This window comes from Sinohyriopsis cumingii, chromosome 9, assembly GCF_028554795.1.
Source record: "Sinohyriopsis cumingii isolate HCF-2022 chromosome 9, ASM2855479v2, whole genome shotgun sequence".
Taxonomy (NCBI): Eukaryota; Metazoa; Mollusca; class Bivalvia; order Unionida; family Unionidae; genus Sinohyriopsis; species Sinohyriopsis cumingii.
The window spans coordinates 54,139,731-54,211,819 of record NC_142969.1 but is presented as its reverse complement, the minus strand read 5'-3'; the positions used below and the strand labels follow the sequence as shown (position 1 = coordinate 54,211,819).

The 72,089-nt window shown below is 34.7% G+C and overlaps 1 protein-coding gene across 1 annotated transcript; it reads left to right on the top strand.

Annotated features, from left to right (window-relative positions):
• The first annotated feature begins 13,430 nt into the window (after positions 1 to 13,430).
• On the top strand, positions 13,431 to 71,052 carry LOC149791837 (zinc finger protein 1-like). Its single transcript, XM_089970345.1, has 6 exons — positions 13,431 to 13,699; positions 56,066 to 56,449; positions 57,767 to 57,907; positions 58,999 to 61,376; positions 66,012 to 66,204; positions 68,153 to 71,052. The coding sequence occupies exons 1-6, from the start codon at positions 13,642 to 13,644 to the stop codon at positions 68,377 to 68,379; spliced, it is 3,381 nt and encodes a 1,126-aa protein (XP_089826471.1). The 5' UTR covers positions 13,431 to 13,641; the 3' UTR covers positions 68,380 to 71,052.
• Positions 71,053 to 72,089: the final 1,037 nt, after the last annotated feature.

Genomic DNA, 72,089 nt, shown 5'->3' with positions numbered 1-72,089 from the left:
GTTTAAGTCACACTGTGTTTGCTTTAGGTTTTGTACTTTTGATGGCGGTATATGAAGGATCGGATCAGGGTTGTGGGGAGAGAGCTGTTATCGAAAGAGGACTTCAACAGCCAAAGGCAATAACCTTGTATAACTAGGGAATTTGGAAGTCGACGTCCGTTCTTCTTTTGTTCCCTCTTTCTTCCTTCACCGTTCTGTATTTCCCTCTTTCTATCATCTCCGTTCTGTTGTGATATTTAGCTATTTTGCTGGAGTTAGATGTCCTGCTTTTTGACTTGACTTCCATTGCTGTAGGTCTTGATATTTGCGACTGGTCCTTTAATGCCATAATTTCTTATTTAATGGCTATGGGTAGGCTTAACAAGTACATTGTGCCCCTTTGTTGTATTTGAAAATTGATTAAAGCATTTGATCTGAGAGACTATACAGCTATTAGCACCATTTTTATAAATCTTCGGTAGGACTTGGCTGGGGTTCGAACCCGCATCCGAGGCGGACGCTCTAACCGTAAGGACACCAGTGCGGTCTGAGAGAGAGAGAGAGAGAGAGAGAGTAATGTTTCATGTTTCCTTATCAAGCAAGATGATAAGCAATCATTCTGGACAGAGATGCAGCACCAATCGATACACAGATGGAGAAGAAACGGTGTCTCTGGATGGATATGAAATGAATCCTGAGTAAATAATTGTATAAAGTGGAATCGTTATTGATGGAAAGCTTGCATTCCGGCATATAAACTTCGATCAATATATACACGCCGAATATTTGTTTTGACGAAGACTGTTAGGAACATTAGGGAAAAAAAAGACGAAATTCTGTCTATATACCATTATACAAGCACACGAGGATGGGATCTTAACTTGGTGTGTATTTGCAACGATCACGTTGTATAAAACAGAGAACTGGATCTTATATGGGTGTTTATCAAATTGTATAAGTGTGCCTAATAAAAAAAATATCGATGCTTTAAAGTGGGACTTTCTTACATACCAGTCGGATTCTCTGTACATGTCCACTACTATACAAAGCAGTATTTACATTGGTAGATACGGTACTTATTACAATAAATGCACACTACAAGCTATACGGCCCAATATATCAAGCCCCAATGCTCGTAAGACAACGTTGTTGTTGTCGACAACGACAAAGCTGTTGTATGTTTCTGTTCTGGAGAATGACAATGCGTTGTCTGTGACTGAACTGTGCTGAGACATTGGGACTTAATTGTATAGTCTTGATATTTTTGTGACGCTTTAGTCAAGAGTATGATTTCCATCAAAAGAAATTGCAAGTTACCGCTGTTTTACTACCACGATCGTCATCTCTGCCTTAACTATTATTATTATTATTACTATTATTGGTGTGTAGATCAATCATATTTGTTTACAAATAAGGATTTGAAAGAGAAACAGAGACATACAGAGAAAGGGAGAGGGAGGGAGCATACTTGTGTCAATTTACTTTCTACTTAACCGAGAAAGCTTGCCAGTAGCTTCTCGTGGGTCGGTGGTTCTTCCGGGGTTTTACCCGGGTTCTTCCTCCAATATTAATACTGGCCGCCATGTATCGTGTACTCAAAAATGGCGTTAAACCCTACAACAACAACATATATATATATATATATATATATATATATATATATATATATATATATATATATATATATATATATATATATATATATATATATATATATATATATATAGTTATGTGATTGTTTGTTCCGGGCTGGATTATAATTGAAAAACATGAAAACATGCGCTGTTAGGAAAACAAGTGGATACTGAGATTTGATGACAAATTACTCCGTGATCTAGTTATATTTGATACAATGTCGAATTTGTTACAGGTTTGTCTTTATTCAGTATATAACGCTAGATTAACTGACTTCTGGATGGTGCATTTTGGGGGGTTTGTTGACTAATTATGCATGAAAATCAGCCATAACGTCTCAGCAAAATCTAGGAAATCTATGACTGACATTAATCAAACAGTAGGGTAAAATGTATCTGCATTCAGAGCACCTTGGCTATACATGCTAGAGAAAACAAAACTGACCTCAGTGAATTGACTTTGAGGTTAAGCATGATGTACCCGATCAATGCTCATTTGAGATATAATTTAACTAGCTATATGCATTGTTTCAATTAGTTTCTATATTTTTGCAAGCCCTGGCGATTCCCCCCCCCCCCCGCCCAAGAAATAAAAAAAAAAAAAACAACAACAAAAAACCGCACAAACGCGCGCACATGAAGAGCAACCGATTGACAAATTTTATTAATTTCATATAGAATGAATAAAAGTGGAACTGTAATCTATTGTTCAAGAATCCGGCGTAAAATATTCACAAACGCAACTTCGACGTCAATCCAACGGATAACAATTGGAATGTATGCTAATAGCTGCCTTTCGGACCACCTCGGCTATTTACAAAACAAGGATTGTCGGAGAAATTGTGAATGCGTCGAACTGTTCATTCATTCGCAACTTCTCGGTCATTTTCACTGTCAGAACAATCGTAAAAACAGCCGAGTTGGTTTGAATATACTGTGGTTTCTTATTTGAGAAGAAATGTATGGCAACAAAATGCTTGGTTTGCTGCAAATTGTTGTGCCTACATACATGTGAAGCCGGTCTGAACATCGCTTGGCCATTTAAAAAAAAAAAAAAGGGTCCAAAAAAGAAGCAGTCATGCAAACACACTTTGAAGGAAGTCACTCTTTATTTCCGGACAACGTTTTACGGCGATTTTATCGAAATCGTGGGCGGCGAATTCTATCCGAATCTCGTTCTGGTTCACGGAATGAGACGAGTGATGTTCCGATTAACTTTTGTATCTACCGGCAACGGAAACCTCTCTAGCTTTTCTGCCACCCCCTCCTCCCTTGATACATAACAGGCGTGTTTTAGAGTTTAAAAAAATAATATTTACAAAATATCAGCTCAACACATAATAAATAAATAAATAAATAAATTAAATAAACAAATAAATAAATATTTTTAAATTAACTTTCAATGAGGTAGTACCCTCAAATAACGATTACAACTGAACATTAAATGCAGTAATTTGAAGTCTACAACAGTTGTTCTCGTACTACACGTGCAATTTTCAGTTATCCCTAATCCTGCATATGCAAAATGTCCTTACCCCAAGGTTCTCTCCAAGGGATATATTTAAATTTTAATATTATTATGAACATTTACCGACCACCCCAATCATATCTCGAAGTTTGAATTCTTTATCTTAAACAATATCAAAAAAGTTGTTTGACACTACTCAAGCAATGTTATAACAAAAACATAAACAGACATTAAAAATGCAACCATCAAAATAATCTCTCTCTTTCTCTCTTTCTCATATTCTCTGCTTTGAATTCGCGTTTGAATTATTGAGCTGTTAATTCGCACAACTAACAACCAACAATCAAAAACAACTTCAAGAGAGATTAAACAAAGTCTCTCAGTTTACATTTTGTATACTGTACTTAATTTAAAAAAATTGAACTCCTAATGATAAAACTTTATTTCCTCCATACAAGGTTGTGGTTGGTTGTTGTTGATTTAATGACCTTTCCAGCACAGGATGATACATGGTGGCCAGTATATTTTGGTTAAGGAATACCACGGCCCACGGGAAGCTACAGGCAAGCTCTCTCACATACTCACGTTGACCGAGTCCGAGACTCAAACCCACGTGGTCATTGGTAAGATGTCAATGATCGGTTTATAACCTAAGACTACTCGGCCACCCAGGTCCCCAAGTAAGAAGGTAAAGGAAACGGAGAACAAACACTCTTACGAGCCTAAGATGAGTGGCAGGTGTCCTAAGCGCATAACATCGACCAAAGTACCCGTAGACGCTTAATCTACGTTATTCACTTTTCCGGGGAGCAACTAAACCGTTACAATAACCTTCAGTAGCTTAACGTCAGCTTCTTAAGTTACAAATCTCAAGAGTAAGTCCAACAAAAATGTCCGGTTACAAACAGGGAGCATGTCATGGGGATTTAGGAAAATCATCCGGATATCCGTTCCGGCTTCGGGCTCCTGGAGATGCCAGGCGCATCTCAATCTTAGTCGTGACAATCTCAAGTAGTTTTGTTTTGGGGACGTGGATTTGGGGACATCTCTATCGCCACTGTCGGTATTTTGAAAAGCCTTCAGTAGTAATACATATAATGTAGTCTAGAAGCTATGCATTTATGAGATGATGCTTATAATAATAATAATAATAACAACAACAAAAATAATAATATTATTATTGTTATTATTATTATTATTATTACGACGACGACGATGATGATGGTGGTGATGGCGACACCGGTATTGGTAGTAATGATATCAAGCCAGTCCCCTACCCCTCCTCTCACACACCTAACTGGATCCTGGCTTCCGCTCATCAAGTTTGTTCACTATGCTGTATTCCATCTAAAACCGATCGAACTGTAGAATCAAAATGAAGGTGTTTGATCGAATTTTAGGATGGTGAATGTACACGAATGGATTTAATGACGTAGTTTGTGGGACGGTGAAGGGTGGATGGAGGGACAGTTTAAAGAATAAATCACAACATCGTACTCTTATATTTTTAGATATCCAGGTCAATAAATTAATTATAAATAGCACTAAATTAAATTTAAATTTCTTCTTTATTTTAAATATATGTTTGGAATAATACTAAATCTGTTCTCTAAACTATGCATATAATGATGAATCCAATTCAACCCTGCAACGCACAAGTTTATAGGTAGACGAGAGAGGACCATATCAGTATCTTTATTGGCAAACAATAACATTCGTAAACAGTATCAATGACAACAACTAAACTATTCTGTACTACATATGTTACTAACTTTTGGTCGTAACAAAATAAAGTATTGGTATAAACATTGATTTATGATGATCGTCATTCATTTGTTTTTTTTTTCTATCATAAAACGATATATTACATCACTGCTTAAATGTAATTTTCGATATCATACATTTTTTAAATTCATAAAATGCTATTTCATCTTGGACAAAACAAAATTTAATTTCTTCAATATAAAAGTCTTGATTGGTTTTATATCAGTGAATAATGTCAAAATTGTATATATTATAATTTATGTCATCCCAGTAAATGTAAAATATTAAAAAGTGTTCCGCGTTATTTACGGAACATTTGACGATTTCTTGGCAATTTACTGATTGGACCTCCTCTCCCACAGACAGGAAGAACCCCCAAAACTCCGAGAAGAACCGCAGACTCAAGTGAAGTTACTGGCAATCTTTTTCACTCACATACACAAGTTTTCCGCGCAGAGACTCAAAACCATGTGGACATAGGTGAGATATTAGTCATCTGTAAAGGAGAGCATCCGGCCACCCGTCACCCCATCCCCACAATGAAGGACTATTTTAAAAAATATATATGTACAATCTTGCTGGGCCACCCTCCACACATACAAACACACACACACACACACACACGAAAAAGAATGTACCATAATGTATAATTATGACATGATACATTGAAATTTTTATATAACTCTTTTTTACTTATAAATTACTAAATACTTTAAAGTAGTAGAAATAATATTCAACATAGCAGTGAGATGTTATGTTATTGAAAAATATATTATCAAAATTCGAATTGCTTTAATGAAGGTTATTTGTGATGTTAAGAATTAAAGTATTTTTTATATTAGGAAGAAGAAGAAGAAAAACAATTTTGTTCTTATTATTTTGGGTTTAAAGCAATTTTTCAGAACATGATAGGTTATACATGGCGGCCAATATATCTAGTGGAAGAAAAAATTCGGGGAGAACCAAAAACACGGGAAGCATTTGACAAGCTTTCTCACATACCCACGCTGGCCGAGACCGAGACTAGAACCGACGCGGACAGAGATGAGATGTTCATGAACTTCGAATGCGAGCGCCTTAAACTACCCTCCCCCGCCTTTTTTTTTTTTACGGCACATCACCACACGAAATGCTACTTAAAACCGAGTAAACCACAGCAAAGTCGACCGCTCCGGTGTCCTAGTGGGAACAGCGTCCGCTTCGGATGCGGGAGGCCGCGGGTTCGAAAACCGGCCAAGTCATAACAAAGACATAAAAATGGTACTAACATATGCCTAGCTTGGCGCTCAGCATTAAAAGGTTAGTGTTAGGTTGGCCTGGTGATCATGACTATATGACCTCTATGATGTCTATGGAGGGGGATTACCGCCACAATGATATGCATGTATTTTCTAATCTTCCTTGATGCATTATTGTAAATGGCTACTTGCAAGTGCTACTTTCATAATTATATCCATGTACATTGTATTCTTCATTGATGCAAACTGTACGTGGCATTTTGCAAGTGCTGGTTTCCTCCTGCATTATTGTCAATGGCTGCTTGCAAGTACTTCATTCATAATTCTAGTTATGAATTTTCTATTTTTCATTGATGCAAGCTGAAAATGGATGCCTGCAAGTGCTTAGATCTACTTTCATTCTGCGTCATTGTATCTCGCAATTTGCCAACTACTGAATTGATTCTTTAGTTTGTCGTATGCAAATGCTATGTCAGTTATTACAAGTTTTAATATTCTATTTATAAACTTGCTAGATCACAAGTTACACAGATTGCACCTTCTATAATGTAGTATCAAACACGTTGCAAGTTAGTCCGAGTTTCCTCTGACCCTTGACACCCCATTTCTGATATTTGGACATTTATGTTGGGGTGTAGTGTCAGAGTCCATTCCTATCCAAAAGTTGGAATTCGCCGACACCTTTCATCGAGATATACCTGCATGAAATCGCAACCAACATGTCAATGGCATCAGAAGTCATACAGTCATGTGATAAACAAACAAAAAAAAACAAACAACAACAAAAAAAAAACAAAACAAGTCACAATAAACAATTTAACGTGTTGCTGTAGGAAAACAAATCAAACATATAAATTAAAGTCACGTAATTTTTATCACAAAATTAAAACAAAACAAAACAAACTTCTCATAATATTTATTGTGAAAACAATGACCGAAAATCTGTAAATGTTGCAGTAACTTGAAGAAAACCAAATTCACCACGCAGAGAACACATGTCAATGTGGTAGTCACGTGACACCAACAAAAACATGGCTGACACGTGTTCGGTACTTTTTGAAAATACTTATTGAAAATGGTTTTCTTTACCCTGCTGTGATACCGACAGGTTTCTTGTCGATGTTCTCAGAATAAATATGTTGAGAATTAAGTGTGCATTAATTAATTTTTTTTTACGAACATTAAATGTTTTCTATATACTATGTCCAAATTCTATGTACAACAACTTTGTAAATTTGTTTATTGTCGATATCACGTGACTATATGACCTCTGATGTCATTGACATATTGGTTGCGAGATTTCTTTGGTCATGGGACTCGGGATGCAAATGGCCAGATCCAGGTCAAATTTCAGCAACGATGTACTTTCGTCTCGTCTGTCAGCGGATTAAATACATGACAAATGTTATGATCACAATTTTTGAGAAAATAGATAATATTCCTATCAATTTCTTGCAGGTATATCTCGATGAAAGGTCGTTCAAATATGCTGGGCCGGCTAGTAAGCGGCTACCCCATCTCAACACCAAATGGTGTCGGCGAATTCCAACTTTTCGATTGGGAAAGGACTCTGACCCTACACCCCAACATACATATCCAAATATCAAAAGTGGGGTGAGAAGGGTCAGAGGAAATTCAGAGTAGTTGCAAATTAGCACCATATAAGTTTTTAGCACAAAATAATGCCTCATTATGACAACAGATGGCGCTGAAACACGTCAATGTCTTACAATACGACCACTCCTTTGACCCTAGCAACCACTTTACGGCATGTTTGTGCGTCTTTTTTAAAATACCATTCGAATTATATTACCGCATTACAGTCAAATGAGTTCGCAGTAATAGTAAATGCCACACTGTAGACATCGTAGCGATATGACTAAAATTTTGTTAAAGCTACGTTAATAATATATATATATATATATTAAAGTCCCTTGCTCAGAACCCCTATAACAGGCAACCGGCGATGACTGGTATTCTTTGTTCTTTCACGCTTCTGTAAGTATAGTTACGATGTCGTAGCCTCAACTTGATTTGTTGTGGTTGAGCTTACGAACTGATCCCATATCATATAATGGAGCACCCAAAAAAAAATCATCACTAAAGTCAGAAAAACAAATAGTGTAGAAATGTACTACATAAGTATAATCATGTTGTGAAAGAAGTTAGGCTTATTTTGAATTTATTAAGCACTTACACGATACAATAAATTGGCATGGCTATTACACTAACCTCGCCGTGTCCGCCATGACAGATAACGCGATACTCTCGCTGTGACCCCTTTTCTATATAAGGCTTGCCAGACCATATTTGGATATCTACGCTGTTTTTATCAACCAAGTGGTAAATAATGGCTTCTTGGTGGAATTTCCAAGTTGCTGATAAACCGTATTTACGTTTAATGCGCACAATTTCTGACTCAAGCCGCGTCATATTTTTATTACGATTTGCTTACGTTTCCAAATAAGGCATCAGTGTCCTTAAGGTGGCGCTGTACAGTTTCGCATTTTGCATAGGGTTAGAATATTTTTAGAAAAAGAATTTCCCCGGCTTTCATCACTGGTTAGACTGACTATTTAAAAAAGACCTTGTATATCGTAGGTATAATTCAAAGAACTTAATTCCATTTATTTTGGTGTATGATTGATGGGTGTAATATGGGTTATAGAGTATACAGCTTGGCCTTACTCCAGGTGTGCACCTTTCAAAAAATTGCTATCTCCACTTGGTCATTTTCACTTCCGGAATTTCAGAGGTAAATTGTATAAAATAGAGCCGAAAACTTTTTTTTTTACATTTTATGTACTTGGTAATTCATTCATTGCACTTTCAGAAGCTGGAAAATTAATTTTCCCTATTTTAATAGCTGCTATGGATAGTGTACTTTAGACTAATTCAGGATGATTTATTTAGCACATGGGAGCAGTCATTTTAGTTAGCAGTGTGATTAGATCATGTAGAATTTCCAAAAGTACAATATCCAAAGAAATATCCACATTACATTAATGTGGCATAGAGGTATGCCCACAATCTGTTTTAATTGCAAACAACTTCACCTTACATACGTGACTCTCTCAAAAGTACATACTAAGTGGTGAGCGCCCCCTATATGGCACACAAACAAACGAGGCTGAGAACGAAAGTAATCATTATTTGAACTAATATGGCGGACAATCTAAACGAAAATATTGGATAAGAAAGGTAAACGAGATTTTACAACTATTTCTTCAACGATTTGCGGTACTTCCGGTATTAAATAAGAGGACTATTCAATTTATTTCATTATATGCAAGGAATGTTTTAAAATCATTGATATTAGGTTAAAAGAGCGCCGGGTGTGAATCACACCCGGCTTGCTCCATTGACACATATGGTTATGTTAGTACCCCGTCCACGAGGTAGGAGTAGGTGTACTAATATGAGTACTACCGTAAGTCCTGCGAGCCATCGTGGCTTCACACAATTTAGCCAGGACCATTAAGGGTTACATATAAAACGAATGATATTTGTTCCAATAATTTGTAAGGTATTATTTATTCAGTTATCTTCAGCAGGCATTTGCCTTGAATATAGTCAGCGTGTAGTTACGAGATTATACTATTTATAGGTTCGTCATTTTTTTTGAATTATTTTTTTTTATTTGGGGCTGGGGTTGTCAAGGTTGCACACGTATGATAGACCTTGTTTATTTCGTTTTCGATTGGTCTCGTAGAATATGCACACGCGCTAATTTGAATATTCGGCTTCTGGCAGGTCAGAAAGATATTTCGTCATATCGAACGATATAATGAATTTGAACAGGTAATAATGTGTATATTGGACACCAAGTTCATAATTTTACCGTTCGAGATAAATTCTGTTTCATCGAACTTTCATTGGTTCTACACAGATCCGATGAAGAAGAAAGAAAAAAAACAAAAAAACAGGTTCTGTTAAATAATCAATACTGATGTCAGCAAAACATGGAAACAACCGAGAAAAGGAATGGGATGGGTCATTTTTGGGCACTCGTAACAAATGTCAACTTTGCATCGTTTATGCACGTGATTACACTTATCTCGTGCAGAGTTGCGCAGATATTGTAGGTACACGAACCGCTATTATACCATGTGTTTGTAATTATACTTACTGCTATTTAGTTCTGTGAAAATTGGTATGATACTATAACATGGGCGTATATGCTGTTTCCAGCCTAGGTTCCGTGCTTACAAAACATGACCTCTAACAGTGTTTGAAAACAGTTGTTCCTCAGACCTGTGTAGATCACACCAGTACCTTGTGCAACAACGGCCTTGATTATCTGAGCTGTAGCCATGTGAACGCGGCCTAAGAGTAGTTTATAAGCAAAGTTGCAACAACAAAAAAAAGAAAAGAAAAAAGAAACAAACAAGGAAACAAATACAAGACGTATTTTGCAGACGCATCTGTTATGATCCACTTGTTTATGTAGCAGTCTGTTGAGCACAAATCACCACTGGCACGGAAGTGACTAAGGTTTTTGAAGTACACGCACAATTAAACATCATATACCTTTTGTAACAGTTTTGTTTTCGAATATTCACATTTTTAAAAGCTGGATGCTGTTAAAAAATGTATTAAAACCCATAAAAAAAACATCCCAAGGGAACTCCAAATCGTGGTAATGGCAAAGTGACACAGTAAATAAGCGGTTAAACCCGTAACAGTACCACAACTATACTTTTGTTATTGTAAGTTTTTTATCGGAGTTAACACCACTATATAGAGATCTTGCTCAATTTTATAGGGCGCTAGAAAATAAGGTATAAAATCATTTTGATTTAGATTGCCCTTTGAACGTTGATCTACTTGAAATGTTCAAACTTACCCCCCCCCCCCATTCTTTACTATATAATAATTCTTATTGATATACATGAAAAAATTCAGACATTTTCCCCAAAAATGTTAAGAAAAAGTTGGTTTCATAATCAACTATTTTTGGAATGGTTATTTATGGCCTCTATTACCCTGTGCTAATTTTAACTCTTCGACAACTCTAGCTGACCAGTGCAGACAGGTACACGTGATCTTGTTTACAGAACAGTTCTTTTATTGGGTCAGACGTTACGTATATTCGAAAGGGGAACTCAAGCTTGACTCGGCATCACTTTTATTTTTATTGCGCAAAAGTTAAGAGATGAACCGGCTTTGGTACATGGTGATGTAGCAGCTTCCTTGTGTTAGCCCGGGTGACTAGCTTCATTGCCCAAAAGCGTGTGTGTTTATTTATGTGTGTGTGGAGAGAGAGAGAGAGCGAGAGAAGTTGACATCACTCCTGTCGAGGCATAATGATGCAACTGTATTTTGCGCTCCTTTCTTTGTTTGTAATCTCAGCATTGCGTCTGTCTCGCAAACCCCCCTTACCGTGTAACCATAATGCTTTGAAGTCCTCCCCAGCTACTGCGTCAACAAACGCAATTCTCTTAAACGGAGCCTCGATACCTAACCCCGAGTGGCAAAACGAATCATGTTTTAATCGGGGTCACTGCTGTCAGCTGTAATTTGGTGAAATGGGCTTGGGTATGGCTAGAGTTTTTCTTACTTTCCTTCGATTACAAGTTGTATTTGTTGAAACAACTACGGTAAAATTTTCTTCCAATTTACAAACCGACTCGACTCCCCGCAATCCCAAAGTGGCCTCGGGGCCTACTGCTGCACGAAAGCCTCTGAAAATGCCCCACTAAATACTCTTACACAGTCGTAGACATTTCTTGCGATATGACAGCTTTACCTAAGTTGTTCCATGCAACCAGACGGCTAGAGCAGTTGCCAAAGTTAGTAAATATACGCCTCTTAGGTTGCGCAATTTGTTGCACATGTATGTATCTGAGATATATATATATATATATATATATATATATATATATATATATATATATATATATATATATATATATATATATACATGTTCCAAATAAACCACCTGTAAATGCCAAAATTGGACACACGTGCGATGTAAATGTACACACACACACACACACCTCTCTATATAAATGTGTGTGTGTGTGTGTGTGTGTGTGTGTGTGTGTGAAAGCGCGTTTTGTATTTCTGCGATTCTGGAGCAGAATAGTATATATTGTCAGCGCGGATGCTTATCACTCTGTAATTGGAACATGTCTTACAGAAAGAGAGAGAGAGTACATTTTTTGTTTTCAAATCGGGAGTTATGACGGAAATGCATTTTAGTCTTCCCTAATTTAATTGATTAAGTAACAATTTTTATATAAAAAAATTGTTGGGCAATTTTTGATGGGTATGTCTGTTCGTTTGTTTGTCCGCTAGTTCTATGGTAGTAACGTGCATCTGAAAAAAAACAAGATGTACGTCTTTGTTTCTTTTAAAGAACCCTTGGCACTGTCAACAATTCGGGAAATTCACAGGCTTTCACAAACGGTTAGTATAAATCCGCATACATTTAAATTCAGATTTACTTTTAGGTTGATACCTTTTCCATCTAACAAAGTATTAATTTTAGCTGCAGTCTTGATTTTCAAAAGTCGTTCGTGCGGAATACAGTTTGTAAAGTTGAGTTATTTAACAGGCATTTGAATCTTTAATTGTCTGTGATACCATGCAAGACTAATTTACCTTTGCTGACCATTTTTTTTTAAATTTTTAAAATCGTTGTTAAATATAAAGACAATATATTATAATACCATGCACTGTATCAATTAGCATTGCTTAGGTCGTGGTGTGGTTGTAAAGGTAAAATCAACAGTGGACAGAATGTGTTTGTTTCTTGTCTTTTTTAAAATTATTATTAATTTACACAGGTACATTGAACCACGTTTTACATGCAAAGAAAATTCATGACCATCTTATTTGCTAAAGATAAAGGGCGAGAAATTACCATCACTAAAACAGTATTTAATTTATTGAGGAAACATACCTTTCCTAATGTGTTTAACGTGTATGTTTTAGATTTAAAACATGCCTAAATTCATGTTGACACTTAAAGTCACGAGGTCTTATTAAGATCACACATTTAATTAATTAGCACATTTTAGCGTAGGTAAAGCCAGCCCGTATTTATAAAGTTGTCAATTTCCATTCATCCAAAACGACCTGAACGCAGTGGCATGAAGATCAGTTTAATGAAAGAATATTTAATCAAACACTCACGTGCTAAAGGATAGTTTGTCTGCACCAGGGAATTTAAATGATGATCTCTGCTTGAGACGTGAAGGCGACGTGCGTGTGTCCATATATGCAAGCATCCCCTACTCTAGGTGAACCCTCCCCTCCCGTGTACACACACATGTGTCACTCATCTACCGTAAGTCAATAGCCCCCATCAGTGCATTTGTAAATACGTGATGGGAAGTTCAGAGATAACAACTACACAAGTGCACGGGAGAGTTTGCCTAGATCTATCTTAATCTGATTACATACTCAGGAAATAACGTGTGCAAAAGTAACATAAATTTCCCCGTGTTTGAAAAGTGACAATTTCGGGAAAAACGGAAGCTGACATTGTTTGTAGCAGTACATGCGCAATGATATTAACCAGGTCGGACCACATTTTCTCAATTGAATTGAAATGATGGAAGGCTCCAGGTGCGGACGCCGAAAACAGCGAAATCCAAAAAGAAAAAATGGTCAGTAAACTTTTTATTTACATCTTTCAGTTTCTGGATATGTTTTATATATTTCTGTTAAATTGTCAGTTGTCTAGTTTTGCAGATAGGCATTTTGTACGTGGCTTTCTTAGGTGATGTTGTTACCTTCAGCTACCTGCATCACTCGACACTAGTGATGGCTGTATCGAAGCGATTCTTTGGACACATGTTTTTGATTCCCGTCTGATAGAATTTGACTTTACCATTTTTAAGCCTTTTCATTTGTCTTTTTACCTTTTATTTATGTTTCTTGCCTTAAGGTGAGATGGGATTAGACAGAAATTAAATATGGCCTCATTTGGGTGTGTGAGTCAAGTTTATCATATGATAAGTTGTAGCAATGGCGGACGGATGCTGGGTTATGTGGCGAGGTCATTGGATCCCAGAGAGTAAAACAGCATTTATTATTAATGAAGTCAGGTGAATTTATCATTTAAAACAAAAATGCATAACCGTAACTCTCACTGACTGTGTGTTTGTTGGTATTTAGGCCAAAACAGTAGCGGAGTCGTAAATATCTTGTACAATAAATTGCAATGATTCGGTTGTCACATAAAGAAACGCTCGATACAGAGGCAGCGCGTGAGCGACTCGCCCAAAATTTTGAAGGTCAGAAATTCCTTCAAATCCTTTGAAAGATTTAAATATTTTTCGATTCTGTTTTCGAATTTTATATTATTATTCATAACTTGTTATTTTGTACAGGAGATTTGAAAACGAACGTGTCGTGTGCTTTTGGACAGGTTAGGTCCTTTAATTTAGCTTGCTGGTTTGATGAAAACCATATGTGAGAAACGGGGGTATTGAATTTCATTCTTCTCAAAACTAACTTTGCGAGGACCCGCATAAGGGGGGCATCATAAAGAGAACGATAGACTGCTGGTATGCCTTTAGCTTAATATTTTTGAAAAGGTTAAAAAATTCATTTTGATAATTTGTTTTGTGAGTACTTGATATCTTAGGGATTATCCTCATCTAAAATATTGTTTTATGTTTCTGGAAGTTGATTTATTCATACAGTTGTTTCTGCACAGGTCACTTTTGATGTATTGTTTCTTCATTTAAAAAAAATCTGAAAAACAACCTTTGCTTCAAAAATTAAACATTTTTTATATTTTATTAAAAGGTCTTCATTGTATAAATGATATTTATTTGTAAAGATTCCAACTAACAGTGTGTGTGTGTTTGTGTGTGTGTGTGTGTGTGTGTGTGTGTGTGTCTTTCATCACTGAAAATAGCATATAGCAATTTAACAAAAAGGTGATTTTAAAAAAAAAATTGATATTAAAAAATGCCAAAAGCTTCAAGTTAAAGATAAATTAGTTCATTTAGTTTCCTGGAAAATGTGCAGTAGTAGAGAAATAATTTTAAAATTCAAATTTAAATTTTCAATCAAAAGTGAATTTCTGTCTTAGTGTTTTGTGTTGTGTGATAAAATTCACCTTCTTCCCAAAATAAAAGCAACCAAAAACAACAAAAAATTTAACAGAGGATAAATCTCTAAATCACAATTTGGAAAGACAGTTTTGGAGAAAAATACATTTATAAGGCGGAAAAAAAGTAATAAATTGGAGCAATGTGCACTGTACAGTACTGTTGTCTTGATGAGGAGGATGATAAACATAGTAATGACAGTCAAAATGGAGTGAGGGTGAATGAGTCACATGACAGGGGTATGACTAATTGCTGTTAAGAGCAGAGGAGGAAAGAGAATGGCAGATTTGATTATAGAGCTGAAATATTTGCTGGCCCTACTTAATATCAATAGTAAAATTATGCGCATGGCAACTGAGGCAGTTTCCATATAAGGCAGATGTCAATAATTTGTTAGGAATGGGTACTTGACATGGGATTTTGATGCTGTAGCTATTGTAAGGAATGACTTTGTGTCATTTAAGAACCATATATATATATATATATATATATATATATATATATATATATATATATATATATATATATATATACATTTTTGAATGGGTTTGTCATATAACTAATTGAAATATAGCATTTAGTTTTCCTCCAATAGCAATATTAGCAGGAGGCACTCCACCTATCAGATTTTCTTAGTGGCCCTGTAGATTTTCAGATGGCCGATTGTTTTTGCTTATTTTGCTTTGCTATATATAGGAAAATGAGCCATTGGCTCATCACAGGAGCATACTGGTTTTTGAGTCAGGGGGATCACATTGAAAATGCAAGAAATTAACTTGGTACTCTGCTAAATCAAGGCTATATTCCTTCAGGTAAAAAAAAAAAAAAAGATACATTTTAGCTTTTACTAAGTTGCTGTTTAAAATTATTCTCATTCATATATATTTCTATTGTAATTACAATGAGGTCCAAATAATGTAAGAAATACTTTGCTCTCTCTCTCTCTCTCTCTCTCTCTCTCTCTCTCGTACAAGTTATAAAATCACATTTTAAGGAAAGTATGAGTAACTTTCAGAATGAGCAGATTTTGCCAGAGGCACTTACTTTTATCCATATTTAAGAAAGTACTAGATTTAAAGAAAATTGTTGACTATTTGAAATAGCTCTTAGATGAGGCTTCTTTATTTTTTTTGCAGGATTTTTGTATTTCATCTCACACAATTGTTAAACGTTAAATGAAATCTTTAGAAAAGTTAAGAAGGGGGAAATTTGACAGAGATAATCAATTTGAGAAGATAATTTTGTCCATGAAAAAAATATACAAATTTAGATCATCTGAATATCTACAACATTGATGAAATGTCAGTACGATGTAAAGACATGTTTGATTATCCCATATTTCTGTGGATGTCAAAGAATATTTGAGGACATGGGATGGAGGAATATGTTTTGAAAGAATTTGTTCAGAGTTGGTGTTAAAGAACCTTCTTTTTCAGGAAATTTTGGGCAAAATGCTCATGTTATAATAAAATTCTGTGCATTTTATTAAAGAAGTTTGAGCAGGAGTTAGTTGATTGGTTTGTTTTTAACAGCACTTTTGACACATTATTGGCAGTATCATAACGAGGAAATGGGCACTAGGTGCCTTTTCCAAAGATGCTCCAAGGCAGATAACCTATCCTGATCAGAAGTGGGTATTGGACCTGCTACCCTTTGATTAAGAGTTGGACACTATACCAACTGAACTCCTGCTGTGCCTAAAGTTTGAGTAGAATGTATTGAGCAAGTTAAGTCTGTTTAATTTATTTATGACATATAGTAGATAGTAGACAAAGTTGATATGCATTATGTTATGTAAGGTGTTTTTAAAAACTGCAATGTTATCACAGGATCAATGATATATTGATGGGCTGTCAGCATCCAGTTTGTATTGCTTACCACACCTCATTGTTTTTGTTCTATTTGATAATATATATTTGGTTCTAATAGTATCCACTTTTTTAGTGCATTATGTTGTTGATCATTTTGGATTTCTTTATCTTGCACTTTAAAGGAATTGATTGAGAAATAATTTCAAAGAGCATTTGTCTAAATTTCTTTTCTGAATTTCTGTCTTGTCTTTCAAAGGGGGTCTGTTAAATCGACTGTTTAAAGCAGGGGTTGGCAACCTATTTTACATAGCATGCCACTTTTCCCTGGATTAATTAACAAAGTGAATGAGCGTGTGCCACCAGTAAGAGAGTAACACTGTTAAAATCAAAGATTTTGGCTGCCCTTTGCATGCCACACATAACCTCTTGACGTGTCAGCTTATGGCATGCGTGCCGTAGGTTTCCAACCCCTGGTTTAAAGTGTAGTTATTCGGAACCTTGTCTATAATATATGCCAAGACTTCGATGAACCCTCCCCCAATTAAACAATTAAATATCTGCTACATAAGAACCTCACTGCAGCCTGTCTGTCTGTCTTCATTAAAAAAAAATTGTTTTCTTTGAAGAATGTAACAATTACAATAAACTTTTCATTACCATAAGCAGGTGTGTGTGTGTTTGTCTCTCTCTCTCTCTCTCTCTCTCTTTCTGTCTTTCTCTCTCTCTCTCTCTCTCTCTCTATATATATATATATATATATATATATATATGTATGTATGTTAGCACACATTAGATAGTTAAAGTTTTAAAAGGTTTACATTTCCTAATTGGAAGCCACTTGGTTTTAGCACTTGACAGTATTAGGCTCTCTTGATGCCTTGGACAGGCTCTTGGTTTTGTCTACAGTTTGTTTACATGAGAGTTGACTACAGATGGGATTACTTAAGATGGATCATTCATGTAGATTTTTCATAGGTGTTGTCCAATGCCCCTTGATATTTTGTGTCATATGTACATATGTATGGCATGCCATAAAACATGGGTATTTAATACCATAAACTTGAAGTGATCTTTTGTTCAGCTTTTTTGTTCTTATTGTCATATTCTTGAAAATTTGACTGAAATTAATGTAGGACAGTTTTATTATATTCTAGGAATCAGTTTTGTTCCACAGACTTGAAATGTGACAACAGTTGATGCAAAATTAAAAAAATAATAATTTTCCATTTTTGTCTCTTTAGTTTTTGGTATTTTATATGCGGTGTTCTTTTTTTGATAATTAACAAGTCTTGAAATGAATTGATGAATGAAAGATCATGGAGTAGTGAAATAAGGTAAATGAAATAATGAAAATATTCTTTTATTGAGTCATTTACTCTTTTCTTCATTTCTGAATTGTAATATATAATTTCTAGATTTCATGGGTTCTTGTTTGGATAAAATATGGTAGTAGTGTGTACACTCCAAACTGCCCATAGATCTAAAAAGTTTTTTACAAAGGGCTGTGTGACCCAGATTTTGCATATGGGGTTACTATTTAATACAGCATCCAGGTACAGGAATGAGTTGTTTATGGTTGGCTTGCTGGCAGGCTGCACCATGTGCCAGGCTGTACACCTAGCCATCATCCTACCTGCAAAGCTAGGTGAGTTGATGGTGCCCGCGAGTTTGGCCTGTAGAGCCTGGTATGCCAAGGTATGGAGTTGTGATAAGCAGAGATCCAGTTACATTTCTCAGGCTGATAACTTGAAACAAATGATGGTTATAGGAATAGGTAAAAATATGTACATGCACGAGCTCTCATATTGAAGGGGGTGGGGGTGTTGACTGTGAGCTGTGGTTTTATAGGAATGGTAAGACACTAGTTATACCAGCCATACACAAACCAGTTGACTTGAGCATATGTATGAGGAAAGACTGCACCAAAAGACCAATTTTGGATGGCCCCCTGATGGTCTTAATATACATTAAGGGAGAAGGGATATGGATCATGCATAGGGGACCATTGTAATAATGATACATGCTTGTTCTTTTATTATTGGTGGTAGGAAAAAAAAAAAGTCCATGTAGCATTAACATAGGTCAAAGTGGCCTTTACTGGCTAAAAAGTGGGTGGGGGGCATGGAGAATCAGTAGTGGCATGTCTGTTGCTGTGAGGTGAGAGCTTGTAACCATGGGGATAGGTAGAAAAGTATATGTGTACAGGTGAATGTTTTGTACCTGGAATGTGTAGCATTTGTAATGGTTTTTCACAAATGATTCATACACTGGCTGTACCAGATGCTCCACGTATTGTTTCTGTTGGCATCCTATGTATACATGTACACTATAGACTTACCTGAGAAATGGGATGCTGCTCTTCATGTTTTATTTGGTTCGCAAAGTCCATTTAACCATCTTTCTTACCTGCCGCCATGCAGTTCTGTGAGAACCATGGGTAATTCTTCATCTGGTAGTGGGTATTCAGATTTTCCAGCAGTAGAAATCTTGTGTATGATCATGATAACTTTTGGGAAGAAGAAAGGTACATTCACAGTTCTGATCCTGTACCATGTTATGAATATGAATGGAATGATGTTAAAATTATGTCAAAGAAGATTTCTAGTATCCATTTTGCATATTTCAAAATAAAAAATCTTTGAACATGCCAGTGGAAATAGGTGCCACTTTATAGCCTAATTAATTCAGCAGAATTATCCCTGACACAATTTTAGATGTATTTTTCAATCACCGAAAGAAATGGGATATGTGATCATTTTCTCCTTATAACTAACTATGTTATAACGAAGCACCTTAATGAGATAAGACATCGTAATACATCATATTGATTTTGTTCATGTAAAGCAAAAGTGTTAAAAAGTTCCATTTTTTAACCCAAAGGTAATTAATAAAATTCATATGTTGCTTGTGTCCTGAATCCTTGGAGTTGTTCAGATCTTGAATATTTCAATATACAATTACTGTTCTACACATGACAATTTAACCAACTTGACCATATATATTTGTGGCTTAATTGGTGAAAATAGATACTGCTTTGAGTTGGTGGACTTTATATTTATTTCGTTTTTGCACTTACTGCTTGCACTAGGAGCAATTTGATGTGCACTGTTGTTCATTCATCCCAAGAACCTTGTTAAACATATTGCACAAGAAATATTCAATGTTAATATGGAATTTGGCTTGCATTTTTTTATGCACATGGTTTTTTATTTGTTGGTTTAGAACATTATTGGTTATATGATGATGAAGAAATGGGAGTTAAGTGCCATCTAAAAGACATACCTACATGTCCGATCTAGACTGACCTGGGAAGGTATTGAGACTGCAGCACTTGGATAACAAATTTCATCTCTACCATCGTACTTACTTTGGTCCCCAATGCATGTATGGAAGATTATATTTTCAAGTCATTATGGGTATTTTAATATTTTTACAGATTTTATAAACCTTTTGGTCTTACATTTTTATTTTTACACTAAACCTTGTTAGACAATTAAGCAAAAACTACTTTAGATATATTGATCAATGGAAAAAAGGTGGTTGGGGTAAATAAAACCAAAACACCAAAAATTTAAAAAAATGAAGCAGATGAAGAATGATTCATATCAGTGTAATCTCTATTCAAGTTTTCTGTGACACCATTTTATCCAGTTCTAGCTCAGTCCTTACATAGCTATGCAACAGTTACATTTAATTTAAACACAAAACCTCCCAAAATGGTCATGTGACTCCAGACCAATTTAGAGTCATACTTAAACCATTACACCATAATTACAGATAAAGATGAGTGCTAAGTCATATATGGCACGGTTAATATGTTGTGAAATGACCATCATTGGTACTGGCATTATGTGACTTGGCAAAGAAGAAAACCTAAAACACACTTACCGTTGGTGAATAGATTTTCCAGCAAAAACTTAACGGAATTGGAAAATCTGCTTGATTTTAAGTTTGTTGTAGGAAATTCTGCATAGCTTATTTTATTTTGGGATTGAGACTTGGGGTGATGCATAAGTAATTGTTACCATTTTGATACAAACAGGTGACTAAAATGGGGAAGCAATAAAAAAGATTAATTATAAAAGCCACATCGGTCTTCAACATCCATGATTAAATATTGGTTGTTTGTATTTTTATTCATTAAGATGAAATTTCTACACATTGAGGTAGGTTTTTGAAGAAGGACAGTGTCGGGGATTAGGGGTATTTCTGCTCCTGCACTCGGAACCACTTTAAATAAGATTATCTTAATTTTTCTGTCATTGGTAATTGTACCTTTGAGCTGTCCATGGTTGTATGGTTTATAGTGTCGGCCTTGCTTTAACAATTTTAGTCATATTGCTATGATGTCTGCAATGTGGCATTTACAGTGATGTCTAGCACTGGTGCATCATACCGCAGACATGTAGCATTGTGTCCCATCCAGTCACATTATCCTGACACCAAACCAACCAGTCCTAACATGTACCTTTTATTGCTGAGTGCCAGGCAAGATGGCGGTTGTTGGTACCATTTTTACAAAGCTTTGGTATGACTCAACCTGGGTTTGAAACTGCAACCTCCAGCATCTGAGGTGGATGCTCTAAGCACTTAGGCCACCAGAGCGGTTGTATTTATATGTGATGTCTCGTAGGTTGTGTATTATGATGTGTATCAAAATATGGCACTGGTGTATCATTTCATCTACTGAGTAATTGAGACCAATTTTGATTTAAATCGTGACCCTTTATATTTTTTTCATATTTCTTTTACTTTTAAGGTTCTCTAAAACTTTTACAAAAGAAGATTCATTTTAATGCAGACATAGCATGTGATGTTTTCTCATCAATCACTTTCAGATTAAAAGATAGCAGAAATTTGATTATGTGATTAAAATAATAGTGTGATGAAGGTTATTATTTTTTCATGAGTTGATCTGTGCTGACATGTGAATAATTGTTTCTTACAGTATATATGCATACATTTTCATGGGCACAAGGCATGGTAAATGAAAGGATATTTGCAAGGCTTAAATTTTTGCCACTTTCAGCACAAGACCAATGCTCCCATCTTCTAGATATGTAATTTTATAAAAACTGGAATCCTTCATAAATTTGATTTTCCTATATATGGTAATTATTGCTTTTCGTCAATGCAGTTGAACAATTAAGAATGTCGAGAATCCATTTCTTTGGCAATTTGTTGTTAGTTGACATGAAGAAAACAAAAAGATAGAGTGACAAAAATCAGGCATTTTTAGAAAGAAATACCAGCAGTTGTAAAAAAAAAAAAAAGTATGAAATAATGAATCAGGATTCCAGATAGGACTAAAATATGTTAATTGCTTTAGGGTGTCATGCAGTTAGTGACATGAGGTTGTTGCTTTAAATGTCAGGGTATTTTAAGTGTATAAAATATTCCATAGGGAGACTGTCTCCATTTAAGATTTCAAAGTGTTATCAAATAGGACACCTGTCAAGGTATTTCATACAAATTAGCCCTTGTTTGGATTCTTAAAATGTATGGATGAATATTTTTCAAGAATACTTTATTGTGTATAAATTCATGGATATTCCAAAGTGTTGATAGTCAGGCTTATGGAATAGTGAAAGTGGAAAGTAATTGAAAGATAAAAGAAAATAATAAAGACCATATATGTTGTATATTCAAATTTACATGTGTGGTCCAACTGCAAACAACACAGTGATTTGCCTTTGCATAATGTGTCAGCAGATCAGTGTATGTTGTTTGTCTTACTTGTTAATCCTTTAAAAAAACTGCATAGACCCAGATCTGCCAGTGCATTGTGCAATGATTGATCTGGATCCATGCAGTTTGGTTTAACTTGTAAGTGAGTGTATATAATACTTCATTTCTTTTTGCTTCATTCTTATAAACAGAAATTTTGGTCTGTATTTGATTTTTAATGCTACATTTTCAACTCTTGTTTTTTCTTTAAATTGCAAATTTTCATGTCAGATTGGGAAAAATGCATTATTTGTTTGAAAATGTGGAGGGGAGGCTGCATTCAGACTCTCGCTTAGGAAAATCTTGGTAAATTTTCTTTACTGAAATCTGGTGATGCAAAATATATGTTGATTTGTATTAAATTGAAGTTGTACAAAAAGATTTTTGATATGTTGAGAAAGATTTAGAAAGATTGAGCAGTTAAATAAATCACAATCATTGAACAAAGCCATTAATAGAAAAATAATTTAAAAAATGAAGCCTGTTAGTAGACAGGTGTTTATGACAAATGTATTTAATTATTCACTCATGTATACATGTTAGTGGTTATATTAAGTCACCTGTATATATGATTAAATGCACATTTTCTGTGTTTTTTGCACACTTTCCCAATTTGACAGAAGTCTTTTTCAAAAAAGAACCCAAACAGACGATAACAACAAAGAGCAGGTTTTCAAAATTCCTCCCTCCAAAACTAATCCCACTTATTTCATGTGAGAACATTACTGTAGCTTTTATTTGCATAATTTGTGAACAAATGAGAATTTTGCAGTAATTGTTATTTTTTTTTGGGTGACAAAGGGAACTTAAGGCATTATTGTCACACCTTTGTGACAGTCTTAAGATTATGTACTTGAGTCTTTAAGCTTTCTTGATTTGGCTCGACAGTTTTTAAAATGAAAATTCAGTGATTTATTGAGGATTTATGAGTGCTTTACTTGGGCTAGAAGAAGAAGTTGTAATTACCATCGCTTAACACTATTGTCCTTTCTGACCCACAGGCACTTTTTCTGAAACAGTAATCATTGAAAACCCTTAAAAGTGATTTAATGGGAAAGGTGCTAGTCATTATAACAAGGATGTATTTAAGGCACACACTCTTTTTCACATGAAAGAGTACAGAAGTGCAAATTTCTTTGACAGATGAAAAAGACTGAAGATTGTGGCACACGACCGCCACGCGATTTGTAGCACCCCCAGGTAATTCATTTCATTGGCTCACCGGACTGCCCTATTGTTGTGTATGACAAACATGACAGGATCTCCAGATCAAATCTGTTTGCTCTGATACCAGCAATTGTGTGGCGATTTACATTATACGCTTTTTAAAAATATTTGAATAGAGTATCCTGAGGTCTTTGAAAGTTTATCAAATATCATAAAATCTTGTCTCATATATCCTAAAATCTGTGCAGGTAGGAGCTTTGAGGTATTCGAGTCTGCTAGCTAGTGGATTTAGGTGGTCTAATTGATTACCCTTTAAAATAGAATGTACATTTTGCAATACTGATCCTGAGAATATAATGATACTAATACTAATAATGATTATAGTAAACATACAGTGATGCAACTAATTTTGTTCATATTCTGTATAAATCTTAATTATAGCTGCATTTGATATCAAACATACTTTAAAATTTAACCTTTTTCACCAAGGCTGATTGTAACCAATTAAGTTTCATTTCTCCTTTTAAAGGTACAATATTGTAGTTGTGTATTGTAAAGTGCTGTCGTATATTTAGACTGTGTTTCATATTTGTTTTTTATTACATCTGTTTGAAGACAAGTATTCATTGTTTCTGTTGACATTGCATGCTCAAGTTTTATTTATAAAGTCATAATCAAAAGGTTTGCTGTGTCAACTATCCAGGTGTTCATTCAAACAAAGAGGCAAGAAGAGATTTTTCTAAAAAGTTTCAGCATCTGATCAAACTAGGATTGTGTAGGGTTATAGTCAGATCTGTTTAAACCTGCAACTGGTTAAATTGTGGGATTTTAGTATTATATACCACTGTGTGGAAACAATTGTAGGAGACATAAGAGTTTTATGCCCCATAGTGTGCCAGAGGCAGTATTAATCATTGATCCAATTTCAAGTGAAAATAATCAGTTTGGCACCTATATAATATACCAGATTTGTTTGAGATCAGTGTCCAATTTTATTTTGCACATTTTGTTTTGTATTTAATCATACAAGTTTGGCATAGGGTTCATATTATTTCATTAGTGTGTGTGTAGGGTCATTTAGGTAGCAAAATTGTATGTATGTATATACAGTGTACTTAATTATTTGGCGGACTTGTAAAGTTATACACTCGATGACTCTCCTGATCAGCGATATAATTAATGAGGAAGTTAATACATTCCTGTACAGGTTACCCATAATACATAACTGTAACCAGTTGGTCACAGTTGAAAACACTTTGTACAGAGTGAACTGGCAAGAAATAAGCATAATCCAAGCATGCAGTGTTTTATATAAAATCTAGTGGTGAAATGGACGTGTTACACACAACAGTATTTCTTGCTTGCTTTTGCATGTGATCTAGGTATTCATTCCACTTTAAATTATTTTTCATATTCTTTTGCAGTTCCATGTAGTAATCAGTATCAATAAGGCTGATTATCATGGTCACTCCAACACAAAGTATACAACTTTTGTAATACCAGTGTCAAAATGACTTGTAAAACTCTTAACATGCTCCAAATCGCAAAGGAAGAAAGCAGAATTCGTGTATTTTAAATATGTGTGAATGTTTGAATCCAAATTTAAGCACGACAGAGGATGGTATATTATTCTTTATCATATCTTAAAAATGGTTATCAGTCTACATGTATAGCATTTGGATGCGGGGGTGGTGGGGGGCAGATGTATTATGATGTTTCAAGTCATGTATATAACTTGTTGTTAAAGAAGATGCTGAACATGAGGCATATTATTTCTTTTTTCCATGTTTGTTTCTGACTGGTTAGCATTAATAGTTTAATTGTGATATGGGTAATCGTTACAACAGCTCATGCATATCATCATCAGATAATTGGGGATGCGATGAATTTCATCTTAATTTTTCAAAATCGCGAGCTGGTCAGGCCTGATTTATTTAAGATTCTATGGACATAAAAGTTGGACTTGTAAACAGAAATCTGTGTTTGAAAACTCAGTTGATTTTTTGTTAGCACAAGAGTATTGCAATTGTGTGTCATGTAATGTACTTTGATTTTGGGGCTAGTATAATGTACCATGATTCTTGGGGTAATACGGTGCTTCTTATAATGTGCCCTGATTTTTGTGGGGTTAATACCAATTTCAGGAATTTAATTTTGAATGTATGTGGTAAAATGGCAGAATTCTATTATGTTGTCATATATACTATAATTCATACATGTCCAAACACCTGTAAGATGCATTACTGCTATAACGGGTAAAAAGATTCCATGATAAAACATGGATTGTGCTTGCAATTGTCAATATACACTGAAAACTTAAGATGAAAAAGAAAAAAATATTTTTTGCACAGTTTGAATGGAATACATTGAAAATTTCTTTATGTTCATCAAATAAATTTTTCTGTATAAAATATGTACATAAACTGTGTATCAAAAACTCTAATATTGAAGTAGGATCAGAGCATTTGGCAGTCAGAGGTCCTGTTGTTCTGTAGACTGGTGAAAGTGATAAAGCCAACATTACACAGTATTTAAACACCTCTGTAATTGCTCAGTACCCAAAACCAGGGATCAAGTGTTGACATAAGATAAGAAGCTCTTGAGGGTAAGAGTAGAGGTATGGATAATCAAACTGCCTGGTCAAATAATGACTCCCTCCCACTGATCATCTAAATCATTACCATAAGCATGATGTGAAGTTGGTGTGTGTGTGCGTGTGTATGTGTGAATTTGGATTTTTAATGCAGCTTTAAAGAAAATTCAGTCTTATCGCTATGATCTCTGCAGTGTGGCAGTTTATAGTGATGTCTAGCACTGGGGCATCATGATGCAGACATGTAGCATGATGTCCCACCCAGTCACATTACCCTGACACCATGCCGACCAGTCCTAACATTAACCTCTTAATGCTGAGCGCCAAGCGAGGCAGCTGTTAGTACCATTTATGTAAGTCTTTGTTATGACTTGGCCAGGGATCGAACCTCATGCATCGGAGGCGGAAGCTCTAACCACTAGGCCACGGCAGCGGTTGGAAGTTGGTATGTTACCCTGACTGTTTTGTAAAGTCAATTCATCACTATTCTGCAGTAAGCCATGCTTCAGAACAATTTTAAAATCTGATCTCCACTGAACTGCATGATGATCTGACAGGAACTTATTAGGAGTCTTGTTCTAGTGACTGTTGAATTAGCCAGTGGAAATGCAGCTTTCAGAAATTTGAAAGTATCAAATCATTTGGCACATATTGATGCTTTTCAGCCACACAACTCAGTCTCTCAATTGTGAAGGTTTAAAACTTCAATTGATTGACTGATAAGATTAGTGATTATGGTAATAACATAGGTCAGGGGAACATGACCCTAAGTGGTCACTGTCAGATCTTCACTGAGGACAGTGGAGATCTGATTTTAATCAGACTGTGGTACAAAGCTACACATTTGTTACTGGCCACATAGGTCAGGATTATGGAATTCTGGCTCCCACCTGGTTTTATCCACTTAATTGCATCATTGGGTGTGGCTTTGCAAACAGGCTTATCTGGCCCTTGCCCTAGAGGAAGTTGCCTATGCAAGTTATGTCTTAAGTTAAGATCTGTAAAACCTGGATTCTAAGTGTGTATGCTTATATTTAAAATTATTATAGTTAATTTTTGTCCGTATTTATTCTGTGTTTATTATTATAGGCAGCCTCTGGTCCATTTATGAATCATGCCTCTTGGAAAGTAATCACCTAGTACAATTACAGCCTGGGTGAGGATTATTTAATCTCTTAGTATAAATTTTAAACCATGTCTTGTTCCATCAGTGCAAGCGTTTGTAATTTGAAAAATATTGTCGTTACTGGAGAGTGCAATGTTAAGGCCTTGATGATTTTAGAAGATGAAACAACCTAATGCAAATTGTAAGGTACATGGCCGTGATACAGACTGTGATGCAGTTACAAAATAAAAGCACGTTGATGTTGTATACAAAGTGCATTATATCTACCACTGCAGCGGGTACAAGTAGAATAAAGGGGACAAAACTAGAGTGACTTAATTCTTTTGACCACAAAAATGACTTCGAAGTAGGAATGTTTTTTTCATATTAAATGACAAATTTTCACAAATAATTCAGTCAGAATAAAAATGGCATGATGATATTTTTTAACTGTATAATTGTGTAATATTTAAAATGTTTGATTTAAAGGAACAATTGGACATTATTATAATTATAATTATTATTAATATTATTGTAGAAGAAAGAAACAACTATATACATATGCATTCAGAATCACATAAGTAATAAAATATTCAGATAAAGATAGTTTTTATTTTACCACCTCAGTGGTGAATGTTAACAAAAAAAGAAATGATTTTGTAAAAAGATGATTGATATTTTTAAAATTATTTCAAAACTTAAGAAATTAAATTGGATTTTGAAATCAATAAATAACCTAAATGATAATTCATTTTCTTATCAAATATTTGAACTTGTTTTGAGAAATGTTTTGTATTGTAATAATAATAATAATAATAATTTGTCATATTGGGCCATTGGCTTAAATACAGACCCATTTCCCATGCATCACGTGGAACAAAATGGTGTTTCAGTATGTAACAGATAAACATATTTTTGGAAGTGTTATACATGCAAGTAATCATTACTGTATTTTTTGTAATCTTTTGATAAAAAGGAAATTCATATGTACTAATCTAGTTATCACACGATATAAATTAATGAGAACTCTAAAGCCTGCATGGAACAAACAGAAATTTTGTGTATTGATCTAGAGAGTCAGTGTAGAGGAATTTGGTAATAAAAGGCTTCACCAATCTTTATGGTAAACATTTCTTAAATTAGCCATCCAAATATTCTTTGTATTATTTTGTATAAAAGTACTAAATTTTTCTAAAGTTGTGTTTTTATATACAAAGGTGGGTAAATATTTTCTTAATAATTTTCCATATAGAGAACAAGCAGTAATAAAACAAAATTCACTTTTGAACATTGACATCACAAATTTGACAGTCTTTCTTTGTAACAAATATTTTCATATCTTCCTGCATTACCTCAGATTTGCGTTTTAAATATTATGTAACAATATATTTATTTCAATAATAATAATAATAAAAATAATAGCTATATATTCTTTTTAAAGTCATTAAAGCACCCATAATTTAACTGCTATTTAATTGTGAATTATTTTGTGCATAATGTTGCAACAAAAAAACCCTGAAAGGTCTGCATGTGCTTATAATTTATTTCCTTACGTCCTGCTAATGAAGTATGTAGGTAAACAAGCCTATCACATTAATAGTCAGCCAGTATTTTGTCACCTTATTGTATATTCAAATATGTACAAAGTACAAGAGAACATTTTTGAAAACGATTTGGTTTGTTATGTTCAAAAGCATGTACAGAAATTAAATTTCAGGTTTTTCAGTGGTTGTCAGTTTTGTGAATTTTTAAGAGAAAGTTTTGGAGAAAAATTACTTGAGATCTCTATCATGTTGCATTTTTGTTAATTAAAACATGAATTAATAAAACATTTTTTGAGTACATTTTAAAAGGAAATTTAATTTATGTATTTCTTAAAGGTCACTTAGGAAAATGCCCCTAAATTCAAATTCAGCGGCATCTACATGCTTATGAAAAGGTGTCTGTCACCTGTTTACAAAGATAATTTGACACCTTCAACTTGATAAAACAAACTTTCTCACAGTCGAGGTGTCAGAGATATCACACACACACACACACATCATTGGGGGGGGGGCCACCTGCAGTGAAGAATGTGTGTGTGTTGGGGGGGCCACCTGCAGTGAAGAATGTGTGTGTGTGTGTGTGTGTGTCAGTTTGAAGTGCTCTCTAATGACAATACCATATTTACTCGCATGCAAGCATACATGTCATATATAGGGTCCCGAGGGGCCAGGTGGTCTAAAGCGCTCCCCGTTATGGATCACTGCCATCTCACCTCTGGCTGTGTGGGGTCGAGTCTCGGATTCGGCCAATGTGGGTATGTGAGAAAGCTTGCCAGTAGCTTCTCGTGGGTAGGTAGTTCTTTTCGGGGTTTTCCCAGGTTCTTCCTCCACATTAATATTGGCTGCCATGTATAGCCTATCATGTGCTAAAAAATGGCATTGAACTCCACAACAACGTTATATCCTGTTGCATACAGTGTAGACCCAGAACTGAGATTACATAATGTACCAGCAGATCAGGGCATATGTTATTTGTTATACAGTATACAGATTAGTTGTAAAAAAGATTGCATAGATCGAGGTCCAATTGAGCATAATGCTAAGGCAGATCTGATATCTATTGTGTTTGTATTTGAATCAAACCTCCATGTGTGCATATACAGAATACATAAATCGTTTCATTTGGTTGGGTGTTTTATGGCACAGCAGCACCAGGAGGCTATTTTGTGCTGAGGCAGTTGGAGTGAAGTACCTTGCCTAATGATGTGCCACATTAGGCAAAACAGGCTGGTTCAGTGGTACCATTCACAACAGTACCATTTTGGTTGCAAGTCTCACATGCCAACCACTGAGCCACAGTGGTATTGGGTGTTTTATTTTGTGGCAGCACATAAATAATACGGTGTCTTGCCCAGGAATGCATCATGGCAGCTGATACAGACTGATCTGATGCTAGGATTTATTTATACCCTTTCAGTTGCTAGTCTGGATTGCCAAGGACTGATCTTCCGGCCTTTTATTTTACAGCTGCACTTGCAGGTTGTTTTGTTCCAAGGTAATTGAACTAAAGAGCTATTCCCAGGGAGACACCATTATAGCTGACAGGCTGATCCAATGAGAGGATTTTAACCTGCACCCTGTCAGTCACAAGACTGGCACACTAACCCATGAACCACATAAGCATGTCTGGCACCCTCACACTTCTGTAAGATAGACCAGATGTTTTGTTTTAATGAGAAACTTACCTCAAGCAGACACAGGTGGAACAAAAGTTTGGCCCTTTTGTATAGGTGTTCATTATACACTGATTTGAATAGCACTAGAAGGAGCTTACCATATATACTCTAAAAAATGTCAAATTGCAAATAATAAAGATCGTGATCTGCCATAGCATAACATGCGTGCAGACCAGGGTATATGTTGTTTATACTGCTGATTACTCCTAACATTCTGATTAGACCCAGATCTTTTGATGCATTGTATGATGGCAGATCTTGGTCTGTGCAGTTGGATTTGACTAATGTAAACAAGTATATATATTTGGATTACAATATGTGGTCAGTTTGCAGAGGAGGCTGGTTAAAACGGTTGAGGGAAGGTTCACTATTACTACTACTGCTACTACCACCTGTTCAAGTCTGGGTCAGCTACTACAGTGTATCCTTGGGCAAGGTACTTTGCTCCAATTACCTAGGAACTAAATAACCTACTTGTGTTGCTGTACCATAAACCCGAAAACCAGACTAATATTACTAAGGAAGAGTATCTGTGAATACACATTATCGTGAAGATCTTAAAATTATTCCTGACCAAATGAACAAGTCACCTGAGAACATTATTAATTCAGAATGATGTGGTTTTAATATTAAGTTGAAGTTACAAAATATACCATATTCAAAAGTTGTACATGTAAAAACAAAAATTGAACATGTGCTTTTAAAATAGTTCTGTAATCATGAACTTTATTTTGTTAATATATTGAACCTACTGGTATATCTCTTTGATAGTTTGCAATTTAAACACAAAAACCACTGAAAGTAAACAAAAAACCCCAAGAAGAAATGCAACATGTGTATGTGTTTCTCCAGACAGTAGACATAATTTTTTTTATACCTTATCAGAGAAAGTAGTTAAATTGAATACCTCATCAAAGAATGTGTTTTGTTTAGAGTGCTTACCTGTTCATACCTGTCAAAACATTCCCCTTCCCCATTGCTGGGAATAGAATTACATAGGGATTGACGACTCTGCTCTTTCTGAACCTATATCTTGCACCCTATTCAATTAAATTCCATTTTTTATGGTACACAAACCTCAAAATGAATAGTAAAACTTCAAAATCAAATAAAAATCAAACATTTTTGGAACATCACACCCAGTGATACGTGAATTATGATACATATTTAGTAGCATTTGAATGGTAATGAATCAGTATTATTTCAAAATGTAAAAAATATCCAGCTGTGATTGCAGAGACGGATGCCTAGTTTCTCGGACCTCAGGATAATCATATGTATACTTCATAATTACATTTAAACATTCCTGTGGTGGATCCAATACTTCTTATAATGAAATTTTGTGTTTTATCCTCTTAGTCTTAGTAATTACTCTGATATGTGGGGCAGGATAACAGACCTGCTGTATCCAGTGATTCTGATATAGTGGGCATGATACAAGACCTGCTGTATCCAATGATTCTGGTATAGTGGGCAGGATAAGAAACTTGCAGTACCCAATAATTCTGGTATAGTGGGCAGGATAACAGACAAGGTGCATGTCATGTTTAATATATTGGACAGGATAACAGACAAGATGCTTGTCATGTTTAATATATTGGACAGGATAACAGACAAGGTGCATATGATAACTGATGTAGTAGGCAGGCTAAAGACAAGGTGCATGTGAATGGCCATACAGCTGCTCAGATATCCCTGCACATCGCAATCAACAAACAACAAAGATCTAACAATTTTGCTCAAGTCACTTAGAGGCAAGGGAATGTTGTTGATTATATATATATATATATATATATATATCCATTTCTAAAGACCGAGAACTAATCTGCAAGGATATAAATACTTTCTTATGTGAATGACTTGTAACATTGGAGAGGTAGCTGGCGAACATGAATATATTTTTCAAGAGACCAAAGGTACACAGATGTTTAAATGTACTCTCTGCTTAGGGTTCATTCCTTATTTCCTTTCAGATCAATTAGATGAGTTCGTTTTTATTATGCTCGGTTCAGTATTAAAGGTAAAATTTAAGAATATTGTTGTCAGTATATATACTCTTTAGCACATATGTGCCGATGATGACCATTTGTTACTGCAGTGCCCAAGGTCCTGATCCTCAACGTTAGCATTATCGGGTCCTGATCCTCAACGTTAGCATTATTGGGTCTTGGTCCTCAGTGTTAGCATTATGGGGTCCTGATCCTCAGCATTAGCATTATCGGGTCCTGATCCTCGACGTTAGCATTATTGGGTCTTGATCCTCAGTGTTAGCATTATCGGGTCCTGATCCTCAGCATTAGCATTATCGGGTCTTGATCCTCAGTGTTAGCATTATTGGGTCCTGATCCTCAGCGTTAGCATTATTGGGTCCTGATCCTCAACGTTAGCAGTAGGTACTGATGTTGACATTTTGTTATTGCAATGTCCCAAGTTCTGTTCCACAATGTTAGATTGATGCAAGATGTTATATGTGATTTCGCCATGAATGGTTTTATTGGCTAGAAGTATATTTTGGTGATAATGATGCCTATTAATATGCCGAAACATAGATGGTCCTCACTTCGTGAATCAAAGGACTATCAGAAGAACTGCAGGGCACCTATTCCCTAGAGCTATTTACCTGATTACTTATTACTTGTGGAATAGTACCATTTTTTTTTTCTCCAAAGGTGCAAATTTCATGTTGTCATAATGGGAACATTCTTTTGTTCCTCCTCCTTGTCCCAAAATAAAATTTTTAGAAATCACTAAATTTTATTGATAGGAATCCAAATTCCCACTGTACATCTTGGTATATTTTAATGATATGTGTTTAAAATAATACTGCAACATAAAATGGCTAAAAATAGTTGAGGTGAAACAAGTATTCAAATAAAGTAACATCATTACAGTTTTAATTCCTGTAGTATACAACTGTATAATATCATTTCTCTAGGTTGGACAGATATAGAGTTGACTGCAAAAATGTGTACCATTGATCGACAAGTCAAATTTTCATACTACAGGTGGGATAGGAATCAAGTTGACTGCAAAGAAGTGTACTTTTGATTGATAAGTAAAGTTTTCAGTCAACTCTATGTTTCATTTGATCATAATTTTTCATTGTGACAGCAGAGTAGGAGAGATTCCTGTGCATTCTAGACCCAGCCAGGTGTAACTGATTACACGTCAAGTTAATCCTGATATGTGATTATGGGTTAATTTTGAGACCAATCAGTGCTAAATGACCATGACAAATCAATTTACTGTATTGATGATTACCTTGACAAATTTTGATACCTTTTCCATCAGACCATGGGATCTTCTGTAATGAATATCTCACCTGCACTTGGTGTGTGTCTCACCTGTAAATTAATATTACCCAGGTGAGGCTACATAGGGATATACAGTAAATTTGAGAAATAAGTGTGTTATGCAGATTGACTTTTTGGATGACATCTTCCCATTACCAGCCTGGGTGATAAAACACTTGTAAGCAATGAATGACAGTGATAAATAAAGCTTAGAATTTAAAAATGGGGCAAAATTTCACATATTCATCAAATTGTCAGATAACAGTGTTTTACCTTCATTTATTTTTTAACCTTTACAGAATTGTAAAATAAGAATAATTTTGCTAAAATTTGAACTATTGTCTCTCCAGTCCACACTAAGTCTCTATTTCTACCACACAAACTTGGTTCTAAATGATTGGTCATGTGACAATTTAACATTTGCATGAAAAACCAAATATGGAGAAGAAGCACATGCACCCACTTGGCGTGTTTTTGGCAAAATTAACGGTATATACATGTTTTTGGCAAAATTAACGGTATATACATGTTTAAAGAAACAAAAAACCCTGAGACGATGACTTGGTATTAAAAACTCACTTGATACACATCTTTCAATACACAATATGTGTTGACAATATCAAAATGAATACCATTCAGACACATCTGCCTGTAACTTATTGTTGTGTGTGCCATTGTACTGAAATGTTCCTTTTACCAAGGAACACACAGTTGTGACATTATTTGTGTAGACAGATGCAGAACTAAAATGTGTAGTGCTACTTATGTTTTTTGTTTGCTAAATTCTTGTTACATATGATTGACTAAGTTGTATTGAAAAAGACTGTTGTTTATTCCATTTTTGTACATCATTTTTGACAAGTCGAACTTCTCCTGGATTTTAAAAATTTCTTATTGAATCTATTAAGTTGAGAATTAATATTAATCACTGTATCATGGTGTCTTGTCAAGATATACTGATTTGTTCGTATACTGTTCCAGCCCCATCTGGGGATGCATATTCATTCATATAGTACTTATTCCATTCTTCTTTCTACAATCAGCGTCACCATTTTATCTGGAGATGAGACTGTAATAAATTAGAGAGTGTGCTAAGGAGTTTGAAATATAAAATGTCCTTATACAACAACCAAAAATTCCCTGGAGTGTTTTTGTGAACATGCTTAAACCCAGACTTACAGTACCAGACTGAATCTTTCTGATGAAGATTAATTCAAGGTGGCTTTTTATTCAATGGTTTTATTAGAGTGATTGTCCTTACAGTATAATATAATTCCATAAATGCATGAACAGCTGAACTGTTACAGAAAACAGCATAGCTTGTATTGAGCAAACATGAGGTAACAAAACATGGACTTTGTTTACATCAGATCAATGTGCCAACTGCAATAGATTAAATGCTGAAATGGTTTTGTTTTTGTGGGCTTTAAGAGTACTTTAAACACATTATTGGCTACATCATGTAGATGAAATAAGAGCTGGTGCCTTTCCCAGGGACACACAGGCAATCCACCCAGGCTGGTCTGGGTGGGTATCGAACCTGTGACATTTGGGTTATTAGTCCAATGTTATACCAACAGATTTTTTTTTTTACAACAGCTTGCATGCTAAATGCTTATATTTAAATTGTTTTGTATAATATGAATGCATTTTAAAAGTTTTTAGCAATTTTTTTTCCATATCGCATAAAATACTGAATATTTAACTATTTTACTATCGTTTAAGCTGCTGTCTTTCAAACTGTGAACTTCCATTCCTTTTTAATCAGTATACCTTGTCTGATCTGGAGTAAAATGAATGTTAATATCAGGATAGTATAGTTTGTTGTCTTGTGATGAATTGCACTGTCAGCAAGTGCATTTAAAAGATGTGCATGTTCTTTTTATCCAGATTGCGCATTACCTTTTTTTGGGTGGGAAGAGTCTTTTGTGCAACTCCTTATTATCCATATTGTATAGTAGTAGTACCTGTACCATTTTTCCGTGGAATAAGACTTTTGTTTACCATTTTATTAGGGGCCCCGAGTGGCCGAGTGGTCTAAAGCACTCACCATTCCGATCACTGCCATCTCACCTCTGTCTGCGTGGGTTCGAGTCCAATGCTCGGCTAGCATGGGTACGTGGGAAAGCCTGCCAGTAGCTTCTCGTGGGTCGGTGGTTCTTCCCTGGGTTTTCCAGGGTTCTTCCTCCACCAGTTATACTGGCCGCCATGTATGGCCTATTTTGTGCTGAAAAATGGCGTTAAACCCTAGAACAACAACAACAACAACCATTTTATTATCCAGGCTATTGTACAGCACTCTTTTTCTTAGGTGCCCTTTGTTTTAGTGAGATGTGACATTCATGCACCACATCATTGTCCAGGTTATTTGTACAGTTGATTTTGTTATTAGGATGAGTCATTCATTAACTACATTATGTGTCAGGTTATTTGTACAGTTGATTTTGTTATTAGGATGAGTCATTCATTAACTACATTATGTGTCAGGTTATTGGTATGGAACAGTTTGTTAATGGGTTTGAAACATTCCTTAATCAAATTATATTCCTGGTCATTTGTACAGTACATTTTGTTAGGTGGATGATACATTCATTAACCAAATTATGTTCCAGGTCATTTGTACAGTACATTTTGTTAGGGGAATGATAACATTTGTTAACCAAATTATGTTCCAGGTTATTGTACAGAACTTCTTTTTATTAGTACAAGACTTCTGTTCATCACATTATGACTGGTTATTGTACAGTACATATTTTAGTGGGATGTGACATTCAAGTGTCACATTACTATCCAGGTTATTTGTACCATATGTCCAGTTTATTTGTACCATATGCTTTTAGTGGTATGTGACATTCATGTGCCATATTACTATCCAGGTTATTTGTACCATATGTCCAGGTTATTTGTACCATATGTTTTAGTGGCATGTGACATTTATGTGCCACATTACTATCCAGGTTATTTGTACCATATATTTTAGTTGTCTGTGACATTCATGTGCCATATTACTGTCCAGGTTATTTGTACCATATGCTTTTTGTGGGATGTGACATTTATGTGCCACATTACTATCCAGGTTATTTGTACCATATGTTTTAGTTGTATGTGACATTCATGTGCCATATTACTATCCAGGTTATTTGTACCATATGTTTTTAGTGGGATGAAACTTTTGTGGATCACATTATGATGATCTTTGTTATTGTACAGTACATGATTTTATGGGATGTGACAATCATGCACCACATTATAATCCTGATTATTGTACATTACATTTTTAGTGGGATGTGACCTTACTGCATTACATTGCTATCCAGGTTGTACATTTTTTTGTTGTTGTGGAAAGACAACTGTTCGTACCACACTATTACCCAGGTTGTACAGTGCATTTTTAGTGAGATGTGACATTCTTGCACCAATTATTGTCCATATTGTATTTTATTTGGTGGGATCTGACATTTATGCACCACATTATCAAGGTTACTGTACAGTATTTTTTGTAGTGGGATAAGACATTCATGCACCACTATATTATCCCGGTTGTACAGTACAAGTTTTAACAGTGTGTCATTCAAGCACTACATTATTATCCAGGTTATTATATAAAAAAATTATAGTGGAATGAGACATTCATGCACCACATTGTTAGTGGGATGTGGCATACATGCAGCACATTATCCAGGTTGTACAGGACATTGTTAGTGGGATGTGGCATACATGTACAACATTGTTATCCAGGTTGTACATTACATTGTTAATGGGATGTGACATACATGCAGCACATTATCCAGGTTGTACAGTATATTGTTAGTGGGATGTGGCATACATGCAGCACATTATCCAGGCTGTACAGTACATTGTTAATGGGATGTGGCATACATGTACCACATTGTTATCCAGGTTGTACATTACATTGTTAATCGGATGTGACATACATGCAGCACATTATCCAGGTTGTACATTACATTGTTAATCGGATGTGACATACATGCAGCACATTATCCAGGTTGTACAGTACATTGTTAGTGGGATGTGGCATACATGCAGCACATTATCCAGGTTGTACAGTACATTTTTAGTTGTACATGACATTCATGCACCAAATTGCTATCCAGGTTGTACAGTACATTTTTAATGGGGTGTGACATTATTGTTATTGCACCACATTATTGTCCATGTTGTACAGTACATTTTTAATGGGGTGTGACATTATTGTTATTGTACCACATTATTGTCCAGGTTGTACAGTGTATTTTTTGTGGGGTGTGACATTATTGTTAATGCACCACATTATTGTCCAGGTTGTACAGTACATTTTTAATGGAGTGTGACATTATTGTTATTGCACCACATTATTGTCCAGGTTGTACAGTGTATTTTTTGTGGAATATGATATGCTGGCACTCCATTATTATCCAGGTGATCACGGTACATCTTTTTTGGGGGGGATGAGAGACTCGCGTAGCACATTGAGCATTACCATGTTGTTATGAGATTTAATAGTCAAATTTATCAGGGATTCTTAATTTGCAAAAATATTTTGCTGTGAAGTTGATAACGAGAGCTTACATACAGTTTGTTTAACTTTAAGCTTCATTTTCTTTATTTCAATTGCACAGCTAAAAAATTACACTCTCCGGACAATTTATGCACAGTGGTTGAGGAGTGTTACGAATAAATGAATAAATGAATGACTGATGAAAATGGATTAGCCAAGTTTGTATGGTTTTGTATTTTATTGCACAACAACACATGTATGTTATTTAGTGCTGAAGCAGTTGGAAGATGTACCTTATTAGGCAGCCGAGGCCGATAGGATGGTGGGAATTAAACCTTCTCTTTTTCGACTAAGATTTGCGTGCAAACCATTGAGCTGGTACAGCACATCTATCAGTCTATTGCCTTTTACAACATACAGGAGAGTAAACCAGGTCTATTCTACATCAATGAAATCTTGGGGGTGATGGAATTCATGGATATAGATTTCATTCTTAAACTTTTAGAGTGTGGTAATTGCATCCTGTTGTAGTTTAAAAAGAATCTCCCAAATCAAGGATGTTTATAAATCTTATTTGAAATTTACATTGAGGGACCATCCTATTTTGAATAAGGAAGTATTTACATGCTAGCAGTCCTTGTGGTACTTTGCTAACTCTACATTGCCAAACTGATACAAGTTATTCTAACAAAAATGGCTAACATGAACTCTGTTCTTGTGCAGGATTTTCCAGAACAAGAATGGCAGTGATGGCAACTGTTAGCATTAGAGTGAAAGCTACCTGGATTAATTCCGAAGACATTTTAAATTGGTACTAAAGCCAAGTGGATGACATTTTAAATTTAGTATCAAAGCTAACTTGATACTTCTGAGGACATTTTAAATTTAGTATCAATGGCTACCTGGATATTTCTGCAGACATTTTAATCTTCTTCAAGTTTTTAAAAAAAATATAGTTAATGAATTTGAAATGAATCCAGGGTTTATTCTAGAACTGAAAATTGAGAGAGGAAATTACTCCCTCCAGATTTTCTGAGTATAATATGGATTAATGAAGAAATAAAGGTAGGGCTTGAAAATGCATAATTTTCAGTTTGACGTTTTGTTAAACACAAGTTTTAGAAATTAATGAGAGTCCTGGCCATAGATTGTCTTGTAATATGCTCTGTGAATCATACATTAAGAACAGCATGTTTGTGTTTGTGTCTGTGTGTGTGTGTGTGTGTGTGTAGAGTTTAATGACATCATTATAATCCTGGCAATATAGCAACTATTACCTTGCCACACCTTCCTTCTCACACTTTTTTGGACATGATGTCCATTGTACACAAGTTTAAGTAGTAGACTGAGACTTCCACTCAGTGTTTCACAAGGTGTAGTACTCGAACCACCAGCGGTACATGGGAAGTTTTCAGGGGGTACGTGGCAGGAAATAAATCACTAAAATTCACACTGAAAAACCACTTCTGCAGCGGGAGAAGGGATAGTCTGATAAGATTGATGTTCCAAAAGGGATACACAAATGTTGTAAGTTTGGAAAACATTCTACTATGATAAAAGTATTTCCTTATTCTATAGTCACATCAACAACCAGATCATGATGGAACTCCTTTTCAGTGTCCTTTTTTCTGTATATTACAATACAAAAAGCAGATGTTGATTGGAAATCATGCATCACAATGATCTGGAGTTCAAGAAGATCGTGAGGGATGAATTGCAGTTGAAAAGTTTGACATTGCATGTTTTTAGTTAACAGTGTGGATGTGCGAGATGGGTAGTGATTGATAGCACTTGCTATATATCTGTACATATGTGTGTGTGTGTGTGTATTTTGGATTTTTAATGTAGCTTTAGTTTCAGTCATATCGCTACGAAACCTGCAGTGGGGCAGTTTATAGTGATGTCGAGCACTGGGGCGTCATGCTGCAGACAGCATGATGTCCCACCCAGTCACATTATGCTGACACCAGGCTGACCAGTCTTAACCTAACCTCTTAATGCAGAGCGTCAAACAAGGCAGCTGTTAGTACCATTTTATAAATCTTTTGTATGATTTGGCTGGGGTTCGACCCAGCATCAGAGGCTGTAACCATTAAGTCACTGGAACGGTCCATATGTTTTTGAGGACCTCAAGGTAGATTAGTTCCATATTGTAACTAACAGAGTTGTCTTCATTAATTAAAGTCTTTATTATTTGTATTATTATTATTAGAGCAGGTACCCCAAGAGACAAATTTAATTGTGACCTCCTTCCCTTGCCATCACCTCCCCACCTTATACCTCCAACTGGTATTATGTGTCCTCTTGACATTCCAGAATGGGTGTTTCTTATTTTATCATCTGATTTTCAAACAGCTTTACCTTTGATGAGTAGTGTCCCCATGTGTTCTAAATGAGACCAGAAGGCCCCCTTGGGTGCATAATTCCTGCACAGAGGTGTAAAGTTTGGCCAAACCTTGGATGTCATGTGGTGTTTAAAGGGAGCTGTAGATTAAAGGGGTGTGAAGTGTGCACCTTCCTTCCTGCTTTGTATATTTGCAAGGTACATTGGTTACAGAGAGACTGAGTTGAAGTGTCTTCCTTCCTGCTTTGTATTAGAAGGTACAATGGTCATTGAGAGGTTTATGTATTAATTATGTTGTTTTCAGCGAAATCAAATGGTTCTTTTGATTTATGTATTTTCATCCACAGTATTTCAACTGAAAAAATAACATTTTTATCTTTAATGTTTGTACAAGAAATCAGAAGTATGGAACAACACACTTAATTTTGTGAAGTAGTGTAATTTGAGCAAAAACTAATTATAATCTGGAAGCCTGATATTATTAGGAAAATTAATAACAATAATATAAAGCTCTTGTGTTGAGGCAGACGAAGCTTTTGTGGAGCTTCATTAGAAAGTATGATGTGTTGGATTAACCAATGTGGTTAAAATCAAGGTCTTCAGCATGACAGGTCTTGTGGACACTGATAGGATATGTTATATTAACCTTCCAATTCAGCAAATAAATTATGTCCTTCATGTTTTTGAAGGTTATAAACATCATTTGCCACACGATGTTTCTGATGGTAACTCCCCCAGCATAAAATGCAACGCTTGGTGTATTAGATTAATAAAATTAAGTGGATCGGGGATTCCGAAAGCAGAACGTAAAACTTTATCATTCTGCTTATTATATGTACATCTCAGTTTTAATCCAGTTGTGAAATGATGCTAAAAGTATGAAACCTAAAGAAGTGAAATTGATTTATCAAATTTCTTTGTCTTCTCAGTCTTTGATCCATCTGTCTGAATTTCTGTGCAACATCACTATGCAGGGCAGGGTGGACAACAGTTTTTTTTATGAGTTTTTAATTTAAAAAAGGGATAAGTTTATTTGCTTAAACTTTTGAATTATATCTACTTTTTCAGTGTTTAAAAAAAGGACTAATTTGCCTGAAAAAGGTGAGAGGGGTTGTTCCAGTTCTGCATTGGAAAAACTTAATGTGCCATTTTATTCTATGCCCTTACAGTCAGGTGCAACATGTACAAGGAAATACCTCGACATGTGTTGGGATTCAGATATCATTGGACAGCTCCTATCTGTGTAAGACAATAGAATACTGATATGTGGCGATAATTAAATTTATACTGATATGTACCTGTACAGGGCTGATGACACAGGGGATGCCCTTGGAGACAAAATTCTGTAAAAACTTAATTGATATTGTCAGTGTCAGTTATCCGAGTATAAATTTACCTGGGGAGGGGTATTGGGGTCAGATTACATATCATGTCAGGGAATACCTGGGGTCAGCTTTCTCTCTTTGTCATTGCAACCCTTATAGACTTCTCTGTCCAAAACCAGGTTTTTATTTACAGTGTTTAATAAGCCTATCTTGAAACTGTCAGTTTAATTACTGTTAACTCTTCCTTTCCATGTTACATTTCTCAGTGGAGTAAACTATGCATATAAGATGACCAACCAATCCAATAGGCTGTTTTCTCAGATGTCATGAATCTGTACGCAAATACACACAATGCAACATGCACATACCTTGTCACACCATTCTGAGTCTCAAACAAAACCTTTATCAACACGAGTCATCACATATATTCAAAATAATAATATGATTTAATTATCAATAAGGATATTTACTTAATCAAAATGATGCATAGATTATGCTTGAAATTATGTGCCCCTATTGCATGAAAATCAAAATAAAACTAAGTCCCCTGGCTTATATCGAAAGACAGAAAAGTGAAGTTTAACCATAATTGAACATATCGCTATAAAATAGAAATGCAGTTATTATTTTATATAAACATATAATATTGTCTTTTTTTAAAAATATTTTTTTATGATGGCCCTAAGCTTGTCACCTTGAAAGACAATGATTTTCGGGGTACAATAACTGTTACGGAAATAAAATTTCATAGCATGTGTATTATACCAGAACTTTTATGAACAAATACTTTTCGTGAAAACAGGTGCTTGTGCCAAAGACAGCTGACAAACCAATTTAATTAGAAAGGTAAGATACGGTATTTGTGGTGGAGATGATGAACGTTGGATGGTATTGAATGTAAGCAATAACCATTCAAAGAAGTTTCATTTTCAGTGTATTAAAACAAAACATTGGCTTAACGGAGCATAACTTTGTACCAAATGTCAAAACCGTTTATTCTTGAAATGCTTTTAGATATATGAAATTATATATTAATGATTGGCTTTTTTAAACTTTAGCTAAAACAAAATGATTGATTTTAGCAGGTGTAAAATGAAAGTCAATATATATTTCTACTTGTTTCTGTATCCAATTGTTTATGTGTCTGTTTATTGATGGATCTATTTGTTTATGAAAGAATAACAAGGATGGTTGACATGTCAATGTTTTACTTGAAGAAAAAAGGGGAAATTCACGCATTTGGTCTTGTGCATTTGACATGCACAACAGAATGTGATTTATTATATCCTTATGCACAAAATGAGATGTGTGGGAGGAACAATGTTGTTAGGTGCCAGTTTGAGAATAAAAAAGTACACACAATTTTGTGACGTCACGTGAAAACAACGGATAAAGAAATCGACACTGAACAAAACTAACACATATTCAGTCTAGAGACTTTACATGCCCATCTGTTGTGTTCATGGTTGGTTATGTTTAAGGTGACACCCTTTTTACAACTCTTCAGTTGTATAGTGAGAAAATAAATCAAAAATTTTATTTTGATTAAAATTCTTTATTAATTTTGGCAATTGAAAAAGAATTGGAACAAAAATCGAGATTTAGAGACACGGAAAAATATAAAAGACAAGTTACATGGTTTTAACCTACATGCAAGAACTAAAATTACTTTTAAGATGTTTTTAAAAATAGCTTAAATATTGTTTCTTCATCGATTATAGAAGCCTTTGTGGACTATAATTTGTGTTCACTTGTTTGCTTTGTCAGTTGGTACTGAACGTGACTGATTTTAAGATGGCATATGTAATGACCCATAGGATCATTCATGTAAAATTCAGTTTAATGTTATGGCTGTGCAGTTTCAGCAGCCACTGCCAGACCCAAAAAAGTGTCTTCATCACCCACACTGAACTAGGTAAAAACCTACACCACCTATCATATAGACATAAAGCTTCATGATCAACATTAGAGGCAGGCACAACTGCAGGACAGTTACTATGGCAACCAAAATTGAGATTGCTAAAAGTTTCTTTGTTGAAAATTCATGATGATATCAGTTGAACTTGGCATCAGAATTTTCTGGTAAACATTGTGAAGTTATCCATTATTCATGGTACAAATATTTTGGCAGAGTTAGTCAATACAAGGGACAATATAGAGACTTTGTAAACTGAATAAAAATGGCCAGTATTTTGATTTTTGTTTCCAAGAGACAGACTTAAGACATTAATCACCTGTGTTGACAATGCAGAAGTTTTCCCAGGGTAGTATTAGATTTGTATTGATTTTTTTAAGATATTGGCAATGCTTATATGGAAATGCCTATACATGTATTGCCAGTTGGAAATGCCTATACATGTATTGCCACATTAAAAAATATTTATGCATGTATTGCCACATGGAAATGGCTATACATGTATTGCCATATGGAAATGCATATACATGTATTGCCATATGGAAATGCATATACATGTATTGCCAAAGTTTTTTTCTTCTAAATCTAGGCTGATTTTGTTGCAGGATAAAGGACCCTTTTTAGTTTCTAAAATGGTGTGGATGCCAGTATCAGAAGTAGCCACTACTTTTGCAGAGATAGACTTTATTTTTTTTAGTTTGAAAACTCTTCACTTCATTACCTGCAATTTTCCCAATTCCATTGGCCAAAGAACCCACATCAGAAGCCGATTAGACGAATGCTAGATAGCCATTTCTGGTAACTTAACTACGATTTATGATTCTTTTTTTGTCCTTATAAAATATGATATGAACATGTGAAGATTACATCATGCAAAGACAACGGGAGTAAAGTGCCTTGCACTGATGTTACATGGCAGCCACCCTGGACTGATTTGATGGCAGGATTTGAGCCTGCATCCTTCTGGTTGCATGACCAGCATGCTTACAGCTGAGTCACTGCAAGCATTAGTTGTAATTTGGACATATATTCAGAATACTTTTTAAATGATTTGAAAGAGATAAATATTTTAGAAATGTTTTGGTATATTTCCAGGTTTCCTTTTCATCTGTAAACATCACAGAACATTATTCTTTGAAATGTAAACTGAACATTAAGGTTAACTTGCTGTGAAATTTGGTCTTTACTTGTCTCTCTTCATTTTTAATGCCACAGGCAATTAAATTCCAGTACTTTTAAAAAAAAAATTCTTTTGCTAACAGGGTACCTAAAAAAAAGAAGCCCTAAATATTTTCTTTACAACAATTTCATACATTGCTTTTTAATTTTCATCATAAAAAGGCCTTCATGATTTCAAGAACAGAGGTTTCTTTGAAATTGAAAATGTTGCCTAAAGTTGATACTTTTGGGGTTCTTTGTTCTATAAAATATACTCATTTCCATACTGTCAGATGAGCAGATGGGTAACAAAATTACAGCCCTTGATGTGTATCATTCATTAGTATTGATAATGCACTGGTCCGTACAGTGTGATGTTTGGATATAGTGGATCTATAACTGGAAGTCGGAATTGTTACTTCTCCTGCAGAGGGGGATCTATTGATTGTGAGTCTTAAATGTACACAAAAAGCAATCAGCTTCAGTTGTAGAAGACGTTAATTTTGTTACGAGTTTGATCTTGAGAAAGGTCATATTCGGGGAAAGCTACGCATGATGGTAATATTTGCGTGTGAGCGGGTTATTAATTTCAACAATGGATAGTGCCCATGTGCCCAATGTATTATTACTTTGACTTTACCAAGCCTAATGGTTTGGAGATTTTCATATGACTCGTAGGAATTGCTCCAAATGGTAAAATGTTTTGTGGAGCCATGTAGCTGATGAGTTGCCATAGTAACCATTCCTCAGTGTAGGCAGGTAATTTTTGCTGACCATTTGTCAAGTCAGCTCATTAAATCATGTTTATTCAGAAGTTTCAGGATCTATAATGGGGAGTGATAAAAACAGTTTTGGATCTTTTGTACAACAATTATAGAAACTATCCAAAAAAGAAATGTAGTATTAGGGTGCCCCTGATTTGCATTGAAATAAACTTAATTTACTAATGCTATGCTTTGTTAGGATATCTCTTTACTTGTGGTCCAAGCATAATTTTTGATTGCCTATTTGCATAAATTATCAGTTCAAAGTTTAATGATTGCATGCTATGGCAGCTGTTGAAAGACTGTTTTAAAAAAATGGAACGAACAGTATTGGCATCGAAATTTGTGTATTTTGCTTTTTTTTTCCTGGAAACATTTATATGTGTATCAGGACAAAAGACTGTTTTATTGTGTAATTAAAATTTGTAGGAGTCGCTCTTTTCCATTTCATGTGCAAGGTAAATTATTCCCGGAAATGTTATGGGAGGTTTTTAGAAGCAGGCTCATCTCAACAGATCTACAGTCATAATCGCTGCATGTTCCGTGTTTTTCAGATTTGCACAGTCTTTTACATGCCAGTAAAATGATAACAGATGGTTATTTATTTTCATTTGACAAGTTCAAGTCATAAAATGCTCATTATTGTTCAATAATTACTAATTTGTTAAGAAGCATTTTGATTGGCTAAAATTTCATCTTGTTGTGAAGAGAATAGTATTTATTAACTTGTACCTGAAACTACATGTGTATTCTGACACCCTTATTGTTTGCTTTGTCACTATTGATAATATTTAGTTTTGTTATTTATTACTTAAGAATTGTTGTTATTATGACTATTTGTAATTACAAGAAATGAACTTTTGTATAATTCATGAATTCATGTATCATGATAATTGGGCATATACTATGCATGATTAGTCTTTGCTGTGATTATTTGTGTGGTGTATAATCAATTTTCAAGCTTATTGACTTCGTAAGTTCTGTTCTATATGAAATTCAGTTCTTAAATGGTGCCAACTTGAAATGGTTGCTGTATCTAGTCGGCATATTGGTATGTTGATATACCGGTATATTTACTTTCTTTGTGTGTTTTTTTTGCCATAATGTTTTATTATTTTTTCTCCAATCTTTAATGAATATGGGCACAGGAGGATACAAAAGTTCTACAGGGTGAATATAATAAAACTGAATTTAAATAAAGAAAGAAAGTGAAAGAAAAATTGCCAACAGGTGCAGATTTGAAGTTGGGTGGGTGGTGACAGAATCAGGGTTCCCTTTATAGCTAACATATCAGTAGTCAGTAAGTGAGAAGCTGAATTGGGAATGAAATGTGCATGGAGAAATCATTGTCATGGCAATCAAATGACACGTTTTTGTGGGAAGTTTTATTACGCTGTGTGTAATTGCATGATTTTGTGACAATATACTGTAATGCAAAACATGATTTTTGAAACACAATTTCCACGGATTTTAAATGTTGAAAATAACAAGACAGTACTGCACAATTAGAAAATAGGTAAGATTGCTTAAGCTGGTCGGATGTGTTGGTTTTACTTTAATTATAATAAAAAAAGCAAAAATGGTCTGATGAAAAAGGTGCACATTGGACAGACAGACAGGTGGGTTACAGAGGCTGTATTCCTCCATTAGGGGTTATATCTCTAGTTAGTAGGCAAGACAAGTGAATTGTGTGCAAGATTGGACATGTGTGAATTGTACTTTAATGAAAGAAAGAAAAATGAACATGAAAGGGATGAATGAGTAATAGTTGGATGACAGGTTTAAAGTTCTGCAAGGAGCTACAGAACCAGCTGTAGGGTAGGTAAGAAAGCAGAAGTAGTGAGTAGGGTGTTTTGTGGCTTTTACATTTTATTGCATTTAAAAACTAAGGAATCAAAGAAAGGGTCAAAGGATGAATGAATAAACGAATGGGAGACTGATTTAACATTCCCGGTAGCTACTGTACCAGTAGCCAGTAGGTGAGAGGCTGAGCTGGAATTTACAGCGGTGGCTTTGATACTTGAGACCTGTTTTTCTGAAGCAGGAACAAAGAACACATTTTTGGTGTCGGGAGTGGGATGACTGACTGACTTGAAATGACTCAAGACAGGAGAGGATGGGGTCCACTTAGGGAGAAATGGTATTAAGGTGTACAATTCATTTGAAATGATATTGTTACTCGTTAAAGATTAAAACGTTGAGTAACAGCGTGTATGTGATTACAGATTTAACTTGTGTGGAAGCAAAGAAAGTAATATGAAAGTTAGAAATAAAAGAAGCAAGGAAAGGATTCTTAGCATTTGTTAAAATAATAAATTAAAAATCCCCGTCATACTTTTCACAGTTGTAGAATGAGTATGCATACAATCTCTATTTTATGTTTTAATTATTTTTTTTGGGGGGGGGCATTTCATTTTTGGGAGTGTTGGGTGATCGTGGTGTGTGTTTGTGTATGGAGATAGTATGTGTGTCAGTTTGTTCAAAATAAAATCTGGCTTCCAAATAGCTTGAAAACAGTACTATTACACTGAGTTGTAGAAACAAGAATACGATCTGTCCATTAGGTTAGTTGAAGAAAAGATGACAAAATTGCAGATTTAAAAAAAAAAAAATCTGGTTGGTAAGATCTCAACTTCAAAATCAATGGTCCCTTAATTCTGTTAAGAAGAACACTCGTCAGTTTTATTGATGCATAACATAACTGGAAATTGACAAGTGTACCCTTTGTAGGTATGAATTCAATTTTAGTTGGGAATCTTTTCGAGATACCGAGATCTTGAACAAAATTTCAGGCACAACCATTGCCTATTGTTATAGGTGGGTATTTGCTACTTTGAAATATTGGATATATTAGTGGGGGTAAGAAATGAGACATTTTGCAAGATTTATGGATTATCATTAGCATAAAGGGGCTGCCGTACTTTCCCTCTCGATCCACTTGTGTGAAATATTTTCCCCAAATCTCGACTTTAGATACATGTGACAGATTGCTTGATGAAGAAGATTGAAGAAGTTCCATAGGACTTGCCTAATTTGTCTTCTGATTGATGTAAACAACAGTTTCTACATAAGGGGTTTTGATCAAATTTGTAGCATGTGGAATTTAAATTAAATTCAGTTAGCAAAACTAATGGTTGCTTGTTGGCTGGAAACTCTGGTTTTATGCAGTGCATTCTAAACATACCTCTGAAAGGAGGAACCTATGGGGTGTACATTTTTGGAACCATTGATCATACAAATTTATTTTCCGCTGGACTGAGAAATTTTTTGATGTTTAAACAAATCTGTAAATTAGTCGTCAGTATCAATCCATTTGGAATTAAGGAATTTTAATGTCCTTGTCTATTTACTTGTTTGTTGATGAAAGGGCCAGAGCAATTGCGCTTTTCCATATTTTATTGGAGTTTGGAAACGTGCATAGTGAAATCTGTCATTTTGAATCCCCGATTTACACGGACAAGTCGAAAATTTGTATGATCTTTATGTAATTTAACACTATGCAAGTCGTAAATTGGTGAAACCTGTTTATAACGGAACAAGCCCACTCCAGATTGTATACTGTTTGAAAAGAGCTTTCATTATAATGGTACACAATTGGGGTCGGGTGGGAAGTCGGGGATTTTCTTTGCAAATAGGGTTGTTTTCCCTTTTTCTTCCAGATAAGTACAGATTTTTTTAGGCAGTATAATGGATGTAATGAGTTATTTGTTTTCCATGTGGGGGTTGGGGTTTTAAAATCAAATTGGACCAAGAAAAAGTTATTTTTTCAAGTTATTCAGGGTACATTTCCCCCATTAAATATAAGGGAGGCACCTAGCATTTCTTCATTTCATGTTTGTCGCAGATGGATGAAATTGTAAGACGGTCAAACACTCCTAAGTAATATAAATACCTCCTGCTTTTTTTCATGCATATATATATATATATATATATATATATATATATATATATATATATCATGCGTTTTTAATACAGTATATTTTATCAGTGTTTATATACTGATGCTTGTGCACACGTTATGGGGCTTGAAACCTTGTTTGACTTTCTACATTAAGATGAGCTTGAATTGAAAAAGTACACACGTGTACCATTTTAATTTTGCTGTTTCTAAATTAGGTAGCATCATTATTAGCACCCAAGTGTTTGACCAAAATTGAGTGACAAGTCTCTTGTTGAAAAAGTTGGCCTTAAACAAATGTTTAAATAAATTTACAGTAAGTAGTTAAATGTGGTAAGAAGTCTGTCCTGGTTAAATATATGTAACTCGAAAGATTAAACCCCAAGATTAAACACTACACAAATATGAATTGTATTTGCGACTTTAAATGAGCAAAAAAAATATATAAAAAAATCAGAATATAAATATGTCATTAGGGCTTCAATAATCACATCAATAAGAAATGAGTAGAGACAGTTAAACTTCAGGATTTTCATAAAACAGGTTTGCATAGATTTCCAAATATAAAAATGATCTGCATTGATTGCTATTTGATGGTACATTGAGACAGAAGGTTATACCATGCCAGAACAGTAAATATATTGCCACAGATCGGTCAGACCCTAATATGCCGACCAATACTTTCACTCTAAAATGTGTGAAGAAGTTTCTTTATTTTTAGGACTTTTTTTCAGACATTGTTGATGAAATTTTCAGTATACACATTTTTTAAATTTTTTTTTTTTTTAACAGATTCACAATTATTGGCATAAAATACTCAGACTATGTATGTATGCAAGCAGTGAGTAGACACAATAGCATTCATCAGCTTTAGCATGGGTCTTTTGCAATAAACTGTCTTGCCTAGATACTTGAAACAGCAGTTGACCTGGACTGGTTTATGCAGGATGTTCATAGTTTGGTTTATTGCAGATTTGTTGATTTGGATCATGCAAAGATGATTTTTTAAATAAAAAAGAGGAATCTTTTTCTTCTGAATGGTTTTTATTTTCATCAAAGTTTCATAGTTTATTTTATAATTGGTAAAGTTGAGGAATACATTGTATATTTTTTGTCAGATTGAACCAATGTTACTATTTTTGATGCAAGTCTTAAGATTTAAAACTTGGATGTTTTTGTTTCACAGATTAGAGGGTAATTTTAGGCACATGTAGAATTAAGTAAGAAATTATGAAGTGTGAAATTTCTTTTTATTATATAGCAGAGAAATATTGCCAACTTAATTAAACCATTTTAGATTTAGCAAGTCCGGAGTAACAAAGATCCTAACAGCACTCTTGGACTTGAACAAAGGATTAATTAATGAAGAATTTGTGCATTTCCTTAAGACATTTTGCTTGAAGGGAAAATCAATATTAATCTTAAAAAGCATTTTATTCTGAAAGGATTGAATCTTCACTAAGGAACCATTCTGTCGATGCCAGAATATCCAGATCGCCTTACAGATAGAAGAATTTGCACTATGCTGATGATTTATTCAATGCAAATGATCAGTAACTCTAATGGAGAGAAATCATTTTGCTCGTATGCTTTGCTCAACATTCTGAGGTGAAATCTCCAAATTGCATAGAGATCGATTGCCAGTAATGCTTGCTTGCTAAAACCAAGTTGTTATTGTGGAGGCAGTGTTAGCTCCACCTTTTGTTGGTATCAGCAAGATCAATATTTGTAGTCTGGGTAGAATAGTGCAGGGAAATTACAATGAAGCTTTGCCTTGGTATGACAGTGTGGAATATTGGTCCATAGATGGCTGGTCATGAATCATACGGCTTTGTGAAGTGGCTGACAGGGTGATAATAACCTATGAGATTCAGGTAGTGGAATAAATGACATGGATGTGTTACAAATCAGGTGGAGCTGAGGAACTTGTGATTGGTGGCTGGAGCAGGTAAGATGATAATCTCCACTGCCATTGGCTGAGGGTGGTTACATCCCAGGTAGTTGGGTGGAGCAGGTAGGTTGCTCATATTAAGGTATGGGCAGGTGATGTAAATCATTGATAGACCTCTGTCTCTCACCTTAGCTTGAGGACAGGTGTAGGATGAGGTTACAGTAATAGCTGTGGGGATCAAATACAGGAGCTTGTTGGTTAGGGTACTCCTATAATAGTGCTGATCTAGCATACAAGATTGTGCCATTCTCTGGGGTGGCTGAATTTGTGTACACCGCAGATAGAAACATGAGGATGTGGAATTTAGCAGTTAGAGGAACTTCACTGAGTGGGGCCCAGGATATGCTGTTTGCTTTGGGTGATACAATATTTTCCTTATGTATGTATTAAATTTTTGTATTTCTCAAAACTATAAACATACACATAAAAGATTTTTTCTTTCTTTTTTCAACCTTTGTTATGGATTTATTATTATAAATTTAAGGAAAGTTATTGTTTATATGTAGGTATATTTGTATTTTTTTTAGTGAAAAGTATTTTTGAAACATAATTTGAGGGCACCTGATTTAGGGATAATTAATTGTATATTTTTGGGTTAGTGAATACTTCTGTACTTATCGAAATATATTTATCATGTAAACTTTTGACATTGTTTAAATGGGATTAATATTTGTAATTTATTTTGGTACCATCCAGTACAAGGCAGTTTGTTTGCAGCGAAAGAGATGTTGAAATTAAGGAACAAGTGCTATAATATAAAACCTATAAATATAAGTTTTTTGAGTCCTCAAACAATTATCTTCCCAAAACAATTAGCATTTTGAAAAAATAAAATCAAGAACCAAAAAAAATCAGACTGATTTATGGAAAGATTTAGAAGCATGAGACCCTTTTTTTTGAAAATAAATATTAAAAAAAAAAGCTTTTGTATTTCCATGGAGGTATTAGAGAAAACACTTGAATTATGTTTCTGAAATTTTAATTGGACAGTAGTTTGCAGAATTGTTAAAGTTGTGAATTAATAACTCAAAATGTACAGATGCCAAGCATTCGAAAAACAGTTCAATATGATTTTTGTGAATTTCAAAAGGATTCTTGAGGCTGAAATGGGCTTTATTGGTCTTAATACATTAGTTCCAGTCTCATTATATTTCAGAATCATGCAGAATTTAATAGTTCATCACTTTATTCCTGAAAAATGTATTCCAAAGTGATAATATTTTTTTTAGCTCCAAAGCTTTGAGTCAAGACCCCATTTTCAGTTGTTCAAAACAAAACCTCTGGAATTTGAGGAAAGGGTGGTTAATAGATGCTTCCAAAATGTCTAAGTCAAATTGAGATGATAGCATTGATGCGTCAGTGTGTTTGAATTAATGTACTATTCCAACCATGAATTTTTCACTAAAAATTCTTTCATTTGATGATGATTTGAGTTTTGCCACTTAGAAATATTTGGTTTTGATGGTCTCAAACCTTGTTTAATTTTGGCATTTTCTGCAACAGGTGCATTTAATTTGGCTCAGTGCCAAAGTGGTTTATTCTTTTGTGTGCAGTTATGCTTTATGGACAGTTTCCTTTCTTTGCATTTTACAGTGACTCTTGTCAGTATAGGACAGCAATTATGGTTCCTTAAAACTTTGTATTCTGTGGACATTGTGGTTGTTCAACAAGTATGTAAAGTTAAGCTTTGGATTCATTCAGTTTCTCCTTCTGGGGGTTTCTTTTATATGGAGATGTCCTTTTGTGTATGTACATGCATGTGTGTGAGAGACGTGCTCTCTCTCCCCTTTCTTTATATATATAGTTACTATCTATATATAAGTTATACTTACTGTCTATAACAATTTTTAGTAGAAAGGAGAAATTTATTTGTCCTCCAGGATTTGAGTCCTTCCCATAAATGCTGACATGTGACACCTGAAACTATATTTGCTATTTGGCTAGTGTGATTGGGAAAATTTTAAATTTAAAAACTGTTGCCCCTGAGACGGTTTTCACATCTAGTTGTAGATATTAAGCATGTCATGGCAGAGGTGACAATTTCAAGGTATTTCTCTCTGGCCAATAATAAGCTTAATGATTAGTAAATACAGATCTTGTTTATAAGTGTTGATTTGGATAAATAAGCATTATCAGGCCCCAGGATTGCAAATTTACTAGCAACATTTTGTGTCAATCTACAATTACATAACCTTAGAATGTAAATATTCTGCAAATGTGTGGCTGTGTTTAATGCAAGACCTAAGAAGAAACTCTAAAATGTGTGAAAATAATATATTGGAGCTGGAAATAAACCATATATATGCACTTGTGAGTCTAACTGCAAACAGTACTGACCCAGATCTGCTGTCAGATAATGCATTTGCAGATTAAGTTTTGTGCAGTTTATTAGGAGTAATCAGTAGAAGAAACCCTGATATGCATATGCATAATGCTACAGCAGATCAGGGTCTTTGTTGTTTACATTTTGACTCCACTTATAGGCAGGTATATATGGTACTTAAATTAGACTACTATACTTGCTTGTAACTTAGGTCCACCTGCAAGGAACATAGACCATGATCTGTTGTCATGTAATGCACCTTCAGGTCAGTGTCTGTGTTGTTTAATCCATTGATTACTCCTGACAAACTGTATATACCCAGAACTGCCAGAAAATTCACACTTGTGTGTGATGACAGATCTGGGTCTATGCAGTTTGCAGTTGGATATTACTTGTATGCAAGAGTATTCAATCCCAGGAATGAAAATTTGCCAGAAACTGTATAAAATTCATGACTTTCCTGCTTCGATTTTTCTGAGGTCTGTCGAGGCAAATGAGAACCAGCTTTACTGACCCAGCAACTATACCCATGGATGAGTGAATATTTCTAGCTCTGTTGCTTCCCTGGATATTTGTACTATTTCTTTTTGAATTTATGATAATTATCTGCACGACCATTTGTTTTACTTAGCAAGTGTTCAGGAATGGAAATGGTTACATTTTTTATAATATTAATAATATTTATGATATTATTAACAGATTCATATTGAGATCTGCCTGTAATAAGTTGATCTAAGTGACATTGCTATGAGGTCATGTTCTGTAGTCCTTGTCATTCACCAATCAAATCACAGGTTTCAAATTTTCTAAAATGAAGAACATTTGCAAGACATTATTTACTGCCAAGCATAAATTGCAGTACTTGATCTCATTGGCTGATAAAAAGGTGGACCTGCAGTTATTTTGTTTACCCAAAAATTTGAATGTTTATTGGGGTATGTCTGAACAACATTATTACCGTAATTGATGTGTTTTGGAGAAATATTATGATCTTTTATTGGTGTCTGTCAGAGCAACATTATGATCTTATGTTGGTGTCTGTCAGAGCAACATTATGACATTTTATTGGTGTCTCTCAGAGCAACATTATCTTGGAGATTTTGATTTTAATCCAGTTGATGATATTGGTTTATTGTTACATTTAATAGTAGAGTAGTCCTTCACTACAGTGTGTTAAGGCCTAAAAAAATGTTTCAGGTTGGCTGATCGTCCCTGTTATTTGGTGCCGACCCCCACCCCCAGATAAAAAAAAAAAATTATATAAAAAAATTCCCAAACTTGATTTAAATTGATTTTTTTGTCTAGTTGGTTTAGCCCAGTACTTGATGTGCATAGTACATTATATATATATATATATATATATATATATATATATATATATATATATATATATATATATATATATATATACACACACACACACTAATGATTATACTATATTTAATGTTTTAACAAAATAATCTTTAAACAAAACTACCTACCTACCCTACTTTTAAAAACAGTGCAAAAGAAAACACACGTTTCCTTTTTGTGGCAAAATCAAGGTTGTCACAAAAGTGTCCGGTCTTTGCACTGATAAAGGTTCATGAACAAAACTAAATCAGCAGAAAATTGGATCTATGACCATGCCTGTATTACATAAGGGATGTGCTATAATAAGGTGCACTATTATGAGGGAACACAATAGTATTGATATTAACATACACACAATAATTGTATGAACATTTTAACATCTGTAAAGAGAGTGTATTGACAAAATATTGCCGGATGCTGATAAAAGTTTGTTTTCATTAATAAACCAAACTTGTTTGTTTTACAGTTGAGGATGGTGAAGATCCGGAACCATCAGACTTAAAAGATACCAAACAGACTGAAAAACTTGACCATGACCTTGACCCTTCTTCACCAAAAGTGACTGAAAATGAAACCAAACAAACTGAAAAAATAAATGGCTTCCATGACGGCGAGTCCTGTAACAAAGAGAACAATGTTCATTCAGAAGATGAGGAAAAAGAGAACATCTCCAGTAACCATAGTAACACAGGTTGCAATTGCAACTCCATGGAAACAACCCAGATGCCCACCAGTCAGGTCAGCTCAGACTGTGATAATAGTAAAGCAGAAGAAAAGGACGAAAAGTCCTTGTCATCGGAACCTTCCATCACCAGATCAGCTCAATCAGAGGAAAAACCAGTGGACATTGGTAAGAACTGACTATTTTATTTAAAATGTAATTTGTTTTGAGCAGGACTAATCTGCCTTAACATAATGTATGTGTAGATCCGGGTCTTCACTGTATGCGTTATGTATGATTTAAAATATTTCTTTTGTTAAATCAGTGCTTACTGCTCAACTTGATATAATTATTCATTTGTGGCATCATCAGAATGAGATCCCTTTTCTTAAAACTATGAACTCTGGGAAAGATTGCATGTAAAATTACATGGTTTTATTCTGTCTCAATTTAAGATGAAAATAGTAGAAAGTTTTAAAATATTAATAATTATAATAAGAGATCTGTGAAAGAAAATGATGAAGCAAATGAAAAATATATAACACCTTCAAGATCTCTAGTGATTTATCGTGCCATAAATCGATAATGCAAGTTTTCTGATGCCCAATAATTGTGCTGTACTCATAAAATTGGCTCACAACATACCCACTTCTTTATCAATTTGACAAGAGGGGTCTATGCTCTTCAACTAATGTGAATTAACTGAATGTTTAAATACATTTAGTCTCAATGAAAGTCACTTGTAGGGAGTTACGGTACCTTGCTGGCTAATGTGATGTTTGAATCCCACCCAGATCAGTCCTGGTGAGAAGCTGTGGCTTGTTTCTGGGCAAGACACTTTACATCAATTATTTTGGCACTCTGGAACTTTTAATGTGTTGATGTGCTATTAAATTCTCTCTCTCTCTCTCTCTCTCTCTATATATATATATATATATATATATATATATATATTTCAGAGTAAAAGTCTGAAACTATCGTTCTTTCATAATCAAATTTGAAAATGGTGAATAAGCCTTCTAGTTAACTGACCTGGTGACCCACTGTAGTCGGCATCTTTAGCTTACGAAACAAAATAGAAGTTGATGATTTTCCCCCCCTCCAGATAATACAACTGTGTGAGGGAAAAAAAAGTATTTCCTTTCATTCATCCTGTTGTCCAGCATTACACAAAAATCCATCAAGCTTATTAATGCTATCTATTTCAACTTAAATTGTACCCAGGAAGGCATTTAAAATCAAGGTACACCAGGATACTCTGACTATTCAGAGTTCATATGAAATTTTTAAAAAAATTCTATATTGTATCTGTGGAAGACTCCATGTTTAAAATGTCTTCCTGGAGTCCCAGGTATGTTTTACTGGAAAGTCCCCAAGACAAGGTTTGTGCATTTGATCTGTTGATTTAGAACTTTGAACGTTGTTTCTTTGTTTGAAACAGTATAAAAAATTGTCGATCAGTATTTACTCTAAATGAAAGTCATAGAGCAATTTTAATTATTTTAGACTCACCCAAATCTTCAACAGACGGTAAGAAAAACAGTAGCTTGGATGAGGACAAAATACAGGAATATCTCAGCCGCAGAGACACAGCTGTCATTTTTCCTGAGCCTGTCAGTGATGGGGATGACAAGGATCATGAGAACGGTAATTTATGGCAAGGAATGTTGTTTACTGCTGGCATGGGCCTTTTTTTTTTGTGGTTATAAAAGAAAGAACATTTTTGGGGGTACTTAAATACATGGATATTGGAAAGGAGAAGGTTAATGATGAACCCTAAAATCAGAGTTTGTGGCAGTCACAAAAGCCATCTAAATTGCAAATTGAAGTTTATTGTAAAATCTTGATCACAGTGAAAAACCGTAAGTCTTGCTCAGAAAGCAGGGTTTGTTTCAGGATGTGAGATTGTAGAGTTTAGTCTAATTTTGTATACATTGTGTTGAAAATAAACTGAAAGCATGAAAATTGTGCATCATATTTCCAAGAAGTATCTTCATTTAATGACAATTTTTCCTTTATTTCAAATGGAGACGAATCCCACCCCCTTTCTTCTGCAGAATAGACTCGAAGGACTAAATTAAATTATTGTTGTTAAACAGGCCCATGGAGTGACAATTTTTCTGTTGCGAATTATCAGAGAATTAAGAAATATTGGTGCTTTTTAATTCTTTTAAAGTGTCACTTTCGTATAAACTTTACCCTATTTCAGAATGATTTGATGAAACTTGTTAAAATCTAGGCCATTTTCTCCTTGAAAGCAGGCTCTAGGAAATGTTTTGAATAGTTTGTATTGGATTTAAAGAAACCTGACCAAACATGTGTACATAGAATTTTGTTCATAACAGAAATCGATTAAGGATTAAGACATGTTAATTTAGTTGTATTTAATGGTGCCTTCTGCAGCTTCGTTTGTAGTACCAAAAAAAGACGTAGTTTTTACTGTCGTCTCAGAGCTTATTTCCTATTCAGAGCAGATATCTATTTGGTGGGCATTGATTACATTTTTGACCTACTAGCCCAGAAAGAATGATGAAGGATTGCAAAATAAAAAAAAATTGTTCATGGTATTTTTTTTTGTAAATGTAAAAATGGGGTTTCTTAAATCAAATTTCACTTGCTCAGTGAAGAATTTTAGTGGTCTGGGATTGTTTTGCCAAGGAAAATGCCATCCCCTTTGTTTAATTGGTTACAAAGTATCAGCCTTTTCTGCATGTAAGAATTGTGTTTTCTGATTTCAGACCAGAACTCAATTATAGATGAGGAAATTATTCTGAAATGCATCCACTGTGCCCAGTCATTTTCACGTGCCAATATACTCAGAGACCACATGCGCGAGATGCATGCAGACAAGCCTCTGAAATTCATGTGTCCCAAATGTGAAGAAACATTCCACCAGAAATCTCAGCTGGATAAACATTTAGCTTTACATTCCTCAACATCTCAGATCTGCACAGTCTGCAACAAGACTTTTGCCAATGTTTACCGTCTTCAGCGTCACATGATCAGCCATGACGAAAGCAATGACTTGCGAAAATTTAAGTGTCCCGAATGTGGAAAAGCATTTAAATTTAAACATCATCTAAAAGAACATGTCCGGATACACAGTGGTGAGAAACCTTTTGAGTGTCCCAACTGCCATAAACGATTTTCTCATTCTGGCTCCTACAGCAGTCACATGACATCCAAAAAATGCTGGGTTGTCATGGCAAATAAATCCAGAAGGATGGATGTAAACATGAGTGATAGTTATGCCAATAAATTCTCATACACGCCAAGTAAAATTCCATACCCAAAACTAAGCACATCTTTGCAATCACCACCTCACTCTCAGCATCATCAGCTTCTTCATTTCCATGCCCAAACACCAGGCATTCCAGCCTACTATTCACCACCGATTTACGAAGGTCCTGGGATCATTCCATATGCCGTATACTCCGTCAACCAAAAAATGATGACACAGCAACCCTCGATTGTTGACAACAAAATTGACCAGCAGATAGAAGTACAGAAAAAAATAGAGGGTAAAATTTCACCAAGTGGTGTCACACAAATTTCTCCTGATGTCAATTCCAACACGAAATTAATTCTTCCTGCTCATCAGTACAGTAGTCCCCAGATTCTGCCAGATGTCAAAAAGGAGAAGGAGGAAGTTATCCTTAATGTACCCAGCACAAAAGCAAACATGGATGATGATGCCACTGAAGTGAAATCGGAAATCAAAGAGGAATTGGACAAAAAGAACACTAATGAAGGTCAGCTACCATGTCGTTTTTGTGGTGATAATTTTAACAGTCCAGTGGAGCAACATCAGCATGAGCGATACATCTGTAAGAACAACAAAGATGTCGTAACTAGAATGGCACAAATGGAAAATTCTGCACGGCAGTCCCCAAGTAGTTCTGCATCTGATGTCAGTCATGTAGAGGCCAATGGAAGTGTTGGCACAACATCAGATGAAGAAGAAGGAGATGAGAAGGAAATTGATGGAGTGGCAGAAAGTAAAAAGTTTCGCATGCGCTCTCTTTTCACTGAAGAGCAGCTCCATGTTCTTAAAAGCCTGTACAGAGTCAATCCAAGACCACGCAAATTTGAATTAATAAGAATTGGCAACAAAATTGGTTTCCCAAAGAGAGTTGTTCAGGTTTGGTTCCAGAACATGAGAGCAAGAGACAGAAAACTGGGCCGCCACATTCCGCATTGTCCGTCAACAAATGACAAGGAAAATGGGGAGACTGTTTCTCCAACCTCTGTTTACATTCCTAATGTTCCAAAACCATTTCCACAAAGAGTCAGCAATCATTGTTCTCCAATCCCCCCTGCCACAGCTGCAGATCATCGTCCATCATCTGTAGGATACAGATTGCCAACTGAACAACCATTAGACTTGTCAGTTCGAAAAACTCCACCCGAGGCACATGGAGGGAACATATCTCGACTGTCCACCCCTGACCGCTCATTTGATGATCAAGTGCTGAATCTGAGTGTAAAGAAATCTTCATTGGAGAAACCAGTATCATCAGAACAAGAAAAAAGTCGAGCACAAGCAAGTGTCAGAGACTCGGCAATCTTTAAATACATGCAGCACACATATTACAGCAAACATTTGGCACCAAATGGAAGCACTCTGCCGGCCACTTTCAGCCAGATGTTTCAAAACCATGGAATTCCACAGTATACAACTTCAACTTTGCCCATGCAAATCTATCTGAATGGTCTTGATAAAGCAGCTTTCGATTCCAATACTTTGAAGCAGAACTTTTTAAAAAATGCAAAACCATCAGAAAAGGAAGGCACACCAAGCAAGTCAGAAGATGTCAACTCAGGCAAATTGATGATAGATGAAAAAAAGGATAACGATGATGACCATAATGATGCCGATGATGATACTGATGATGATGACGATGATTATGATGATACATCCAGAGACACCAACCTGTCCTCACATGACTCCCAGATGATGACGTCCACTCCTGCTAAAAAAGTGACTTTCAGATCAAGTGTTGTAGAAGATATTCATAACCTGGCAACTCTTGCAGAAGCAGCAGACCAAGCATCAAGTCTCTCCACGAAACCGAAACGTATTCGGAAAAAGTCGTGGAGACAGGTAGCTTACTATGTTCGTATCAGGCTGGTTTTTTACTTACTTTTTATTAACACCTTGTTTTTGAAAAGTCACACCCCAGCCCCTTTGATTTTGAACCGTTAAAAAACAAAGTGAATGGTGCATCATCATTTGTGTATGATTTTGCATCGTTTGCAATGAATGAAAGAATGTAAAAAGTCAATGCAATGTCTCAAAAATGGAATTATAAGCTCATTCTTGACTTCCAGTTATTGTTGAGAAGAATTTTTCTCTACTTAATGCCTGTCTAGTGCTTATTAGTTCATTTCATACCATCTCTTTGGAAATTAAATGTACTTGTTAGAAACAAAGCCATTTTGAAATTTTTTGTGACTTTTCAAAATATACAATTATTACCTATTAGGACCTGTCCATCTTTGTAGGAGAATCTGCAGCATGTAGTCAAGTTCCATATCTTGTACAGTAAAACACTGAAACATTTTGCCAAATACTTTTCCCCTTTTTTGGTCGAGGAAAGATAAATGTCATGAGACATTTCTCCTGTTTATGAATTTCTTTCTAAATACTTTGTGAAAGGATCTTTTACTTGGGGTTGTAAATGTTGGCATACACAGTTTTATAATGTTGGGCAAATCATTCAGAGCTAATGTCAGTAGTTCCTCAGATTAACTCTGTTCAGGGAAATCATAAAAGTATACCACATTATAAGTTAGGTTGTCTGTGCTGAGACCATATTACCAATCGGGGAGGGGACCGATCGCCTCATTGATAATGTGCAAGGGACATTGTTGTACTGAGATGAAGTACCATTGTAATAGCATTAATTGCAGATTGTTGAAAATACACTATCATTTTTATAATAAGTCCAGGGGGCAAGTTTTATAAGATGTTTGAAAATTTTGGATGGGATTTTTATCAAAATAACTTTATTAAATTGAAAATTGTCAAAATTGTGTGCAAATGGAGAACGTCTTCTCATGAAGATATGGCATATCATGGGAGACAACTTTCATTATTTTGAAGACAAGTTTGATTATTTTGTAATCTAGTAGAACATAAATGTATTTTCGTGTTTTGGTAAGAAAGTCTTGTATTATCAAGAAATTATGTTACTGCAGTATTGCTGTGCAGCCAGATGGACAGAGTTTCCCATTGGGTGATAATTTTTACTAATGTCTTGAACAATATTACTGTTGATACTGTTGTAGTTGATAGATACTTTTTTATAGTTGAGCCCTGTTGACTTGATTATGTCTAGCAAAAATAACCAATGTATTTTGAAGTACATTCAAAATTAAAATATAACATGTATTTGGACAATAGTAAATATTGTAGGGATTGAGATGCTTAGTGTAATAAGGGAGGAAAACTCAGGTGGTTAGAGAAAGCAAAGGCTGTATTTATTTTCAAGTAAAGTGCCACAGTATTAAAAAGAATGTATTTAAAAATACAATATTGCAATATCTGAATGAAATAGTCTTTATAATCAGATGAGAACTTGTACATTAAGTTGACAGAAATTAAAGTTTCTTTTTAAAATTTGTGCATAAATTGTTAGATATTTGTAATCAGTTGTTTTACTATTATTCTTGTAATAAACCTAAGTTAGAGGTATTGATATCAGTAATACAAAAATTTTTTAGCATTCTAATACAAGTTCAGAATTTTTTTTAATGGTCTTTTTAGAATTTAAAATAAATTCTTGGGCAAAAACAGATGCAGTATCAATCAGGATGCTTTGCATGTGCAATGCAGTTGATGTTTCGACATTTGCATCTTCTGAATTTGTTGACACCTAGATTTGGCACTTGTGCTTGTTACGGTGTTGTCAGCACAGTTTGAATCATCCATCATTATGTGCTCCAGTTTCCAAAATACCCTTCATATAATGTATACCAGTCACCACATCTTTGTGTCCACCACTCATTCCATCATTATTGTTGCTCGGTGTGAATTTCCTGTGTTACTGAAAGCATTTGGACGTTGACTAGACAAGCTCTGTTTTGCTTTTTCATTTCAGGAAAGAAATTGTAATTTTTTTTTACTAACATTGCTGGAAATTTTGAACAGTTTATTTGTTAAATATTTTTAAAAATTGATTAAAAAGCATGGTTTGCGGATATTTTGACTGAAATCAGGAATGTACTATGTGATTGGTCGGATTGGTGTGGCATACATATTTTTTTAATTATATTTTGTTATGTTTGCAAAAATCAGTTTTTTCATGCGTGACAATAGTTTGGTAGTAGTGGTAATTTACAGTCACTAACAGTTCTATAAATCACATAGAAATACTACTAACTTGCAAAATAATCCGTGTATCGATAATACTAAACAACTACAGTGGAATATTGACGGGTACTGGAAGCCAGACAAGGTCAGTTGGTTTATTTCTTTGTTAAGCACACTGAGATGTTTTCTGACATTAGTGACAATGTTGTTCAAAATTTTATGATCACATTCTGGTGTTTAACAGTCGTTGACCATCAGTTCATAAGAAGATATTAATGACTGTATTGTCTTTCATATTTCAACCTCTCAATTTTTTCATGCAGTCAGTCCAAAACTTCTTTTTTTGTTTTTCTTTGGTACAGAGAACTTATTTAAAATAACGTATGTTTAAAAAAAATCATTTTAGGTAAATGAGAAAATTGTTGAGTGAAAACCTGTCTTAGCAAATGACTTAATATTAAGAACATTTGTTCAAAGAGTATATTTCTTTTATTCCTATACATGTGTGATATGTATTTCCCACATGAGTGCACAGTGTACTTGTTTGAGAAAGCCATGCAAGATGTGCTTATCCACATGATTGCGCATTGTACTGACAGTAGAGAGCCATGCGAGACATACCTATTCCACATGATTGCACAGTGTATGTGTGTGAGAAAGCCATGCGAGACATGCTTATCCACATGAATGCACATTGTACTGACAGTAGAGAGCCATGCGAGACATACCTATTCCACATGATTGCACAGTGTACGTGTGAGAAAGCCATCCGAGACATGCTTATCCACATGAATGCACATTGTACTGACAGTAGAGAGCCATGTGAGACATACCTATTCCACAAGATTGCACTGGATGGTATCATTGTCATTTATGTATGCAATATTTCTTGGCAGTTTTTGTAATAGTAGAACAAAATTTTCAGGCCTATAAACTGTAACCCTTATTCAGATTATTTTTTGATTGTTAACAAAACTTGTTATAATCTTTGTAACGATGTTAATACTTTACATGTTTCTAAAGATTTATCCATATTAATGATGTCAACTGTGATTCCGACTATTTTCAAACTATTGCCTTGTGAGAAATGAGATGCCTTGTGAGAAATGAGAAAAATAAATGTCAGTGTGGACTAGGAAAAGTGCACCCTCATGATTAGAAATTGCAGCAGTTCATGCTTGAACATTTTAATCCCAACGATAGGTTTCCCTATCCAATGTCGGTGCATATAATTGAGTCCATTAGGGTTCCTCTTGGATATAATTATTTTAAATCTCCTTAAAAAAGATGCCAATCTTCTAAGGATCCTTTTTTGTGGTACGTAAAATGATATACAGTTGCAGGTTTCACTTGTACATTTCCTTGTAATAAATAGTGCCCCACCCAAGTACACGCCATAGTAGTTGCCCTTTTTATTCTAATGTAGGGTTTCAGTGACGAGTCCAGTGTGCTAACAAATTAGACATATTAACTTGAAGTAAAACAAAAATGAATAAGTGTGCTTAAAATTACAGAAGAAAAAGTACACATTTTAAAAAAATCTGTTAGAATTTGATTTAAAATAAAAAACCTTGAGAAAAAAAAAGCCATCCTTGGTGTAGAGGATGGGGGAATATATGCCATAAAAATCATAGGGGTGTACATGCTTTTGATTTTCTCTGGTTTGTTTTCCAAAATGCAGTTGATAATTTTAATATGGGATAAAGTTGAAGGACTTGTGAAACATAATGTATTCTATCAAATGTATTGATGTGGGACAGTGAGGCCTGGTTTTTTTTTTCCCTGAATCAGTTGATTGTGAAATGGAGTTGAAATATCAAGATATTTTTACATGTAAAAATAAATTTAATTAAATCATGAGTAATGCAGAAAAATTTGAGCTCTTTAGTTTTCCAGCTCAATTTTTTACTTGGGTTTAAAGTCTTTTGTGACACAGTGTTGGCTAGATCATGCTAAGGAAATGGGAACTGAGTGCATTTCTGATGAACATGCCAAGGCAGCTGACCCAGGTCTGGCAGGCTGTTGAAATCATGACCCTTCGATTACGTGTCTGATGTTCTGCCATTTGGAGTACTGTATCTCAGAGTTGTCCAGTACTAACTGGCTATTTCTAGTAGCATTTGTTTATGTTTATACATGCAATAAAAGATTTTTGCGTATTTTTCACACTAGTAAACTCAAAATGCCCATTTTTACGTGGAATATTGTGCAAAATTTTATGTGAATAATATTTTTCTTATTTTTATTTTCAAGTTTAATAGCAAAGTGATATAACAAAAGTATTCAGTAAAATAGTGTTAATTGTTGCAAAGTGCTCATGGTATATATTGAATTCAACTCGTTACATACATTTTATAATGTACTCATATTTGTGTAACACTATATATGCCATGAGATAGTAATGTGAGTACAAGACTGCTCTTATCTGTGTTCTAGATGGAAGCTGATGAACTGCAGAGGGAATTAGAAGATTCCCTATCAACAGATGAAGATCAGCCAATGAAGAAGAAGCGAAAATCTTGGAAGAGTCATCGTGTTGACAGAGACGAAGGAATGTATGCTTGTGACCAGTGCAATAAAATGTTTAGCAAGCAGAGCTCTCTTGCAAGACACAAATATGAACATTCAGGTAGGCAGTCTCTCTCTCTCTCTCTCTCTCTCTCTCTCTCTCTCTTTGTGTGTGTGTGTATTCACTGCATGTTATCTATCCTTGTCGTAACTGTTCCAACAATATGAAGTTCATTGAGTTCTCTAATTTACCTCAAGATCTTGATAAAGAATAACTGACAAGTGTACATGATGCAGCAGTCAGTCAGCGTTCGGTATACTTCAGAATCCACTGACAAGTGTACATGATGCAGCAGTCAGTCAGCGTTAGGTATACTTCAGAATCCACTGACAATTGTACATGATGCAGTAGTCAGTCAGCGTTAGGTATACTTCAGAATCCACTGACAATTGTACATGATGCAGCAGTCAGTCAGCGTTAGGTATACTTCAGAATCCACTTAATCCTCGTTAGTAAAGCTGTCAGAATTTTAGAAAATTTCTGCTGGGTACCCTTCAGTCCTAATGATCGGTCACCTGTGTTATTTGCCACTGTACCACACTCGCTGCTCAATCAAGGAGTTGTCATGTGGGAAAAGAAGCAATGTGATTTCAGGTCAATAATTTACTGGAAGAGGCAGATCTCGGCTTGGACTGATAAAGTACATGTACTTGTGGCTCAATCAAAAGGATTGTCAACTCGAAAACAACGTGAGTGCTGCCTTTACAAGCACTAGTTGAAAACTTTTATATGGTAAACATATAACTTAGGCTCATTTTATTACCCAGTTTATTATTATCAACTTAATGGCTCATTTTATTACCCAGTTTATTATCAACAGGCAGGTGCCAGAGGACCTGGATACCTGTTGGCATCATTACTCATTAGTAATAGGTAAACAAAAACAAATGTGTCAAACAATAAACTTAAGTCTTTAACACATTAACCCATGGAGCTTTTTGTCATTTTCGCCTGAAAGTAGAGTAGGAAACACATTTTGAAAGCTATTTCTGAATAGATCCGAAAACACCCAATCCGCGGTGATCTTTCAAAAACATATTGCCTAGTTGTGTTAGAAACATCGTTTTTCATTGGCTATTTGACCTGCACATGAGCAGAAGGGTGAAAGTTGGATTTTTATTTATTTTGTTTTGCTAAACGGAGCCATTATTTTTGAATGGAGACCAATCTTTATTCCAAATGCCCATTTTATCCTACTTTTTGCAAAGGCTCATCTGTCTGTCTGCAATTCATAACGGTTTGCCTTAGATCTGAGACCAAAAAGTCTAAAATCCAGACACGAAATTGGATTCTGACCACGGGCAAATTTTCGGTAGAAATGAGGTTTTTTAATCTGTATTTTGTAGTGCAGCTAGAAATTCCAGATTATTTGGTATCATTGTAGAGCTACATCTGTCTACCTTTCTATAATACCACCCACTTTAGTGTATCTTGCATGACCATGATGCTACAGAGCTCAGCAGTAGGCTACTACCTCCTGCCCCGTTAAGCCATCGCTAGGGGTTAATGTGTTGAGTAAAATTAGTTTATCCAACAACATGTTTATGTGAAATTTTTGGGTACAACTGACTTTGGAGATAGGTTTCAATTTCATTATAGTTTATAAAGGTGTATTTTTGTTGGCATGGATGTGATATATTGACTGGAAGCATTTCAAGGTCCATATTCAATTCTTATAAATATTTTAAAAATAATTTGCTACATACCCATTCACGATATTCCTGGTATTGTCATTTTCAATCTGTCAGGTTATTTTAAAAATCTCTCTTGTAAACTTGAAGACAAGTAGTGTAAGATTACTTATATTTTTTTTAAATGGTACTTTTGCCAAAAGTGCATAGAAAAAAGCATTAAAACTTAACTGGCAACGGAAATGAATTTAATATTTTCTGTAGTGTTATTTTAGAATGGTTGACATTTATATTTCATTATTATATATATAATTATATTCTTATGTAATATCTATATAAAAGCATTCATACGATGTATATTTATTCTTTATATTTAGGAGCCCGTCCATTTTCTTGTGACCTATGTCCTAAAGCTTTCAAACACAAGCATCATCTAACAGAACACAAGAGACTCCATAGTGGAGAGAAACCCTTCCAGTGTAAAAAGTGTGGGAAGCGGTTCAGTCACTCCGGATCATATAGTCAACATATGAACCACCGATACAACTACTGTACGCCAGGGAAACCTTCAGAAGATGATGCTGATACAGAGATGTCATCATGAGTGCTGCAATTCAGTGATTTAGAACTCTTTTAACTCTTACACCATTTGGGATAGTCAGTACATGAACCATGTCAGATAGCACATGAAGCATTTGGGACACACCTTACAAGCCATTTGGGACAGCCAACTTACTGCCATTGGGACAAGCAATTTTTGAACTGTTTTAGGACAGGCAATTTATGAACCTTTTTGGGACAGACAATTTACAGGCCACTTACAGGATAGTTGGGACAGGCAACTTGCAATCCATTTGGAACAGGCAACTTACAACCCAGATGGGGCAGGCAATTTACAAGCCACTGGGGACAGGTGACTTATGAACACTATTGGATGATCAGTGCAAGAATTAATTAGGATGGTCATCAAAGAATAGCTGGCCAGTCAACACTCAAACCATTTGGATCAGTCTTATTATATTAATGACCTTAGATAGTCGATGCTTAAGCATTTGCCTAATCTGTTTTCATCATCCATCATATAGTTGAAATCTTGCTCAGCCATGGAATGGTGAATCTTGTCAAAATAATATTTGCATATCTTCAAATTTATGAAAAATTTTCTTGGGCTCTTTTAATTGCTTTGATATTCCAGCTACCTGCCGTCTGTACAAGGGAGATAACTTTAATGTTTTCTAACCAGAATAAGAAGCTGTTGTTATACAGTTAGAAATGCAAGACTCGTGGTACTAATTATATGTTATCAGATCTGGAAAATGCCGTGGCTTGTATGGTTTTCTCTACATGGAAGCTGTCATCAGTGTGTCTGTACTGATAAATATAGGTTTCATTATGAGCATTCAGAAATTTAAACTTAATGCATTTTTAATATCATGGTATTTGCACAAATTTACTCTCAGAGCTGAATTAATACCACAAGTCTTGTATAGTACTCAACTGCAATGACTATCGGAAGATTTTATCAAAAACTTGGTTTCAGAAACAGTTTCCTTGGAATGTTAGCAATACATATTGGAAGGGTTACATCAGGGCAGGTTTCAAAGTGGCAAATTTTAGAGCTTTGTTACCTGGTAACTTTTATATGATTAGCTGAAATAAATATAATATTATGGTCTCTGAAAATTGTTGGAGCATCTTCTGTGACTGTCTGTATACCTGTATATGTGGGTTTTGTGAAGATGAAGTTGTTGTGTTTTTTTTTAGAACAAGATTCATGTACATTATATTAAGCTGTCAATAATACTGTTTTGATACTGTGTATAAAGCAATAATGCTTAGAGCAAGAAAATCAAAAGTTTGTAAAGACAAGACATGTTTTCTCCATTGTTGAAAGTGTTGAATTATACAATGTTTATAAATGCTCAGATAAAGTAATTAGCAAGTTTTAGCTTCACAAAATATTTACTGGTTCTTGTGACTTGTTAGATATGAACAGTTTTATAAACTGCATTTTTGGCATCCTTAATTGCAGCTCTGAACACTATACTGTAGACATTTGGATTAGATTTTTGGACCTATTTATCACTTTAATAGACACAAATAAAAATATTCAACTTTGTCCAATTTGTTCTTATAGCTACAGTTATATATTCCTGTAAAAAAATCATGGCCAAAATATAGATGCCAGTGAGAAATAAATTTTTTTAATAGTGAATAAAATAAGGATTTCTCAAAGATAAATTAATGATAATGACATTCCCCCCTCCCATCTCCGTTCAGTGAAAAATGTGTCAGCTGTCAGTTGTGAATCAAGTTGTTAATTTTAGAAGCTGAGAAGATTTTATTGTTTTTTCTAGTCTTGATGTAAACTAGTCGATAAATCCAAGGCCTTTACATCTTGGTTCATTACAGATGTTTTGTTTATTAATAAGTTAAATATTTTTTGTACCATATATATATGTTTTCCTTTAAATAAGATTGTTTTAAACTTAATTACTCAAGTCTTATAGTCTCATTTCCTCATCAGTCACCTCTTTCAACAAAAGTCATTCTATTTCAAGCATTTTTTTCTTCAAAAACACATTTTGTTTTGATTCAAGAATTTGTTCGTTGTTGATGGGACCATGCTCGATTACTCTCCAGTTATTCCATTTTTTATTTGAAGGTAAAATGTTTTTACTGTTCTAAAAGCATGATGAATTTTTGATGTTGAAGTGTATATATTTGCAACTCATGTACATTTGCTTATTGCATGTATTATCAGATTGATTTTATACCAATCAATGCAGCACTTTAGATTTTAAAATAAGGTGTTCATGATAAAAGATAAGCATTGTTTTTTAAACAGTTTGGACAGAGATTTGTCTCCAGTTTCAGGGGTTTGAAATTTCAACAACTGTTGAAAGTACAGTTTGATTCAAAATAAATCAAAAATTTTAGATTTTTTACCTGAAAAAATTACTGTTTGTGAAATCTTGTTTTTTTTTTTGTTTGAAAAAGAATTCAAAACTTAGTCTGGATTTTTAAAAAACAGACTTTTGTAATTCTAGCTGTCATTTGATCATATTCATTAGTTGTCTATTCTTCATTTCAGTTTTTTGTAATTTAGAAATATAACAACATAAAAAATCAGTTGATTCTGAAGTGAAATAGCTGGCAAAAATCTGTAAAAAAATTTTTTTTACAAAGTTCTCTGTACCAAAACTAAATAGCAAACATCTAATTGTGTTTTTGTTTAGTTTTGATTTATAGCATACATAAAGATTGAGGGTATACATTTTTTCCACACGTGTGCAAAAAATACACATTTATTCTGTTTGTATTAAGTGCTTATCTTTTATATATATATATCCATGTATAATATTAATTACCTGAGACATAATACTCAAACTTGTTGATGCACATAATTTGTGTATTGAGATACATATAATTTGTGTATTGAAATGTACATACTTTTGAAGATTTCCTTTAAATGTGAGAGTATGATCGACAGTAAACTTCCTTTCCAGTGTTATTGTGTGTCATGTATATGATAAAGAGTAAAAGTTTTAAAAATTTTTGTGTGAGAGAGTGATTTCCAGTACACTAGTATCTAGTCAGCCTTTTGTTGTAATTTTTAAAAATTTATGAAATTGTATGTTTTTGTCAATACCACATTAGGAGTTGCAGAACTGATCAAACAAAGCCTCCATTGGTGAGATACACTTCAGAAGAGTGACAGTGTTTACTTGGATAATGTTTTGCCCAATGTACATGTATTAGACAGTACACAAAAGTCACAGGGTCACACAGTTCTTTTGAAATTTGATGTCAACATTTTGTATCAGTATTGTTCCTTTTCACATCCATACCTAGTTTATTTCAAAATAGCTCAAATTGAAAATAGCTGTAAAAATTCTTTAATTACAAAGATAACCAAAGTTTACTGAATTTTGTTAAATAAAAATAAATTAAAAAGTCATTCATTTTAATTTTTTTAAAAATATTATATACAGAATTTTGGCTACATACAGTGATGAGACAATGAATTCCTTGTGGTATTGAAAAGAGCAACAAGAAATCAAAACGCCTTTTCCCATTGTGCCACGTACAAGTTCTACTTCAATGTGCCAATTAAATATAAGTATGAAGGACTGAAATTTTAACTGTACTTGCACATGTGCCAATATTTTAATGCAAATGCAGTCTTCCATTATCATTCGCTTCCACCACTTTAATTTTATGGGTTCATTTGTTAAGTTTTCTTAAATATATGTGTTCTTCCTGATTATTTTGACTTGTTCTTTCTTCCGGATTTTGTGTCAGTCTTGTATA

Coding starts and splice junctions, on each gene's coding strand:
- LOC149791837 (XM_089970345.1), top strand. CDS start 13,642: ATGATGGAAGGCTCCAGGTGCGGACGCCGAAAACAGCGAAATCCAAAA. Junction 13,700..56,065: donor AAATCCAAAAAGAAAAAATG/GTCAGTAAACTT, acceptor TTTGTTTTACAG/TTGAGGATGGTGAAGATCCG. Junction 61,377..66,011: donor GGAGACAGGTAGCTTACTAT/GTTCGTATCAGG, acceptor TCTGTGTTCTAG/ATGGAAGCTGATGAACTGCA.